Here is a 72,089-nt window from a genome sequence, read left to right as displayed (position 1 = left end):
CTGTGCGCCATAGACCGTCATGTTATCATTTTCGATTTCCTTCATTTCCAGGCAGCTTTTGTGGATTTTGAGCTAAATGTTGCACCTGGGGCATAAATAATAAGGATACTCCTTGCCTGGAGAGGTTGAAAAGAGATACATGTTTCCTCCCCCTTCCAAAACCAAAATCAAAGCCTGTAAAGTGCAGGGCTAACTAGCTAGCTAACTACTGAAGATATAGCCTACTGAATGTATACACATGCTACTTTTGATTTTTAATGAGTATAACAGTGAAAAAAATGACCCTGCTGTACAGGAACCAGTGAAGGGAAACAGGAAAACTTTGCTGATATTCAACCAGCTGTGTGTCATCACATTGTGTGCTGATGAATGTTGTTTAGCTTCCCCTTAAGATTCCCACCCGTAAGGTGGCGGAGGTCTGAGCACTGGCAGTGGCCTGGGGAGGAGCCAAACACTGTTCATCTGCACACACTGTAACGACCCTTAGCTGGCTGAATATCGGCAAAGTTTCCCTTTAAATTCATTGTCTTCTGTCTCAGTCGCTAGTGACGTGGTGGTTCACTTTTACACAGTCATCCATAACCTATAGTTCGGCTTTAGCTTCAAACTATCTTAATCTTTTTAATCTGTTTTTCCTGCCAAGCGAGCTTGATATCCTGAATAGATCCTTCAAACATATTGTAGACCACTCTGTCTGCTTCTCTCTGAAAGTGCTTTTCAGCTTAACAAAGGGTAAGTTGCTTCTTTTGAAAACTTTGAAGGACAACTGCTGTCTTGAACCTTTGTTGGAAGTGTGTTTAGCTCACTGCAAACAGTCATGGCAACAACACACAAAACTGTGTACCTTCACACAGAGTGAACGCAAGGCAATTATATTTACCCATTTAACAGTGGTATTCTCCACATGAAATATTTAATATTAAGTTGCATGGAAAGGGTTAAAAATGAAGGGTAAAAAAGAGTGTAGAAATAATCTTACTAAATATTTCTATGGTTCTTAAAAATCTAGAGAAGAGAAGTTGAGTGCACTAATGGAGACTACTATGGTGGATATGTTTATCTTTTGACTTGAAATCTATTAAAATACATCTGGTTAATACATGAACAGAAAACAAATCCCTCATAATAAACAGTCAGGACCTGTGGAGTTTGGACATGGCTCTGGGCAGCAGGAGCAGGTTTCTGGACAACTGTGGGCGGTGTGCTGGTTTGAACTGGACGCACTGGGGCTGAGAAACAATCAAACAACATTAAAATCACAACCCGAGCCAAGAAATAAGTCTTTGATAAAAAATAAAGTCACAATAATGAACTTGTGCAAAGCATGTAAGTGAAGGGACAGAGGCAGGCTTACCCAATACAGGTGGTGGCTTAGTGACTGAAAGTGGAGGTGCAGTGAAACTACTGGAATTGGAGACAACTGTTTTGGGCAGCGAGGCACTAAAGGAGACAGACTGTGGGGATGGAGCAGGGGCCTCCACTGCTGAAAACCTTGGGGAAGGAACAGAATTTTTAGGCATTTGTATTAACAACCCTGATTCTAAAAACGTTGTGCGAACTTACATAAAAACACAATACAATTATTTGCAAATTCATTTCCACCAATATTCAACTGAATGCAGTTCGAAGATAAGATACTTAATGTCCAAACTGATAAACTTGATTGTTTTTTTCTTTTTTTGTGTGAAAATACACTCATCTGGAATTTCATGGCTGTAACACGTTCCAAAAAAGTTGGAACTGGGGCAAGAAAAGACTGGAGAAGTTGTGGAATGCTAAAAAACACCTGTTTGAAACATTTCACCAGTAAACAAGTGAATTGGTTACAGGTGACAGTAAAGGGGAATCCTCCAAAGGCTCAGTTGTTCACAAACAAGGACCATGCGATGTTCATCACTTGGTGATAAACTATGTGGGCAAATAGTCCAAGAGTGAAAGAATGTTTCTAATCACACAGTTGCAAAGAATTTAGGGATTCAGAGATTTCTTTGCACGTAAAGGGCAAGGCTGAAAACCAACGATGAATGTCCCTGACCTTCAATCCCCTTAGACTGCATTAAAAACCAACATGACTCTATAAAAGGATATTACTACACAGGCTCAGGAACACTTTGGAAAACCTGTGTTGGTAAACACAGTTCGTCGCTACATGTGCAAATGCAAATTAAGACTCTTCCATGCAAAGTGAAAACCATTTATCAACAACATCCAGAAACGTCGCCAACTTCTCTGGGCCTGAGCTCATCTGAGATGGAGTGACACAAAGTGGAAAAGTGTGCTGTGGTCTGACATGTCCACATTTCAAATTGCTTTTGGAAATCATGGACATTGTGTCCTCCAGGCTAAAGAGGAGAAGGACCATCCAGCACAAAGTTCAAAAGCCAGCATTTGTGACAGTGTGGGCGTGTATTAGTGCCCACGGCATGGCACCATGAATGCTGAAAGGTACATACAGGTTTTGGAGCAACATATGCTGCCATTCAGAAAATGTCTTTTTAGAAGGTGTATCTGCTTCTTCCAGCGAGGCAATACCAAGCTGCACTCTGCTTGTGTTACAACAGTGTGACCTTGTAGTAAAAGAGCGCAGGTAGTTAGCCTGCAGTCCAGACCTGTATCCCATTAAAAATGTGTGGCACATTATGAAGCGCACAATATGACAACAGAGACCCCAGACTGGTGATGATTTAAATAACTATATCAAGCAAAAATAGGGAAGAACTTTTATTTCAAAACTTCAAAAATTAGTGTCCACAGTTCGCAAACGCCTACTGAGCGTTGTTAAAAGAGAAGGTGATGTCACACAGTGGTAAACATGCTCCTGTCCCAACTTTTTTGGAACACGCTGCAGGCATCAAATTAAGTTTATCAGTTTGCAAAATATATATCTTGTGTTTGATATGTGTTTTATAGGCTAAATAAAGGATTTGCAAATCATTGCATTCTACTTTTATTTTACACAGCGTCACAGCTTTTTTGGAGTTGGGGTTACATGTTTATAACCCTTAACATCTCAGTTGAAATACAGAAATAAATGACAGATTAAGAAATAATGACTTACCTCTCATTTAGATTGAGTTTAACTGTTGGTGGGGAGGCAGTAGCGATGTTCTGAGGTGTCAGAGCTGGAGCTGCCATTGCTGATGGTTTAATGGAAGGCGTGAAAGAAAACGCTGAAGGTGCTGAGGGTGTGTCAGAGGGAGGTTTGGAGCCAAACGAGAAGCTTGAGGATGCTGAGCCAAAAGGTATGGGTGCACCCAGGGAGAAAGCTGAAGGGGCAGCGGTGGCGCATGTAGTTGGGACTGAGAAGCTGAAGCCTGATGATGACACCGCTGCCGACACAGGGGCTGCGGGGACAATGCTGAATGGGGCAGCGGCTGAAGAGGCAGCAGGGGCTGGAGGAGTGGAAGCAGCTGCTGAAGTGAGACTGAGGTTTGGGAATGCTGCTGGGGCAGATGGGATGGAGGCAGCGATTTTGGGTGGCTGGGTTGCCAAAGAACCTGTGAACAGAAAATAAATTTGCTTTCATTTGATCTAATCACATGTGTGTCTACAAACAAAGGTTGCTCATTGTAAAACAACTGGATTAGCCTCGGAGAGAACAAGCCCAGATTTTTCATGGCTGGGATGCTCGCAGCAGTATTTCTGTCAGACTTCAAAGGAGTTTGCACTAAAGCTGTCAAGCCTCGAAGAGTTCCGCTGTGTAAAAACAATGATGTCTAGCTTCACAGAAAAGTAACCACTTCACAGTCTAATCAAAGATCTCCACATCAGCAAAACAACTGGCCTCATTCAACAAATGTTAGTGAATATAAAGTGAAAAAAATATTGGATTAAAAAACACTTTACAACATTCCAGAAACAGAAAAAGAGCATAGAACAAATGTCAGCATTCTTGAATAACATTTTGCTTTCAAAAATGTGTGATTATACTTATAACGCCAGGGCCACACCGCCTGCGGAAGTGCTGCGAAGCGCAGCGCACCGAAATTCTTGCGCGAGCCGCAGCATTTCCATTCACATCAGACGCGCATTTCTCCGCGCCGGTCGACAAGCGCTTCTGCTCCCAGCTGTTGTCTCAGTCACATTTGGGGCTGTTTTTCCATCATGGGTAAGTAAATAATCGCCATCTGAAATATTTCAGAATGTCTACGGAACACATGGATCTACTGTCTTTGATTGGGCCAGATCTGACTACGCAGACAACAAACTTCCGCCAACCCATCCAAGCAAAACAACGGCTTGCAGTTACACTGAGGTAATAATTATTATGACTGATAATGACTCATGCTAAACCAGGAAAACAAAGAAATGTTCGTTTTTAGCACAGTGTACAGTGTCAAACATTTATTAACAATGAAGAAATGTACAAAACTTATAGAAACTACAATCTAAAACCTACACACAACATTTAGAAAAAATACCTTAAACAAAATAAGAACCTCTTATTTAAATCATCACAAATTTAAACACAACAAACTGTTTAATTAGAGTAAATATAAACAACAGCAAATATTTATTTACATAGGCTCAAGTGTTGTATTTTTCCTCCATTACTCAAAATGGTGGAATGATTTGACGACACTGGGGGTTGTGCAGCTGATAATTTGAAGTTGATGAGTACCCCTGAAAACCTGAGCTTTGTGGCTGTGTTGTCTGCTACCAATGTAGTGGGGTTGGTCTGGTGACCGATGGAGAAGCTTGGGTGAGCTTATCTTGTTCCTCTTTTTCCAAGTCTGTAAGATACTGTAGGATGTGGATTTGTGCACGTGCCTGAGTGCTACGGGGCAGTCGGTTCAACCTGGGGACAAGGCTGAGGGTGAAAAAGTACATTTCCTCCTCATCTTTTGGGACACGTGGTGGCACAGGGGTTTCTTCTGTTGTCAGAATATCTAGCAGGTCTGGCTCTAAAGGCCCTGCAGTTGTGGATCCCCGCCTTTTCTTTCTGCCAGGTTGTGTGGTATGAGTTTCAGCCCCCGATGACAAGGCCTGCACTCTAGGGTGTGTTGGGGGGTTGGCAGACCTTGGTAATTCTGAGAGCTGTTGGGTAGACCTCGGTCCTACATCTGTGGGATGTGGAGAAGAGGATGTGGACCTCAGTGTGGGAGTGGCTGGTGTGCCAGGCCTTGAAGGCAGTCCAGATGGTCCAGCTGTCAAGTCATCTTCCTCACACATGAGCTCTGCGGGTGTGTCTTCGCTCAGATCTACAGGCCGGAGAGTACTTTTAGAGCTTAAAAAGAAAAGAAAATAATTTGTTATAAAATATGGGATACACCAAAATTATGAATAACACAATTATGTAAAAAAAAATTACAATAGAATTGATATTGTGTCAAATATATGCGATATGTTGTATGGATAGTTTTGACTATATTTAAAAAGATTTCTATTAAACGGCACTATTACATTTAGAAACTACTAACCTTCTGGGCTGCAAGTGTGGCATTAAGAAAGACATATTATTGCTGTATTTCCAGTCCTTTTGACTGCCACCAGCGGACCCACTCGGTACAGTCTTGTTTTTGTTTTTCACAAAACTGTCCCGCAGTTGTTTCCATCTCCGCTTGCATTCTTCCACTGTGACAAAGTACCAAACATGAATTAATAAAACACAATACACCTTTTTTCATATTTATTTATATTATTTTAACATAATAATGACATTTCTATTAATAACATGGCTTGAAGTTTGTGGAGCTGTTTTAAATTCATGTAATACTTATTTCTGTACATTCCACAACTTTATCATGCACCAATATTTTCTTGTTTTTATCCCTGTATTAAATATTTATAAATTATTGATAATTAACTTATAACTTTTTTTCCTATTTCCACAGATTCCTTGGCACAGGTGAAACCTTTGCCAGCCTGGCATTTCAATATAGATTAGGGAGAAGCACTGTGGCCAATTCAGTACACATGACCTGCCAGGCAATAGAGAGGCGGATGATGGAATCCCAGTTCCCCAGGCCCACGGAGCAGATGTGGAGAGACATTGCCTCCACTTTCTGGAGGAAGTGGAATTTTCCTAACTGCCTTGGGGCCATTGATGGTAAACACGTTAACATCACGGCACCACCCAAATCCGGAAGCTTGTACTTTAATTACAAGAAGACGTTCTCCATCATTCTGTTGGCGCTGGTGGATGCTGATTACCGTTTCATCAACATCCAGGTGGGGGACTTTGGAAGAGCTAGTGATAGAGGTGTATATAGTGGCTCTGACTTGGGAATCGGCATGGAGGCAAAGACTCTGCAGGTTCCTGCAGACTGTCTGCTACCAGGATCGGGCCACCAAGGGCCAATGCCATACACCATGGTGGGAGATGCTGCTTTCCCACTGAAGACATACCTAATGAGGCCATTCCCTGGACAACGCCTTGGACGATCGAAGAAGGTTTTTAATTACAGACTGTCCAGGGCCAGAATGGTTGTGGAGTGCGCCTTTGGCATTCTGGCAGCGAGATGGAGAGTGCTGAACACGCGCATCTCTATGAAGCCAGAAAATGCGGACGCCGTTATGATGGCTGTGTGCATTCTCCACAACTACCTGCTGAACCCAGCTGAGAATCAGAGGTGGTTGGACGAGGCAGAAGAGCGAGGGGAACGCCTACGGGATGCCAGAAACATGGGTGGCAACAGAGGATGCAGGGATGCATATGACGTGAGAAAGCTAGTGCATTCTTTATCTCCCCTGAGGGCAGTGTGCCCTGGCAGGACCAGATGCTGTAGAGGGATAGCTACAGCTATATGCCCAGCTACATGTATATAAAGTTGGAGTAAGTGGACATAATATATGTTGGACTCATTGTGTATATTTCATTTTGGTCGTTCTGTTCTGTTTATTGTGTGTTTTAAAATAAATTTGAATGAAAATCCATTTACTAGTCATTATTTAAAGGACACTGTCATCATTAAACCTCTTCTACAAATAGTAATTGCATGTATAAAAGTTACAGGAAAGTCTTTATTGAACTATTTATGCATTGCTTCAATATGATTTTTTTTACGTACTTATCCTCACTATCAATATAGAGTAGGGCATTAACAGAAATGTCGATTTGTCGACATCAGTGGCACAAGTCGACAAGTCATGTGTTTTTTCCCTCTCTCTGTGTGTGCTTGTGTACGGAATGCAATCGTTGCCTCTGATTGGCTTACACTGATACTTTATCCTTGAACATACTCAGGCGTACTATAAGCGGCGCAGACTCCAGTCATTCGGGCTTTCATAGTCAAGCGCACTTCCGCGTTGTAGTTTCCTGTAAAAATGCAGGGAAAAATCCCTGCGATGTGAAAAATAAATGCCGAGCAGTCACTGGTGCGCGGAGCAGAGTCCGCGCGGTCGTAAAATCGGAGCTTTGCGCGCACAGGGCTTGCAGACGTCCGCTTTGAGTCCGCGCGGACCTCCGCAGAGTCCGTTCCGCGTACGTCCCGCCCGAGTATGCTCGGGCCTTGACAGACACACATGACATGTGTGGAGATACTTCACTTTCCTCCGCCGTGTCAATGTGATGATGTCATCAAATGACTTGTCGACTCGACTTCGACTTTATTGACAGATAAGTCGACCTGAAAAAAATCAAAGTCGTTAATAGTATAGAGGACATTTTGTAGGATATTATGACCCAAAGGTGTAAATAGGTGCACATGAGCTGTTTACATTATGGGAGGAATACTGGCCAAAGTTGTAATTACACTACTAAGTAAGTAGTTGTAATTACACCACAATCTGCCATACATGAAAACACTTATATAATGCCTTTTCCAAATGAGCTTGATGTCAGTACTGTTGTGGATTTCGAGGCCTACTCAAAAGCAATAACTGCCTTCACACCAGTAGCTATATTGACAACATTACTGAAGTACTTAATGTTAACAATAAGCATAACTAACAAAGTCTTTAAAAAAAATAGCCTACTGCATGCAAATATGATTTCACAATGTGATAATAAAAATGGCTGAAGGACCCTGGGGGCCTCTGTACTGTAAGTGGTTTAAATTTTATCACAGTGTTGATTATATTTCTTAATCTATGCTACAGAGGCCATATATTTCAGACTATAGCCTACTACAAAAAATCTTCTGTGGGACATTGGGACACTAGAAAATGCACTGAAGTTGTGGTAGAACGATTGATTCAAACAATATACTTACTTGTTGATCCAATAGCTGTGGCAACAGCATCACAACATTTATCTTACTTACTGTTGTCCTTGTAGAATGGGTGCTGGAGGTCATACAACTCCCTGTACTTCTCCACTTCCACAATCAACTTCACGTCGTCCATGTTCTCGTTCTCGTTCTCGTTCTCTCTCTCTCTCTCTCTCTCTCTCTCTCTCTCTCTCTCTCTCTCTCTCTCTCTCTCTCTCTCTCTCTCTCTCTCTCTCTCGACTTCACACATTCAGTCGCGGCTCGCACAGAAAATAGACCACACGCCGAACCGATCGCTGCAAATCGCGACCCTGCCGCGGAGCTTCCCGGCGCGGCCAGTGTGGATGACACAGTCGGTTAACATAGGCGCCGAAAGGAAACTGGCTTCACTCCTTGGCGCTTCGAGGCTATTCGCGGCGCTACCGCAGGCGGTGTGGCCCTGGCGTAATTGTCTTATAATACTGCAATTAACAAAACGTTCTCCACTGCTCTTATCACCACTACACTTAAACACAACCTAAAACTTTGAAGGCCCTCTTTGATGAAGTAAAGTTTGATAAGACCACAAAACGTCATTGGTGTTTTGGTAATTAAGTTTAAGAACTAAATTTTACTCAGACTAAAAGCCTTATTCCTTAAAGACACCGAGATAAGTTTAATGAGGGGTTTATTTATTTAGATGTGCATTTGTTTGATTGACGGGCTCTCAGGCTGTTAAACTGAGCTGTGATACCAAACTCCACTCTTAAAAATGCCTCTTTAGGGCTGATAAACATGGTGTGTCTTAATGCCTAGAAGATGCAAGGTCAGCCCTGGGTGCTACTCTTGTGCCAACCTCAAAGGGCATGGAGGCAGGTTGTGCCTGATGTTGCTGAGCGACCATAACCTACTTACCAGAAATGCCGATTTGGAGCTGATCTTCTTCCATGCATTTTTTTTAAAAGTGTGTGGGTGTTAAAATATTGTCCGTGGCAAAGATCGTAAAGCTCTGGATAGCCATACACTACAATAATCACCTAATACCAGCACAGTTGAACTTTGTTTATATCACGGCCGTTACCCTTAAAAAATAGGTGCTTGGAAATGCTTGCACACCACAACAGTGTCACTCTCGCTTCTGAGCACGCCTTCTGCATGTCTACATTGACAACAATAGAAGGCACGAGTAATGCGGGATGTGACTGGCGCCTTAGAAAGCAATGGGTGACCCGTCGGATGATATGTCCATGTCTGTCAACAGCCTATGCTGGCATCACACCAGGAAAAGGAAAATCTCACCAACACTTTGGTATCACTGCATTAGATGATTATCACTTGAGGAAATGTGCCACTGCAATGTGTGATGATGAATAACTGTGCAGCCCAACAACATTTTAAAACATCTGTTAAGTTTGCTGGCTCTCTTACCTGGTTTGGGCGGTCTCTCCCCCTCCAAGGCGAGGACAGCGGGGGCTGAGACCAGCTGCTTCACCCCAGGGTTGAGGTTGAGCAAAGCAAACGGACAGAGTAATCCCTCCGTGGACAGCATCAGCATAACTGGCGCTGGGGGCAAGGTCTTCTCATCAGCTTTGAGAGGAGGGGGACAGATGGGATTCAGACATTCAGACAGAGAAATACTGTCATCATGATGTGCAGTAAAAGACTCAAAAATATGTTTACTATAATTTCACAGAAAAATACCAAACACATAACTCTCCAGTCAAACTTTCTCACTCTCCCACACACACGGAGTCCATTTCCCCTTACACATTTTGCAACCTTCCACAGATCAGAGAGCCAAGAAGATTCTCTTGGAGTTTTGTATAAACGCTATTAACTGAGAGCCACATTCATGTGCAATCTACATCGCACAGTAGCAGACATTTGTAAAACAATTATTTAGCGTTCTTCACAGCTTTGTGCTTCCAACTCACACCACTGCACACGACAAATGATTAACAGCAAGTGTTGTGTTCTCAGCATGCTTGCTATGTTCATGATGAGAAAATGTTGTTTCCCACTTTATACTGTGACGTGTAAAAGTATTGATGGCATTTGAGCACAGAGACTGTATGTTAGTGCTGTACTTATCTCACTGACCATTTCTCATTCTGCCCCCCAGTGGTTTAAATAAGTACCCAGTGTTCAGTTCAAAAAGGCACACTGTGGTCGTGCACAGACACAACTGTCCTAAGACGCCTCATTTGGTAAAACGCAGTCCACTGCATTCCTCTTCTTGCCAAAACCCCAAACTCTTCCCTGCTCTTCACACCCACTTTCCTGCACTCTCCAAAATCATGCAGTGCGCTGTGGGCTGCAGACAAAAACGGCAAAAACCAGTCTTAACCAACATTTAAATGATGAAACTGAGCATTCACCGCCTAAATTAAAGATGCATTAGTCAGAGTTGATACGAGTCATTTCGGATACGTCAAAAAAGTACACTGTGTCCTCTTTGTTCTCTTCACAGCTGTCTCATATCTAAAACTATTCCTCAAGCATAACTTCTACTGTCATCAGCGGATGACAGCAGAAGCTGTGTTTGATTAATTACCACTGACTCACCTCTCCTATATTTTGCATCTACTGTATATTCATTTCACGTACTGCACGGATGCTTTTGACATTGTAAATGTATATTAGTGTTTTATTGTCTGCATAGATACACAGCTGTATCTACAGACACATACACCCACACACACAAATACATTTACATATAAAATATACAGATATTCAAGCAAGCAGAAAATGGCAAGTATTATGTTTTAAGAAATAAAGTTCTCCACGAAATAAGCACAAAACGCAGAGAACAGAAACTAAAATACAACATGTAATGTTTAGTTTAATCTCAGTTATGAAACTATAGTTGAAAGGTAGCGAGAAGCAAAACGGGTGGAAGAGAGTGAACAGAAGGGAGAAGCACACGGTAAAACCTCATCAGCATTCTGCAACAGGATTGTCTGGGCTTTGTTGTTTGTTGTGGTCCTCTAGCTTGTCTGAGCCATTTTAATGAGTGCATTTTTTCTCCACAGATAACTCTTGTTACTCTCCCTTCGCTTTCCCTATCTAATGTCTCACTTCGGATAAAGGTTTTGATCAGACTACAATCATGTCAAAAAATGTTGCTCAAATTGCAGGGTTTTTTTTCGCCCTTGCTGGGGAGGGAGTTCTTGGAGTGAGCGGGGAGAGATGTGACTAGACAGCAACAGCAGCTCTACGTGAATGTCTGGCAGACTGGGCCATTTAAGATAAAACAGTGCACTGAGACGGTAGCTTATCACTATTCTTTACACATGCTGCGATAGAGCACTGCAGTGGATGCTGTATGCACAAAGAAACCTGACAGATTTCAGCTTCATCTGATCATTAGGGGGGTGTTAGACATAACATGTTTAGGAGCTTAAACAAAGACAACAGAATGCAGTTTGAGAGATAACACCACCAACTATTACGAAATTTAAGTTAACTTTAACATGACACAAACCTCCTCGATTCTTAAATATGCCTATGAATAACCTAATACCACAGAAGTCATTAGTTTGTAGGAATCAGAGAACACAAATGGGGAAAGCCTCAGTGCTTTGAAGTTTTTTAAACCCAGTAAAACATATCTTACCCGCCGCTACAGTGTGAAATACTTCATTAAAACAGGCTTATCAGGGTGGGCGGTAACGCTTGTGGCAGATGGTGTACAAACCTGCCTAAACTGGTTTAATTCTCTCCACACCGTCTATACTATCTTTAAGTACTTTCTGAAAAACTCAGTGCATAACATGAGCTTCACTGCAGATGTGCAATATCATTTATAACTATAATAACACTGTGAAAATGTAAGTGATGTACAAAAAACAAACAGAAATTGCAAGTTAGAAAGCTCAAATTTAACATATGTTGACTATTGATATAGTGATTTCAGCTTCATTATAGCAGAGAATATGATTGAAAACATATTCTGTATGTGATTTTATACTGTAATGGAGAACAGTAAAAAATTGGGATATAATACATAAAAATAAAAAAAAAACTTCAATTCAGAAACCGGTCACAAATAAATAACCTGATGGTAGTGCCTGTGTTGGCTTAGAACATAAATACAAACATAAATCCTGCTAAGCCAACACTGGTATCAGCGCTGGGCCAACCTTTTTCTTTTTTTTTTAACTGGTTTCCTGGCAGCGCTTCCATCGATATAAGAATTCTCCCACCACAACAAGGTTGATTAAAACAAAATAATTGTGATAACAGCATCTGACCTTTGACAAAATTCTTTGAAAATCTTATAACTCCCATAAAAATCCCCAAATTAACCTTTAAGAAAGTATAGCCTAACTTTTTTTGCTTTGAAGTGCTATAACAGACATAACTGGGCTCCAAAATTGACATTAATTAGCCAACTGACAGTCATCTTTACGCCCTTTCCCACTCTGTTGACATCTGGCTTTTGTATGTAACGGGAAAAATTACAACTGGCATTCACACCCTGGTCAAATATTTATCGGCTCTGGCTCCAACAGGCAGTAACGGAAATACAACACCCCATTGAACGTGCTAATTTTAACCCCTTTACGAGATGCGATGATGCACCATCACAAAATACCATCTGTCTCCACCCAAGCAGCGCTCAAACATTGTTAGTCTGCACCGAGTTTGAAAGAGAGACTGAATAAGTACAAGATATAAAAAGAAGTAACCATGGTAACGTTTTCACTGACCTCCATGCTGCTTTCTACTGTTTACTAACCTGTTTTCTAACCTGTCCATGATGTCAAACGTGACACACCCATAAGAAAAAAAATAGAAAGGCATGCGTGTTTGCTGCAGAGCCATCTAAATGGCTCTAGTCCACTGGTAATAGGAAAGGACTCTTGAGCATGTTTTTAACAGTTTTCCCTGTGTTTAAAAAACCTGTGTACATGCGCTTATTTTGTTGGAAAAGGGGTATTTAAGTGCTGGCTTTGATGAAAAGAAACTAACGACAGGATAAGTGCATTGATATTGTGTAGATGTGCAAACCTGGTCAGACAGGTGAGGAAAGAAAGTACACAGAAAGCAAAATTCACTTACTGATATGGATCTCCTGCCGACTGGTGAAGTCTATGGCTAAGCCAAGAGGCAGAGTGTCTTCATTTGTGTCGGTGACTGGAAGCTCAGCCCTACTCGCATCCTCCAGGACCCAAAGTTCCCAGATCTAAAAAGAACAACAATCAGTTGTGGTCATCAGAGTCTCCAGACTTTTGGTGTATTTTCCACACACCACACAGTAAGCATTCAAAGTGTAAATTAAAGCTAAATAAAATGATCAGACAAAAATCATGTTTTATGTAAAATAACACTGAGCTTTGGAAGCTTAGTGTGACCAGTTGTCGCTCTCATTAAATCAAGTATAATTCAACACTAATGATCCGAGATGACATTATTTGTTTTGCATAGAGACCTAATACAGTAGATGAAAAACTTCAGCACATCCAAACATACATGACATAATGTTACGTTATATTTTTCTTTTAAAACTATATTAGTCTCATAGTTCATTTCTTTCCTGGAAGTTAAATGGAAATCCATCTTAGTGAGAGACACCTTTCATTCTACCTACATTCCAAACTGTGTGTCATTTGAACTCATGATTTCTGCAACATCTTCTGCTTTACACTTAATTACGTACCTTGTCCTCTTGTCTGGCAGCTATGACGCTGACTTCAATGGCAGCTGCTGATGCCGCAAACATAAGGTCCCTGAATGATATAAACAACGAAGCAAAGCAGAACATTACACCAGTTTAACATGTCATTAAAGTAAAACAAACTTATGAGGTTTTAAATAACACACAACACACTTAACATGCTTAAGGGTGCGTCGTAAACCATCCGTGCCTGTGTATCATGATCATTCTTACCAGTCCTCTATATGGCTGAGGAAGTAGTGGTGTTGTCGCTCAGTGCAGCTGCCAAACACTACTTCACTGAAGTTCAGATACTTTGTCTCCACCTTCTCGTCCTTCTTCTACGAAAAAACAAACAAAAACATTACATTAACAAGATGGAACGTCTGTGCGGTGGAGGCATATTTTAGCTGCTTAATAATTTATCATTTTACCAGAGAAAAGGATGGCACTACATATACTGTAAAGTACACTGACATCCAACTGTGATTTAAATTTTCATATTATGTGACACTGTGTGGCTTAGTGCTCAGGTACATAAAGCATCCTAATCAAATAACAATACATAAGGAGGTGTATGGGAGCAGCAGTAGGAGCCTCTATGTAACTACAGAGCTACGACACAAAAATATGGTGACACCGCAAAGAACATGGCCTTCAAAGCTGCAATATATAATCTGGCAGAGCAGCTAATGCTACATTTGTTTCATCACCTTGCTGCTGTGGTCATGAGAAAAATATCTTCAACCAAACATTTATGTGAATTTCACAAAAATATATATGTCCAAATTTATCTCCTGAGGCCATGAGTACGACAGCATTGAGGACTGGAGGGGTGGAACCTGACAATAACACAAATATGATTAGGTGAATTCAGTGGAATATGGATGTACTCACAGGGATGGTGATCAACACTAGTTCAGGAGGGGTCTCAAGGGACCCATCTGCAGCAGCATATACCACTGCAAACACAAAGGTTCTCAGCCACAGCACATCCAGAACTATAAGAGACAATGGGAGAGAAAGGCATTAGAAAAAAAACAGTTAAACTAAATTAGAACATGTAATATATTGGTGACAACTAAATCTGACTCAGGACATGGGCGTACAACACAGATCTCATATTTTTTTATATGTATGGGATTCACCTTACCTTTGACAGGTTCGTCAGCGGTGTAGAAGTTTGGACATAGGATAACTTTCTTTTCTTCCAGTCCCTTTTTAACAGAGTACAAAATCAGTTATTCATCTTGTCAGACATTGGACACTGCAGCTCTTAGACAGCAGTAAGTGTTTTATTTTTCATTATTGTGAATTAGGTCTACTTACTGGTGTATACTGAGAGACTGTGGAATTCATTTTTCCTGCAGCGACTTGTTTTCCTTTTGGACTCCAGCAAACTGTGTGAAACAAAGAAACAAAATTTGAGCCACTATAGAAAAACTGAAGACAAGTAAACTAAATTTTCTACGCAGAGTGTCACTTACTGCATGTGACGCCAGTTGAAGCAGGTAGACCGGCCTGCACTTTGACACTGTCATTAACTTCCAAAATCATCATCTGGCCGTCAGACAGACAGACGGCCAATATGGATGCCTGTACAGGATTCCACTTCAGGTCCTGCACCAAAGTGCCGGCGGGTACTGCTGGTAGCAGTGATCCAAAAGGTAACTTCTGAGGTCTTGCCTGGAAAAACAATTTATTTTGTTTTTTATTTTTTTAAATCAACAAGTCAAATGTAAAAATCGACTAAATCTGGCAGATATAATAACTGAATATCCGAGCAAGAGAAGTAATCACATTTAAACTGAAATTTGTGGATCTGGAAATTGATTTCATCTCCATGAAATTATTTCGTAATCCACTACCTTCTAATAATTCAACTGTTCATTGCATGGAGACCCTGCCCATCTGCAGTAGAGGTTTACAAGCTGTGTATTCATAAAGGCCGAAATAGGAAAGGTAGAATTATTTGGAGACTTCGGGGTGATGTTTTTTTTTGTTTGTTTTTTTTTGCAAATGATAATTTAATTCAAAATGACTGCTGTGGTTTTCTTCATATTAGGGGCTTCTGTGAGTCTGCTGCTGCTCATTTTGGAGAGCTCTGACTAACCATGTAAGATTAAAATAAGCTATAAAGTCATTTGCACTGGACAATTATTTCCTTGAAGATTGTGGTGACTGACATACTTGCAACATCACAGTAACTCACAGCACAGCACAACTAGCAAATCTTCAAGTGTCTCTATGTTTGTTATACACACATACAAACCCCGGAGCACCCTGAAATAAGCTTGATGCATGTCTAATACACACACACACATTAATTACACTGACAAAAGTAGTCACCTTGTTCATGAAGGTGCGGACATCGTAGAATGTGATGGACAAGCTCGCCTCCTCAGACATGCCACATACTGACAAAGTAAGTTCATCACAGCTGAGAGCCAAGTGGTGCAGGGCCAGTTCCACAGTGACCTCCGCCAATGCTGCCATCCCTTCGACTAGAAGAAAGATGAACAGTAACAATTAACAAAGTGTAGTGCAAAACTGACTGGATAAATATTGGAATCTGAGCCTGTACAGTCACGTTCATACCTATATCATTGGCGTTCCCGTCAATTTTATCAGCAGCCAGAATATCTTGGGTTTGGTAAACTTTGAATGTTCTGTCGAGCCCGACAAAAGTTAAACCAAATTTGTTTGAGATGGTCAGCAGACTGGTTCTTTCTTTTGGAAAATCATCAGGAGTGTCAAAGACTCGCGCTTTCTTCATCTGACGAAACTGAAAATCCTGAAAAAGAAATACAGCAGTGCTTGTCAGGATGAGACGTACAGGGGATAACATGTGGTTTCAGTTTAACAACTGCAAACTCAAACTAAACTGTATTATATTCCAAGAAGAAAGAGCAATATTAAGGTGTAAACATGCTGGACAACATGGACTGTGCCCTTACAAAATAATCTAACAGCCACATTTTCTTAAAGTGCTGGAAACACTACTATTAGTTGCCTTTTAAACAACTACTTGGTTACTTTCAACTTCACTGGTCAACAACAGAGCTATGCCAAGCGTCAAAGTGAAAGTCAGAATGTTGGGTAAACATGCAAAGCAGTCACGTCATGTTAGCTAAAGATGCTAAGCTACGTTAGTAACTGTGCAGCAAAATGTCCTGGACGTGACACGTATTGATGTCTTTATTTCACATACAGGATATTTTTAGTTCAAATAACTTCCAAATAAAATTAGCATTCACTCAATAAGCAAATACAATATAACGTGGTGCTAATAGCTAACGTGCTAGCATAAGTAGCTAGTCATAAACTGAGGATAAAAACTGCAGCAACAGCTTTTTCATGCTAGACTTTTAAACTGTTACCGTGGTCACCAACTGTTATTTGTATCTACGTTATTAATATGTGTTTGTAAGTGTTCTGTGGTTAGGGTTAATCACACAGTACATCTAAACCCGACCGGCTAGCCAAACAGCTAAGCTAGCCCAAGCCATTGGTAATGTACTGACTCAGTGCTAGCAAACACTAGCTTACACATGCTAACCTGTCAACACAACTTGTGGATAACAGCTTACCTTCATTTCCCTCTCAGGAGGGGTGTCTGTGTCGTCACTCATTTTGAAGAACAGAGGCTGCTGCTTTTACAGCCGACCTGTTGTGTGAGTTTATTCCTCTCTTGTTTGTATTTGAGAAGAATTTCTGGTGAGGCACATAAGTCTGCTAGGACAGCTGAACACACGCCGCGCGATTTTGCCGTAGAGAAACGTCGTAGCTACGCAGGATGACGAGTCGATACCAGAGCATCATGAGATCACCATCTATGCATACAACACTGAACTCTTGAAGCTGGCATACAAAATGGGGAACATGTTTTTGGAATGACTTTGGGTTATATTTAAGACAAAAAAAAAGACCAAAAAAAAAAAAAAAAAAGCACATAGCCTCATAACATATAACACAAAAGTATGGCTGATTTCCTGATTGCTGATATTAATAAAATACATTTTAAAGGGGAACTTCACCCATTTTCAGAATTCATACACTTTATTCCTATAGTCTAAGACAGTCCAAAAATATTAGTAAACATGGACAACTCTCTCCCAAATCTAAAGACTAGAGTGTTAAGGGACTGTTCTTTACTTATAAGAGAAGGGGTGGCTCAGGCCCCCAGGAAAGCCACTCAGCCTTCCAGCAAATTTTTCCCAGTGGCCACTTGTGGTATTGCACCGAACAAATAATTTTCCCCATAGACCACCACTGTAAAAAAAGATGTCCGTAAAACTGTTGATAGGACACCTCAAACTGCACACAAGGTCAGTTATGAATCTTTCCATCCTACATTTTTGAACAATGGTGTTTTTATATTTATAAAACTTTCCTTTAGCCAAGAAAAGTGATTTAAAAATCTGTTGTCACGATGTTGATTCTATTAGCCGAGCAGGAGCTTGTGGGTGGGGCCAGAGGGAGAAACACTAGGCTACTGCACATATCCAATGGGCCACATACCACGGAAGTAAGCCCTGAAGCTAGCGTATGTGCCAGGTGAGCAACTCCATTGGAATGAATAGTGCGGCATCTTGATGTCTGGTATAGCACTTGTTTAAATCTGTGGAGTGGCTGGGGTGTGAATTTGTTTGTTTTTTTACCCTTGGAAACTACACAGATTTTTCCTTGAGCCTCCCTGAGTGACTGGCAAAAAATGCACGACCCTCCCTCCACCATAAATTAGATATTTGATTTTTAAAACGTACAATTTGATGTTTGAAAGTTAAAAGTTAAAGACGAAATCCTGGAGTTGAAAAAAGCCTTGGTTTTTCACTCTTGTCATGCAGGTTAGCTTTTGCAAGTGGTTTATTTTTTGCCAAATTTTAAATAAGGTGAGATTTTGATGAAATATCACTATCGTAAGCTCGTAAGCTTGATTGTGAGTTTTTTTGTGAACAAAAATTTCTGTTTTTATAGTTACTGGCTACGATAAATGGTGTAATTTTGGCAATTTCTAAAGAAAATATGCAGCAATCAGCACTGAAATAAATAAAATATACAATCATTTCAATTTATATGAAAAGCATAAGCCCCTGACAGCATGGTGGTGCAGTGGTTAGCATTGTCGCCTCACAGCAAGAGGGTTCCGCCTTCAAACCTGAGGTGGGCAGTTCGAAACCGGGCTGGGGGAGCCCCTCTGCACATTTCCCACGTCAGTGTGGGGTTTCTCTGGGTTCTACGGCTTCCTCCCACAGTCCAAAGACATGCAGGGTAGGTTAAGTGGAGACTCTAAATTGCCTGTGTGAATGGTTGTCTGTCTCTATGTGTCTGCCCTGTGACAGTCTGGTGACCTTTCCAGGGTGTACCCCGACTCTCGCCCAATATCAGCTGGGATAGGCTCCAGCTCCCCCGCAACCCTCAACAGGATAAGCGGTTATGAAAAATTTATGTAAGTCCCTCCCTAGTGATAAAAAAATATATTTGACATGCTTCCTCCCTTTTGCACCACCTCCTCCCTCCCTCATAAATAACAAACAGTCCCCAAAACTCAAATTTGTGATGTCATAGGGTATATAGTCTGGAGCTGCTCCATAGAATGAATTGGGAACAAATAGAGTGAGAGCACCCAGGGGAATGTCACGTGTATATGGGTACATTTTCTGTTTCAGAACACTACCATAGAATAAAGCTCATTTGGGTATTAAACTGAAAAGAAATATTCTGTGGATCCACAAAATCAGTCTCCCATTCATTGTCTATAGAGCAGCAGTAGTGTAATTACAATTTTTTTTTATCTTTCAACATTTATATTAAGCTTCTTTGAGGAGTTTATTAATGAAGGAAAAAGACAGTTGCCTATACTATTTTGTGTTTTGCAATGTGAAGGTGTTATTATATTGTTTTTTATATTTTGGCAAAAAGACCTTTTAATTAAAATACATTTCTCACACTAAAATAATTTGGATTGATTTGAAATAAAGTAGCAATCTCAATTTTCCAGGCATCTTGCCAAAGGTTTGAGAGATTTCTTTTTGCAAATAATGGGATTAAGTCAACAGTTTCTACTTGGAATAAAACATCAACACAGTATATGGTGAAGTAAGGACTTTTATTAGAAAGCAGATTTTTTTTTCTGTATTGCATTTAAAGAAATCAGGTACTCTTGGACTACACAACTGAAACTGGTGATGGCAAATACCATGATGGGAATGAAAGGTAGATTCTTATGCAACATCAAAAGTGGCAACTTGCATTTCTGTTGTATATATTATTGATGCTTGAGTCAGAAGGCGCATAAACATTTTAACATTTTTTTTTTCATTTGAAACATAAAGCAGTATCAACACTGAAATCCCATCCCAGTTTGCCTGGTCCAAGCCCTGTTGATAGTGAAGAACGTTACCATGATCAAAGTGTAGGGTTGCATGATAAGATCCTCTTTTGTTGTACGGACTCTTGTCCATTGAGAGAGGTTACCAGTAAGCCCAGACTTAGGACCAAGTCACGCTTACCAGAGCATTACAGATATGGTCCATGTCAACATGGGACAGCTCTGTTCACGAAGCACCAAGGTATCAGTCAAATATCAGTCAGTCCTTGTTGCAGAGACACACACTTATAACCAAGAAGGCTGGATTTCACATCACTATGTCCCTCCACTCTGGAAAGTAAGCTAGCACAGACCAAAGCAAGCTGGAGAAAGACAAAGCAAACAGCAAGAGCACAGCAAGTCATGTCAGATCTCCCATAATGCACTTTGGGTCTCATCCCTATTCTGATTGTCAGCGCTCTGAACGCATGGCTTTAAAAGTTTTCTCCTCGTTCGCCGAACCCTTCTGAAACTCTTGTTCATTCATTTTTCTAAGTAGTTCTAAAGTGCTGGCATTATGTTCAAGGACACATACATACACATACAAACTTTAGTGCATTTGTCTGAGTCTGCCAAAGGTTTAAATGCACACTCAGCTGGGTAGTTACACTGTGTATCCCACTCTTTATCACTACTACTTTGCTGTCATTATTATAATAGATTAAACTCGACACAAACATTCAATAAAAGGCCAGGGTGTGTGATAAAAATACAACCCTACTCATTGCAAGACTCCACAGTCTTTGTTTGCTAATAGTGACAACAGTTATTCAGCATAAAATACATGGTGCATAAAGATCAGAGGTTTCATTGGGTTAGAGTGAGTGTCTGAATGGCATGCATTTTATGATACAAGTGTCTCTTTGCATATAAATGTATTGTTTTCAGGATAAACCACTCGATAGAACAAAAATGACTGCGCCCATCGGTTTTACAGTAACGGGGGGATGAACAGAGCACTGTGTGGGGTTTGTAGAAAGTAAGAAGCAATTTATTTGCAAAGAAATATTTGCAAAAACAGGTTCTTTTCAACCAACAATCCCGTCCTAGCTCTTTTCTTGTCCAGGTGAATGGAAGATATTCCAAAAGACAAATTTCTGTTATTTTTATGAAAGTAAAAAAAAATCCTAACTACAGAGTTTGCTGTGAAGGAGACACTGGTTTCAATCAAAGATATATATAAAAAAACACAACAGTACATACATTTTACAGGACTTTTTCTTTTCCTTTCAGCCACCTCAAACAGCTCATCGTCCCAAGGGTTAGCCGTGACATTCTCTGAGAATTTCTCAGCTTATAGTGCAACATCGTTCGTGTTCAAATTCACCCTGCACAAGAAAAATAACAGACCCGAAGCAGGAGATAAATTTTTTCCTAAAAAAAAAAAAAGGGTTTTTTTTGTTGGCCGGGACAGATTCAGACATCTTTTGCGGTAAGGCAGACAAACAGTGAACACGCTGAAATGTGAATGCACCGAGGGAAATAAATGTCAAATGTTTATGTATGTGGGATTGTTTCACGAGGAAGACTATTCCAAAGAGGAGTCTCTGAAAAGCCCCAGCTTTAATGTGAACAGGGGAATACGATAGATATGTTTTCTATACTTTTTTGGGAGGTCTGTCAATTGTACAAATAGTGCGAGCATCTATGTGCGATAAATTTGGGCTGGTGCACACAATCTCTTTAAGAATGAGATGATGGCAAACAGATGATGAGTGAATAAATACTTATACATTATTAAAGGCCAATTTTAGCAAAGGAGAAAATCTGTTGGTTACTTTGTCTTGTCTCTGAACATAAAGGTTCACACGACAACATCCACACCCATACAGTCACAGTCTAAGGCACTGCTCCACACCCCTTTATCACTACAGTGTGATATATCAACGCTTCCCACCCTATATTATTTACTGCTATAGGAATTCATTCCAAATTCCTGCGAGTTAAAGTAGTGGCCTGTTTGGAAACGTAACCAAAGAAGAGAAGAACACACTTAATGCACTTTAACAGTGGATTACACAGGTTTCACACTTTTAGGTGACAGGCTGATTAAGTTACGAGCTATTTTGCTATCTAGGGTAATAACTGTGAATTTGGCTTAATTCCAAAATGATATATATTTTGGGAAGACTGTTACCTTGACAACATCAGAAGCACAGGTGATCCTCTCAAAAGTCAAGCAATTACGGTAGTGGCTCCAACAAACAAGTCTTTATTCATACAAGAGCAACTTTAGGAACTGAGGCTTTATAATTTAAAAATGAAGAATAGAAATAATTTGCCAAGTCTTGACATTTATACAAAAAGTTTCAGGATCTCTCAGCTTTGTGAACACGTCAACATAAACACACATAACTGTGAAAATATAGGAAAAATTAGGAGTTTGTTAAGATAAAACTTGAATAAACAAAGTTATAAAAGCCTGCACTTCTCTATACGTCCGGGAGATGCTCCCTGGTGTTTGCCACATTGGAAGACCTGTTCACACTCAGTTACAAAAATCACTAAAGCTTTAGGTTTGAATATCACCCAACCTCACAGTCAAATTAGTTATATTATGGCCCATGTTTCAGAGTGTACAACTGAGGAAAAATTGAGTCATACATATATATATATAAAAAAAGATTATTTGACCTATTCAATCAAGGCTTGGACCCCTCGCCAAAGCAGTGCTACGGTTTACATTCATTCATCATCTCAGCCATGCTATCAATGTGCCCTGTTTTATCTATGGCGGATCACATTTCTTCCAAAAGGAAACAAAAGACACTGTAAACGTCATTATTATTATTATAATTATCATCACCTAGTGCAATTAAAACCCTGTGTTTCTTGTGCAGGGCCATCTTAAAGCTTCTCCTAAAGGATCCGAAACAAGATACGTAAACACAACCTTTGAGGTGGCACAGTACTGGAGCTTAAAACATTTCAAATATATCAGGGGCATTTACTGTGTATTTTTTTGCGTGGTTGTTATGCTGTAAATTTTTGCAGTGGGAAAACGTCCAGGTTCATAAATTCCTTAAATCTGATGGTCTGACTTTGTGATTAGTTTTGCTTTGACACAGAAAAGAGAAAAAAAATTGAACATACGACAGTGTATCTCTTAAAATCAATGCACAAAACAACAAAGGAAGGCTGTTAGGACTGCGTGGCAGAAAGCATGAAAACAGATATCAAATAAGAAAAGAAAACGAGCATGACAAATACAGGTTTATGTCCCTGCTTGACATTGCCTCACTCCGCCCCCCCCTTTTCAAAACATAGAAACAGAACAGTAATCTTCAGAAAGACCAGTTTTTCTCTTTCCAAACCCACAATCCCCCCTCATCAAACAATCAGGGTGATGCAGAGGACATTTAGAGTCTCTAGTACAGTCACATTTTGCTCCTTAGATTTCCACCCTTTAACCCTTCCTTGAGTGCAAATGCAGTAAGCCAGCAGAAATTGCTCTTAAAAGTTTAATTCAATAATTTACCCCCCCGACCCCCCCACCCCAGGGAAAAAGAAAAACAGGATGGAAGCAGGACTGTGTAGTCTCGGTGCCAATCACACCACCACATCAAGGTGAAACAGTGCTTCTCTCTTCTACCACTCAGTGTAGTGCACTTCCTCTTACTACTCCATATATTCAGTCTCCTCTACCCGTGGTGACAGCACGCTCCGTAGTTAAAAAAGAAAAAAAAAAAGAAAAATCCAATCTGTGCTCTGTCAAACACAGTCGATCCTGGGTCACGCCCAGGTCAGTTCTAACATGTGTCAGACTGAGGTCAGATCCCGGTGAGAGATTAAAAAAAGAAAAAAGTCCTTTAATGGCATATCTCGAGGCAACAGTAGCTGTTTTCTTATTTAGATGCAAGTTTGTGGCTTTGTTGTTGTTTTCAATAATTCTCTGCTTCCATTGTTTGTATTCATGCATGCAAGCTTGGGTTTTAGTGCATGTTCTTGTTCATGTCTCTCTCTGTATCTCCAAGACACAATGATGGAATCAAAAAAGGATTTCTCAAAGTTAAAAAGCGTTGTTACATTTTTTTTTTTTTTTGAGACAGTGTGTTTTTAATGCAATCGGTGCAGATATTAACTATCATAAGGTGAGAGATATGCGCACGTTTGTGTGTGTGGATCTGTGTGTGTGGTTGGGGAGGGGTGGGCGGTCTGGAGCAGACACAGGCATCACATTGACAGTCTAATCCAATACGTCACGGGCGAATGTGCATGAAAACACAACTCCATGTGATAGATTATTCGTTCGACTGCGGGGAAGTTTTTCAGCTTTCACAGAAAAACTTTCCCTCGTCTTTATCCTAAAATGACATGATGTTTTGACAAAAAGGAAAACTGTTGGGTTTAATGGCGGCAATGCACTGCTTGACCTTTAATTATAATACAGTCTTTGTTATATATTTGTACATATTGATCATATAAAAAAATAAGCTGCTTTTTAAGAGAGCCTTGTTTCTCTTATCTGTTTTTCCCAAGGTTACGCGGGTTATTTTCAGATGTGGCATTCCAAGAAAACGGAATCATTTTACAAACCATTAAACCGCACTCCATAAACTGCCAGCGAAGCAGCTGTTTCTTTTGTGTTGCACCGAAATGATGAATCATTCCAGCCTTTTGCTCTGCTACCAGGCCTTTGTAATATTACTGCGGGTGCCGAAATACTGAGTAAATACGGAATATACTAAGGAAAGGGTGGAGCAGAAAAGGTTGATTCTTAATGTGCTAATGCCATGCCTGTGTCTACTTCTTCTATGAGTGATCTACTTCCACTATCAGTAAGTATTACGTGTACACGAGCACACGCGTGCGCATGCATGTGTGACAAATTCCTGTATAGCAGGATCTACGAGCGCAGCTTTTTGTGCCGAATAATTCCCGTTGAGGAAGCACAGAGGAGAAGAAAGAGTGGTGGTTGAGATGTTAGAGTAAGAGAGCAAGCAAAAGAAAATGCGGTGTTAAACAGATTTCACAATGTGAGAGGCAGCCCAGAGGGACATTCACTGTCCGTTCACCCTCAGACCTTGTCCAAAACTTTCCACCTCCTGCTCAGGCGGCGTGTCGCCACAATTGCCCGCCTCGGCTCCTGGGATCAAGGTTGGCGCCCCCAATGATCCGTCTACACCCTCTAACGCAGCTTCATCCTCATCTTCCTCCTGTTCCTCCTGGACAACTCCTTCACCTTCACCTTCAGCCTCTGCTCCGGCTGCCCCAGACCCGGGGCTGCCCTCTGTCAGCGGTGGGTGAGTCCTGAGAGGGTCTTTGCGGTCTGGGTACAACCTTTGCTCTAGGGCTTTGAAGTCGGGCTCAAACGGGAGAGGCACCCCCGGTTGAGGGGCGCCCAGGGCTAGGCCAAGACCCACAGCAGCACCCATGCCCATTCCTGCACGGTACACCTCCATGCCATCAGGCAGCATGGACTTGATCTTGGGCAACCATCGCTTGCGGACACGCCTCGCATTTGTGCACATGTCAGCAGCAATCACATTCATTTCACTCTCCTTGAAATTAGGGTTGAAATTTTGACAGTAGACTGCAAAAGAGAGAAAACAACAAACTCCATGAAGACAAATTGCACTCTTTTAAAATTCCATCACATACATTTGACGATTTAAATGATAAACCTACGTTTGACAGCGTTGAGGACCCTGCTGTCCAGGGGTTTCCTACTGGGGTCACTAGTAGACGAACGGATGCCTGTCCCACAGCTATTGGCTAAAGTGTTTCTGCAGGGACACAGAGTCGACACCAGAGGGCAGAGTCACCAACAGGCACATACAGTAGATAAACATGGGAACACACACAACTAACCGCATTGCACAACATGGCCACAGATGGAGTGTGAAAGTTGCTTTGAGACAACAGAGGTAGTGTTGGAGTCATACACACAACTCCAATCTTGCAGTGGGCCCATAAAGACTCACACAAACTGTTCTGCTCAGTTGTGCGTGCCTTTACACTCACCTATCAAAGAACGTGGCTAGCAGACGGCGAAGCAAGACTTTGTGTTTGATACCGGCACATAGATGACAGTTCATCAGCTGTCCTCGAGTCATGAACACCTGTGTACCTGGTGTAGAGAAAAAAGAAAGCCACTCAGTTACACAAAGCTTCAGCTGCCAAGAATAGCTTCAGATTGGGAGAGGAATCAAAGGTGAAGGACATAGAAACAGCACACAGTTAAATTACTTGGCTTTGCTTTTCTTTTCAAAACCATCTCTCTCTCATTTGTGCATTGTGCTCCGCATCTTACATGCAGACTACAAAACCCAATAACCTGTTTCCACTGTGTTCCATTGTGGTTTTTCAATTACATCACGATCTGATTAAATTTGAGCATGCGGTAACTTTTTGAACTCTTTTTGTTCTGAACTCTTTTGTACCAGAAAGTTTTGTGATTGATTACACGCAACTGCACGCGTCCTCGTGTTCTGTCCGTAAAATACACAGGGAAGTACTCAGACTCTTTTGTCTGAGAAGATTCAATACTAAATTGATTAAACTTTTTGCCCTCTTCCTTTGTAGGAATTATATTAGCTACATGTTGAATGGTACCTGGTCTCTTTGAAAGTCTCTGGTCTTACTGCCAAGAGCAACGTCTGGCAGTTAGACCAAAGAGTTCAGTTTTTGTTTCATCATGCCAAAAAAAAAAAAAAAATCTTTTTCCTCATGCTCTCAGAGCCCTGTAAGGGCCATTTGGCAAACTCCCGGCAGGCTGTCATATGCTTTTTACTCCAGAGTGACTTCTGTCTAGTCACTCTACCATAAAGGCCTGATTGATGAGTACTGCAGAGATGGTTGTCCTTCTGTCACGGTCCTCAATCTCTGCAGAGAAACTCTGCAGCTTTGTTCTGTCTTTTTCAGATCACCACAGCGTTGTAGCTCAAAACCACTCAGAATCTGGTTAAACAACAGTCGGGCGCTATTAAAAGATGCTTTCATCAGGGATGAGAAACAAATGGAACATCACTGCTGTTGAAACACAATTTGACCAGAATGTCTTGATCATATTGTTGAGCGCTAATGTAAATTAAACCTAGAGTGGCACACTCAAGTCACTGTAAATGCTAATGACCAGAGATTAACCTCTGACAGCAGTCTCATATGGGTCAAACGCAGGTTGAATACATGCATCTCTTGCATAAAATAAGATATTAGTAAGGGTTAGTAATGGGTTGTGGATAACCTGCCCAATCAACTTTCCACAGTTTCTAAATTTGTGCAAATGACCAGCTCTAGAAAAAGTCTTGATGGGCTTTTAAGGTTTTCTGTTTCACAATAGAATAAGTTCTCTGATGTCCTGAATTTGTTTGTTGAAATTAGTCAGTTTAATTTACCAACTATTGAATTTTTAAATGACATAAAGCATGGAGGCATTAATACTTTCTACAATCCAAGTTATTCTCCGCATGTGTGAAGTCAACGCATGTCAGTAGATACATGTATTTGTGCGTGCGTGCCTACCAGCTACTAATTCCAGCTTCTCCCCAGGGTCCCCCTCAGTGTAGAGCTTAGGGTGGCAGCGGTAGCCTATCTGGCTGATGAGGCTTGCAGGCAGCGCCACCAGGTCCCTGCGGATCAGCACACAGTTGCGGCTCTCCAAGGCCAAGGGCATCGCTGCCATCTCTGGCTTGTCCTGGACTGATGAAAGCAAGCGGGAACAGAAAGGGGGTTCAGAGAGCTTTCGTTACACAGCAAAAACAGAGACGGATAAATCTGTATGCATTCATATAATCATCAGACTATAAACCACAAAAGACAAGCATCGTCCATAACCTCTCTGTGCCCTCTGTTTAAATAGAGGCTATAAAATTTAATTAGTGAAGCAGGTTGGTGTAATCTCATACAAGCTTGTTGTGTTTCATAAATGTTTTAGAGCATTGCAGATGTATCCCAGATAAGTCATGATGCTGCATCAGCAACTTGAGTTTTTGGAGGGGGACAGATCCGAAGCTGGGTGTTAGGTTCTTACTCGCAAATTTGTTTCCCCTCACCTCTGAGATGACTTGTGAGTGATACGCACATGCACACACCTCTTGTGCACACACACACACACACACACACACACACACGCACACACACACACACACACACACATAGAGCAATAGAAATAAATCTATTAATTGTCAGGCACGTGCATCTAGCGCATACAAAAAAGTGTGAATTAAAGCACTAGCATGTGCATTCACACTTGTACCACATACACACACACGCATGCGCGCACGCACGCATGCACACACACACACACACACACACACACACACACAGGAAAGGCGTGCATGGTTCTCAAATATCCCACAATGTCACCCTGGGGTGCTCTGACTGATTGCAGATAGAGTGGATTTCATAAATATCTGAAACTCTAGAATTTGACAAACCTGTGTGATGCCTTTGAGCTGCAGGATGCCAAGAAAGATGGAAGGTGTGTGTGTGCATGTGAGCCTAAGTGTCTCCACTGGTGTCCAGCCTGTGCATTTATATATTAATGCAAACACATATAAACTCAACATCCTTGCCTGCGTGTTTTAGGCCAACCTGCACCAGTATGAAAACTCTAACAAAAAGCAGAACAGACCAGCTGTTGTAGCTGCGATAAGGAGTGTGTTGTTGGTCACGATGCACTCCAATCATAACTCCATAAAGCTATCTTTATGCTGAGAGAACCCACACACACACTGGAGGCACAACATCCTGCTTTTTTTTTTTTTTTTTTTTTTTTTAAAGATGCTCAGGATACATGATTTATGAAAGATTAAATAATGTAACTGGGATGGAATGAATGTGCATCGGTAATTTTTTTTTTTGCACTGTAGATAACAAGTTCAGACAAGCAGGAACTATGTTCCATAAACCCTGCATTCATGGGTATATTTCTGCAAGTCATGCAGAGTTTTACTTTTAGGTCAATTTTTTTTTTTTTTTTTTTTTTTTTAAAGATGCTCAGGATACATGATTTATGAAAGATTAAATAATGTAACTGGGATGGAATGAATGTGCATCGGTAATTTTTTTTTTTGCACTGTAGATAACAAGTTCAGACAAGCAGGAACTATGTTCCATAAACCCTGCATTCATGGGTATATTTCTGCAAGTCATGCAGAGTTTTACTTTTAGGTCAATCTGATATCAAATGTATTTCCTCCATCTGAGCCAAGGGCAACGGAGAAAGTAATTCACTTAGTCAGATCTTACATGACGAGAGAGATTTTGGAGATACTGACGAGAGGATATTGACGCAGGGTTGACATTGAGATTATCTTGTTTGCTCATCTGACTCGTTTTTCCTTTAAACAGCATTAATTAAGTGAAATTAAGAAGTAAATACTACAAAAGTTGCTGTCGTGGAATAAAATATTCTTGAGTTTGTCGTGTGATAAAAATGTAATATTAATTTTCTCCTATAACTGAGCTCATGCTGTGTTTTTAATGATGAAAAATATTCCAGAGTAAAGCTTCAGCGATGAGTGCTCTCCACCAAACACACCAAAGCCCTGCAACACTCCACAAAAAATTTGTAAAAGCATCAGTGCAATATCATACTCACTCCCGTAGGGGTTAGCTGAACGTCCATAGAGATGACTGTAGGCATCCTCTGTGATCCCATCGTAGGGCTCTTCCTCAAACTCCTCATCCTCATTCTGGTAGGATGTAGGGCTGTCAGTGGTTGGCAGGCTGGACGCGCCAGGACTGGACCTTTCAGCTCCTCCTCCTCCTGTTCCACCCCCACCGGCCCCTTGGAGGTGGAAAGGAGGCATACCAGGGATGGGAGTCCCACCAGCTGTCGTGTAGAACAGTGAACTAGCCCTCAGCCGGTTCCCCAGCTCCGAGGACGAAATCTTGCTTTGCGTTGAGGGTACTGTCAGGGGCGTTGGCTCCCCCCCTTCTAGTTTAATCTTACGTTGCGGCATGAGTATGGATGAAGACCAGCCCTGGGTTCCCAAAAGGGCAGCCACCGCTAGGCCGTTACCGTTATTACAAGGACTCTGTGGTTCGGATCCTGTTTCCTCTAAAGACCCCGCGGTCTGCGAGTCACAGTGAGGTGAGTTCGCCTTGAACATTAGGTCCATGCCTCTTTCGACTATATGCTGAATTTGGAGGTAGCCAGCTGTGTACATGACCACCAGCTGTTCGCTAGCTGCCATGGTTAGCTTCCCTGTGTAGCAGAAAGTGAGGATCTGCTCGAAGCAAGCAGGTGTGACTGAGGAGGGCAACTCGAACTGGCTCTTGGTGGAGCTGCTGAAGAGGTCACGAAAGTAGAGGCTGCTGGCAGCCAAAACGGCCCGGTGGGCTTTGAAAGCCTGACCTGGTTGATAGAAATAACAGAGACCAGGGGAAAAAAGGTGAGAACATTGATACATCATTCTCGTCTAAGTACAAAGTTCTGTAACTGAAATAAAATCTCCAACGAACCAACCTTTGACCAGGATGGAGACATCGCAGTAATGTCCCAGCAGGCGCTGCTCATTAAGGGAGCCCAGAACTGTGGCTCCAAAGTTCGGGATCTCCACATGGAGCAGCTGGGACATGTTGGCCGCGGAAGAAGAGGATGATGGGGTTTCAGATATTCACTGCAGACTCTGCCGCTGAGAGAGGCATCTGTAAAATAAAAAAATACGTAGAATGTATTGGGGAAAGAAAAGCAGCGATAAAGAAAGAGTGAACAGACAATGCATGAAAGATGAAAAGACATGCCAGAGGGAGGTGGAGAGGCGAGGAGGGAAAATTGAGAGAGTCTTAAAAGGGAAGAGAGAGCAAGAATGAAAATAGAGTTGAGATGAAGTGAGAAAATGAATACAGTTGAGGGAGAAGTGAGAGGTGTGTGAAAGAGAGATGGATATGCGGAGATAGTGGGTGAGAGAGTAGAGGCAGGAGAGAGAAAGGAGGAGTCAAGTCAGTCCACAAAGAGGAAAAAAAAAACAATGCAATGCCGTGCCTACTGTACATGAGGACACTGAGAAATACCTTCAGGCTATGTTGTTTTTGCATGACTTAAATTCCAAGAACTCACTGCACTTAACACATCAAGCATGGACTTTGATGACCTGCAAATCAGCCTTGACAACAACTTTCCCGAGGGTGGAAACCCTACTTAATACAACCAGTTTTTCACGTCCGACTTCAGACATACACCTTCATTTTGCCGGCTCTATACTATCATCTGCATTTGCCCTCTCTCTAAACTCTGGCTACGACACAAAACAACTCACATTAACTTTGAAAGCTCCCTTTTCTCCTTCTCAGTTACGTACTCCAGGCATATTTGCGCCTTCTTTCCTTCCCTGAACCTTGTGTCATTGTTTTTTCTCTCCCCACCAACCCACACACACACACACACACACACACACATACATATATACGCACTGGTTTCATTATTAAGCAATGCTGCAGAACAGTTTCCAGGAATACAAACTGAAAAAAAAAAAAAAAAAATGTCACCGCCTCTCTCTTACACACACATACACACACTCTCGCTCTCTCTCCCACTTCATGCACTCCATACAGACAGGCATGCACTCTGGCTTACTTACATAAAAGTGTGCACGCCTAAACACAAACACACACACACATACAGTACAGGCTGCATAGGGAAATGACTGTGTACTCTGGCACGCAAGCACTCACCTGGAGAAACCAGCACACGACTTTCCCCCCTTGCTAACAGTCTCTCGCACATGCACAAATGCAGAGAAAAGCGCTCAGTGTTATCCCAGACAGTTCTGACCTGTGTAAGCCAGTCCTCTGGTTAAAACACACCATGGAGCCTTGGCACACACTAACACACCAGCAGCAGCAGCAGCAGCAGCAGTCGGGACAGGAGAGGAGTAGTTAGAGATGGAAGGAGAGCACTCTGATGTACTCCGTCTGGTCGACTCTCTCTTTCACTTAAAGTGCCATTCCCACTGTCTCAAAGATGATTCTCTGTGCTGTCTGACTGACTTTTCCTCTGACTGTCTTCCCCTCAGCCTATCTTCTATCTCTAGATCCACCAAAGCCCCATTCTCTCTGCTCACTGTCTGTTCGAGCGCTGTCTCAAAGCCTCCCTCTGCCTCCCTGTCATTATCTCTCTCTGTTTCTCTCCCCTCTCTCTATTCTCCAAGGGTTGTATTCAACAAGTGCCGCTGTAGAGAGAGAGAGACGGCGAGAGAGGGAGAAAGAGAATGGGGAGAGAGAGAAAAGAGAGCGGAGAAGAGCAGAGCAGAGCGAATCAATGATGAAAGGAGTGGGAGGCTCAGTGTGTGCGTGTGTGTGCATGTGTCTGCGCGCGTGTGTCTGATCAATGCAGTATCTATACGTCGCAGGGAGTGGGAGGGAGAGAAAAACACAGGCTACAGTTACAGACGGAGACAGAGACTGGGCAGAGCTAGAGAGAAGCAAAGGAGGGAGGGAGGGAGGGGAGAGTTGAGACAGAGAGAAAGTCATTTGAGGACAGTACGAGTAGAGAAAGACAATTAGGTTGAAGCAACTTCTGCCACTTGCCCCTGGACACAGATGCCTATATGGTCTCACAGAAAAGAGGGAGGGGATGACTAAGACAAAAGAGAAATGAGAAAAGCGCAAAGAGGTCATAGCCGCCATTAATTAATTAAACATAGTGAAACTTCTGAAATCCCTGTTTGACGCAAGTCTGGAGAGAATGCGTCACATCTTGGTAAAGCAAAGCTTTACTAAACTGGAAGCTTTAATATACGCGATGCAGTAATCCTCTAATCCCTCCAATTGTAGAATTAAAAAAAAAAAAGGTTCATCAAAAACACAGTCTGTCATTTCAAGGTATTTCCCATTGTCTTACATTCTTCGGAGGACAGTAGTTAAAAAAAGAGGTTTTACTTTTGAGCAAGTGTTGTGTATTTTCTCTGAATCATGCGAGGACCTCTCTGCCAAACACCTACACACAAGCGGAGAGAAGTTCTGTCTTCACGCTAAGACTATTTCGTATTTCTACATGAATTGGTAAATTAAATGATTAATTCACGCCTCCACTTTGCTGGCTCAGCTTATTCAGGTGACATTTCGGTGTTTTCTGTTGTTACATTATTTTTTATTTTCTGACCAGTGCATGGAAGGCCTCCCTAAATGTTGCTTGATGTGGATAAGGGAGGACAGGAGCCAGATGTCACAGCCTGTGACAGGGAAGGAAAGATAAAAGGCAACAGCTAACAGAGAGGATAAGTTCCAGAAAGATGTGTGTGGGAGGATAAGAATGCACAATTGCTGTGACAGATGAGTAAGTGCGTTTGTACAGTACACACATGAACATGTAAATGTTGTGTAATTCTCGCGTCTGAGCAGAAACACAACGGAGGAAGCTCTCTGACCTCTGACGTGTAGACGGTTAACATTTCAGCGAGCGGTTTCCAAATCTCATTTCATCTTTTCACCTCACACACAATCTGTTAAAAACAAAAAAAAGCTGATGCAAAGCATTTTTTTAATATCTGTGCGTGTCCCTAGAAAATATCCAGACACACTGCGCTTCATTTTATTTTGCCAAAGAAACCTCAAGTGGAGAAAGTTGTGCTAAACTGAGCAAACTTTTACTCTTCAGTCACAGCGGAAATACGAAAGGGAGGATATCACAAAGCGTTGAATACAGTGAGTCAGACTTTGGTTTAGAGAGCTTTGCCCCAGCAGTGTGATATCTGCACGGCACATATAGGCACACATGAGTGAGCACACACAAAAAGCACAGTCAAACGCAGGAGACACAAATCCGCAAACACACTAATGCAAACAGACACATACACACTCCCCTCCCCTGTTCTCTTACACACACACGGCAACACACAGTCAGGTAATCTCCCTGTGCACACTCAGCAATACACATTCTGTGTGTCTGTCTGTCCCTCTGTGAACCTGCCAGACTGCTTGTCCATCGGTCCATCCATCAGTCATTGTCACCATTGTGTCCTTACATTGCCTCTTAGCTTCTCCCCGCTCCCTTTTCTCTCTATCCTTCCCGCCCTGCATACCACATACCCACTGTCTCTCTGCCAATTAATGCACACAGGGCTGCATTGCAGTGAGGTTGGCGCGTGCCACGGCAGCAAGCACAGTACAGAGTCTACAGACATGCATGTACGTGCCAGCCGGGCAGAGCGAGAGGGAGAGGGAGAGGAGGAGGAGGAGGAGGAGGGGAGGGGGGGGAGTGAAGTGAGGGAAAAGAGGAAGAGGGAGGGGGGAGAAAAAGAGCAAAGGAGAGTGAACAGAGAATATGTTGAGTCAGGCAGACAGGACGGCGGTGTGCCACACTGCACATATACACAGACTCACAGCCGCATGTTCATGTAAATGTATGCACGGATGAATCTGAAGCAAATATGTATGTATGTTACAGGGATGGGCACACGCGTTCACACATGCATAAAGGGCACGCACACGGATATTCACGCGGAAATTGCAACCTCCTCCTTGCCTGCATTAAATATAGACATTGCACATCCGTGATGAAAAAATATAAGGCATGAACTCCCTCAACTTGTTTGCCTAACGAGTGATTATAAATGTGGGTGTGTGTGCCTCTCCGCCGCTTGTGTCCTCATTTCCTTCTGTGTGTTTGCATTTCCATGTCAAAGTTTTTCACATACCAAGGCGTGTTTTTATAATCATCGTTATATACCAGGCTGTGACTTTTGGCACTGTATGTCAGGCATGAGTGCGTGTGTGTGTGTGTGTGTGTGTGCGTGTGTGTGTGTGTAGAGTTTGTGAGTTGAGATATGAGATCCGAATGCTGTTCTGATTGCTGTTGTCTGCTTTGTTGGAATGTGTTACATCCATTTTAATCAAGGATTCATACCTACGCACAGTGTTATTAACTGTAGCAGCAGGTCCAGGCATATTTGAATAATATGAAGAAATGAAACGATTCGCCAGATGGCACACATGCATACACACACACATGCACACACACACTCACACAGATTTAATTACTAGTTATACTGTAGCTATCTACCAAATGACAATAGGGTAACATTCAAATATAAGCCTGTAAAAGTCATGCACAATTATGATTCATGTATCTGTCCTTCAGCACTTTATGGAACAGTTCACATAAGTTGAATGCTGAAGTTCAGCTGGTGTCGCACTAACTTTTATTCAAGGTGCAGAAAACAAAAACCTCACTGAGCTACATATACATTAAGAAGACAAATACAGGAAAGTGATACCATGATTACTATCTCATTTAAAGTACGGCAATCCACGAACAAACGCAAATTAAAATAATTTTTTGGTGTGAGCAGAATCGGAACAGCTCCTTCCTCTCTTGCTTATGTTGCCTCTATACAATCTCAATATGAACAGTCCCCTCGTTATAAATATTCAGATCCTGCAGTTGTTCTCATGTCTAAAGTGTACCAGACAACAGATTCTATCCACGTTGAGACGGCAACGCTCCCTGGCAACAGTTCTACCAATCGGGACCGAGCGGGTGTCTGCCTGAGTCTGTCTGAGTATCATTATGGGATGTCGAGAGAGAGCGAGAAAGAGTGAGAGAGGCTGCTTATCACTGCTTATAATGCAACATCATTCTCTGTGTATAGACCCCGCTGGGTGAAGTTGTCTGCACATAGTCAGGATCAAAATCATCTTTTCTTTAAAAAAAAAAAAAAAAAAAATCTCCCTATGATTCATGCAGTTATGTAACAAACAGACAACTATGAAATGATTTGTTGTGGGCTGAATATTGTCTGGTATCTTTCCACTTGTATTCACTCAATATGCACCAATAATGTAACTCGTGGTCTGAGTAGGAGAAAAAAAAATGAGGCTGAATTTAACTAATGCCACAATGCTGTCTGTGACCATATGACAATGTGAATATTAAGTCATGTAGAAAATCACGTACTAGGGCTGGATGACGTGACCTATAACCTGTGACATAATATTCTGTCACAATTAATTAGATATTAATACACAGTATGTCATCTCTGCCATTTTGGGTCTTTCAAGCGAAACAATAGCAAAAAAACTGATGACTTAGTGAAAAAGTGTGCAATCATGGGAGTTGTTGTCTTCATTGTCAAATAACCACCATTACTGCAGAAAATCTATATAACGTAACTTAGGCAGAAATTATGTTCACAGAGGAGATAATGTTTTAAAGTTTCATTCACGGTTCTTTTAAGTCACGTTTCTTCACATTATGTCATTTCTTTCTAATGAATAGCCGCAAGTAATGTTAGCTAACGTACAGTGAACTTGCTAATTAACCATTAGCATTAGATGAGTTGACGAGGCTGCTCATACAAATAGCAACTATAGCTGACATGATGTGGCAGAAAGTAACATTAGCTGATGTAAAATTAACTTGCCAATTTACAATTAGCATTTGATGAGCTGACAAGGCTACCCATACAACTAGCAACTGTAGCTAACCTTATAAGGTAAAACGTAATGTTAGATAACGTATATTTAACTTGCCAATTTAACATTAGCATTAGGTGAGTTGGCGAGGCTACCCATACAACTAGCGACTATAGCTAACATTAAAAAACGTAATGTTAGCTAACGTATATTTAACTTGCCAATTTACCAATAGCATTAGATGAGTTAACAAGGCTAACCATACAACTAGCGACTGTAGCTAACATTATGTGGCAAAAAGAAATGTTAGCTAACGTGAAGCTACTTGCTAACTTACCATAAGCATTTGAAGAGTTGAAGAGACTACCAGTCACTTGCTAATTTAACATTAGCATTAGATGAGTTGATGGGGCTACCCATACAACTAGCAACTGTAGCTAGCATTATGTGGCAATTCAACTGTGGGGTTGCCCATCACTGTTATTCGTGGTCAAAACATTCACAATAAAAAAAAAAAAAACCTTTATGACATGTTGAGCCTTGTTGTACAGGTATAACATCACAGTAAGCGTTAGCTTGGTGGCTGGCATGAGCAACTTGTCATAGTAGCACATTGTTGTAAACTGGATCTATATAGAAATATCACATCAATAAATTAGGTCTCTACAGAATTCCTGCATTGCAAAATAGCATGCAATAAATAAAAGGGGGGTAAAGGGAAAATAACGTCATTGACAGGCGACCAAATTAAACACCCCTTTGACTTTAATAATAAAACAAAATGGAATATTTCTCTGGGCTTGAAAATAGTTGGAAGCAACTATAGTCAATATTTTTTATAACAACAGAATACATTTTTTAATTAACTCACTGTAACTTACCTACCCAGCACCAAAATGCAGACAAAGTTAGCAGCTATATGGTATTAGATATTTTTGGGGGGGCCACACCAACAGTGGAGACCAAAAACAGCTAAAAAGAGAGTGAATATTGGACTTACATTTGCCATGTAGCCAGAAACACGACTCCAAATGAATGCTAATGTTAACTTACTCTGAATCTGCTGGACGTATGCTGATTGATTTGTTGAACTTCTGATTATATGTAACATGACCCTTGCAACTGATTTAAAGTCGCCTGTTACAGCTTGTCACTTCAAGCTACTATAATCAATATTTTATAATTACAGTGGAATACATTTATTTTTTATTAACTCAATCGTAACCTACCTGCCCAGCACCAAAAAGCAGACAAAGCTAGCAGCTAGCTGGTTAACATAATGTTGCATTTAGCTCAGGAATCAGATATTTTTCTCGGTACCACACCAACAGAGGAGACCAAAAACAGTGCTAAAATCAAGTGAATATTGGACTTACATTTGCCATGTAGCCAGAAACATGACTCCAAATGAATGCTAACGTTACTACTAATCTGCTGGATGTGGAAAAAGGCAATTGTGTGCAAACATGTTAGGAGTTTCAACTACTATGTCAAGGTTGTGTTCACAGCCTTTTTCCACAGCTCCAAGTGGCCAAAAGTGGGGCAGCTGACGGACTGTGAATAAACTGAGCAACATCAATTCTGCAAGGTAGTTTAGAATAGGCTTTTTGGGCTGTGTTCAAATTCATTGAAAGAAATATTGTGTTAGTTCTCAGTCATTAAAACCTGATTTTTTTTCTTAAAGTGACAGCCCTCTGAGTTTTTGTAGCTACTCTCAAATGATTATATGCAATTCAGACGATAAAATCAGTCGTTTGAGACTTGGATTGGTGAGACATAATAATTTTCATAATTTTAGTGATCTGATAAATTTGGTTTATTGCCCAGCCTTATTACACGCTATATTATTGTTTGCTTCTGTTTATTTCTCCTATAATCAAACAGTCAGAGGCTCAGTTATCATTAGTACAAAATGTGAAAAACATCCATCCATCCATTTTCTAGTGCGGGGACAAGGCGTAACATGCACACACGTATTCACAAATACATATACAATAATGCAGCAGCTTTGTGGAGGGAGGCAGCACTGCAGCAAGTTAATGACTATCACCTCTTATTATAACACTCTCACAGTGGTTGGAGACATTATCAAACATAAAATTGAGACAGAAAACTCCTGCAACGGTGGGCTACCTGTCCGTTTAGCTTGTAGTCGGGGTGATTTGTGTATGAGAGAAAACCAGACAGTGGGAAAGACAGCGGAAGAGCACGTCAGTGTGTGTGCATGTGTGTTTGTGAGTGTGTGTGTGGATGATCCTCCTGAGGCAAAGGCATTGCTAATGAACTCCAAGTGGCTGTGGGAGGTAAACAAACAAACAGTAGCGGCGGCTACTACATCACACCAAACTCCGGCGACGAGGACATTGGGATTGCTGCACACACCCATACACACAAACACATCAACCCACATACCCTTGAATATACATGATGGCTTTTGGGCATACAGTTGAAAAGTTGAAGAGATAGAGATAGAGGAGAGAGAAAAATTGAAAGGTCCACAAGGGGAGATTAAACTGAAAGAGGCAAAAAGGAGGGGTGGAATGGAGGAGATAGGCGAACAAAAGGAGAGAGGACAGAGAGAGGGAGTGTGTGTGAAAGATGCAAATAGAAAAGAACAAGAGAGAACTTGACAAAGCACAGTCACAGGGAGAAGAGAGTTAGAGAGGAATAGGGAAATCAGGCGACAAGATAGAGAGGTAATGTTTAAAAAGAGTTCTGGATGAAGAAATGCTGGTGAAGAAAATCAGAAATATTCAGAAGTTAAATAGACCTGACTGGCTGTGCCAACTATATTACCATTCAGAACTTGATCAGAATGTCCATTAACTTGATATATGGTGTTATTTCATTTCAAACTGTTGCATTTTGTGTCTGCTTGTCATTGCAAGGCAACAGACGAAGCCAAGTGATATCAACAATCTGACACTTTGTTCTAATCAAAAGAGATTCCACCTCCACATTACTGACTCCAAAATGTCAGCTCCACCAAAGAGGCTTCCCAAACTGCCATTTTTTTGGAGAATGAAATCCTGCCATGACAGGGGGAAAGGGAAGAGAATACAGTATAACATGAGACTGACAAGGAAAAGTGTTTAAGGACAAAGACAGACAGTTGGCAATACTAAGCTCATATTGCAGAACCGCGGGGGCCAGCAGGTCGTTCCAGTTTATGGCAACACATAAGTGTGACGTTAGAGCGGCAGGGAAACTGAGACCCAGGACTCACGCAAGACTGAGATATTTTGAACAAACACTGACACAAGACCGAAAATCCCCCCCGAAATTTCCAACTTAAAGAGAAGCTACGTAAGTAGCACAGGAAGAAAAGGAGGGAAGAGAGACTCCACCAACACAAGGCATGATTCAGAGAGCATCAGTAGAATCACTGTGTGTATGTCAGGCTGCGGCATTTGTTTGTGTACACAGTGATACAGTACACTGCACCATGACTGCCATGTGATATCTCTTTTTTGGGACAGTTTCTTACTTATAAATCCTTTACATTGGCATCAGCGCCGAGCTGCCATGTGACTGGTGGGTGTCCAAAGCGTAACATAGAACTGTACAATCTCTATGAGCCTAAGGGCCCTAATTTCATGCTGGCGCGCACTTATCTTCTGCCAGCAAAGTTTCAGTCTTGATGGGCTCAGGCAGATTTCTTTTCCCCCACCTTTTCTTGTTTAGTGATACCATTATTTGGAAACAAACAGTCAGTGGAGAGCAAACTGATATTGGTGGCAATTTAATTACAGTTTAATAACAAAGTTAGGGACTGTGTGAAAATTATTGTCCAGTAAAAAGAGGCAGGGATGTACCGCTTTTCATATCCTACCATCATGAAGTTAGGGTTTATTGCAAGGCCCCTCCAGACTCAATTAAGTTTAGCTAGGTGTACCTAAAAAGCAGGCCGACCCATAGAAATAGCTGGGCCACTGAGAATGTTCAGTTAATGGGCCCACCCAAAATCTGCTTTCCTCATATAAACACTTTGGCATGCTCTCTGCCCACAGCCCCCTTGCCTTTATGGGCGCCCTGCAACTGATAACAGTGTGAATGCAGAGAAAATTAAAACGCTTTTTCATGGTACAAACATAGCTGTATGCGAACTCTTTATCTCCAGAAAAGTGAACTCAACTTGAAACAAACATCATTTGCCCTTGGCATCACAGTAGGGGTGTTGAACTCTTGCCTTGTGACTCTGCTTTGACAAGGACATCAATTTATTTGCGAGAGAAGCTTTTGTGGCATCTTGAATGTGCTCCCTCATCTCAAAACTGTGATTGTGCCAGGTTCAAGAAGGAGCTAATTGGCTGTAGTTGATGCGTGCCTTTGGAGCACCTTGATAATTTATTCTTGCAAGTACAATTACAAAGCAGGTGTGCCACTGCTGCCCCAGTGCTCCCGGCCACAAGACATCTGATACTCAAGTATGCTAAAATGCAGCAGATTTGTGCAGTTGCTTGCACTTTGTTTGAAAAGCACAGGGCCCTAAAACCCCATTGATATCCTCCTTAACATGACCTTCATCTGGGGACAACGATTGCCATGAGACGGCCTGCTGAGTGTCACTGACTGTCACACAAGGATTACAATTAGGTTAGATCTCACAGGAGGTCTGTATTGCGAGTGTATGTGTATCAGTGGTGACACTCTGTACGCATTTGTTCCAAACATGATTTGATTTCCATGGTGCACAAGACAGTGAAAAATGGAGGAAATAGGATGAATCAGCATGAAATGAAAGCGCATCAGTGGTGATACTGCACACGCATATACTGTACAGAAAAGAGACACCAAGTGAATTGAGTGGGTGAGAAAAGATTGCATTTTACAAACCGTATGTATTTCACTATTAATCTGTTAAATAAATTGATTTATAATTAAAAAAATTATTATTATAAATGTTGCTGTTTACAGTAGGGATGCACCGAAATGAAAATTTGTGGCCGAAGCCGAAGCCGAATAATATTAAACGCTTGGCCGAATACCGAGTACCGAATAACGTTGTTTAGTTTTTCATTAGTTTTTGCAGATGAACCACTTCCAGATTAGTGTTGTCACGGTACCAAAATTAGGACCCACTGTACGATACCAACGAAAATATCATGGTTCTGAGTAGTATCACGATACCACAGCGAAAATGAGACAGATGTGCCTTTTGTCATTTATAAAAAGATAAATCACTTTTCTATAATACATCAATGATATTTCAATGGAATAAATTACTTATTGACTTATTCATACTTCAAAAACAGATTAACATAGGGGGGATCAAAATAAAATAAATAAATAAAATAAAAATCAACCAGCCACCCTCCTCCCCTTCATAAGTAAAGAACAGTCCCTAAAGTGCGGTGAGGTTTGTGGGCCGTGAATGGCTCGTTTCACTCGGCTCGGTACTTCTGGGCAGTCCACACACCAAGAAGAGGATATTATTGGAGCCGACTTCCCCGTCGCCGGTAAGCCGATGGCCGCCGTATTTGACAGGAATACATTACTGTCTGTGTCTGTGACCCCCGTTCAACCCACAATCGGTGGGATTCGCCTTTCGTTTCTGCTGCTGGCTGAAATCTGTAGGCTGCTCGCACAGCGTGCTGAATGATTTAAGCCTGTTTTGCTCGCTCAAAACTATTTTTAGTCGCAAATGTGAGTGCGGTGTCGCCACACTGCCGACATTTTACTCCACCCGTCACGGCACGCTGTTTGATTGCGTTATCAAAACACGCCGCTATTATTCGGCCTTGCTTTTAACTTATTCCACCGAATACCGAATGTGTGTTTTTTTGCAATATTCGGCTGAATATATTCGGTTACCGAATATTCGGTGCATCCCTAGTTTACAGTTACACACTATTGCCTAGGCCGTACATATAAGGTGCCATGTGGAGATTTTTTAAATTATGTTCAGCCTTACACACCACAGCACATTATTTGTATTATTGACACTTGAGTGCGTTTCCTTAAAACAATTCTTGTAGGTCAATTGAACAGCACTAAACTGGCAGCAGAAGCGGATGTTTAATCACCCGTGTCTGTGCATGTTCATACTCATACGTGTGAATGATACCATCAAAACGGGGACCAACTTGTAAAAACATTGCTCCATATTACTACTCGTGGTCAATAATTCTACAGGGTACCTTTGAAGGGGTAGTTCAGGGCGATAGTTTGGGGCGGGTTGTGTGAGGTACTTATCCATAGTTAGTGTATTACCCACAGTAGACGGAGGTTGACGCATCCAGTTTGGAGAAGCAGGCAGGAGTACTGCCACAGAAGCTAAGCAATGTACTTCTATGGAAGGGGGCAGGAGCAAACCGTATTTTAGCCACCTAAAAAAATCCATAACAGTTTAAGTGTTTGCTACATTCAGAATATTTTTAGGGATGAATGCCAATATCGGCACGTCATCGGCATCGGCCGATATTGGCTTAAAAATGAACTATCAGAATTGACAAACATGCTGTTAATATTGTTATGTCATCAGAATCGGCCAACATTCTTTTCCTAATTTGCACAATGAATGAATATCACATACATTGAAAAGCATTGTGTGTCATGTCTGCTGGCGGGCCATCACGATTATACCCTGGAAATCCAGAGTTCTCGCAAGAGCACAATTTGAATTTGCTCAGTGAGTCACCCTGGCAATCAATAATGATGCTCATTACCCATGCCATTGGAGCCGAGCTGCACCAATCACATCGGTGCATCTGATATAGGCGGGCCAGAGGCGAGCTAAACAGATGACGACAGCGCTGCGACGACGAAGTCCGGAATCAGTCTGTAAACATTGCAAGATGGCTACAGATGAACACCAGTTGTTTGAAACGGCTTTGGCCGCTACAGTGAATGAGTTAGACTTGGCTTTTTCTAAAAGAGGAACAGAAGACGGCGCTCGAGTCTTTCCTTTGCAAGAAGGACGTTTTTGCCGTTTTGCCGACCGGATACGGCAAGAGTCTAATCTACCAGTTAGCTCCGCTGGTAGCTAAGCGCTAAGTATTGTTCTGATTGGTCGTAGTGTTATCCAATTGCGTGCAGTGATATTTTCAAATGCATGCTTGGTGCCGCCCCTCGAGTTGGGCTATTTTCATTACCCATAGCCAGACCCTAAATCTTTCTACATTTGCATAATATGATGTTAATGCCACTACAGAAGAGACTTGCTGATCACTAAAATTAGGGAACTGTGCATCTGTGCATCTACTGTGCATCCCTAAATATTTTGACTGTCAATGGAGTCTGGCGTTGAAGTGAGTATAGACAAGTCTTAAGTTCAGTATAAGAGAATTACTGTTTTGTGTCAAAGAGGTCTGGTGGCTTCGAAGAGAGCTATTTAACAGCTTCAGTTCCTCACTAGATAAGGCTGTCTGACAGTGAGGTAAAGCAGTTAAAATTTTCAAAATACAGCGTACATCCAAATTGATGTAGATTTATGTTTTCGTTGGGCCTTTTTATAGGTGGCAAAAAAACATTTTGTTGGCAGCCCCCACCACAGCGGTATATTACTCCCATGGCAATACTCCTGTCTGCTTCTCCAAACGACGGTCATGGCAACTGAATTGAAAATTGAGAATCATTTTTAATTCTCATGTGTTTACCATACCTAACATTCTTCTTCCACTACTTACTTTCACTTCACATCTTTTGTCAGCACATGTGGTCGGTGGATGTTTGTCTTTATATCAACATTGGGATTTTTGTCTTTCAAGATTCTTAGTCATCCGGGTCAAATGCTATCTAGAAGCCAAAGCAAGCTAGACGTGCTGTTTTAGCACCAAGGAACTTCACTGATTCTACTGACTGCTGGGGTTTTCCTGACACTTAGACCTCAAAGGGTTTAATTTTTACCAGTGATAGTGGTGGTGGTGGGTTCAAGCTAACAACAGGAACAAATGAAATCATTCGAAATGTGGTTTCAAACAGTCAGTGAGTGTTCGGTGGAAGTGATTAAAAAACTGAGCAAAAAATTTTTAAGTTATTTATCAGTTTCACAGAAACTGAAAATGACTGTTACACTACTGTTACATGGAGGTTTTTGGGAATTTGCCTTTAAAAGAATAACTAGGTCTTACTTACTATACAGCAAAATGTTGGAAAATACAGCTAACATTGTTAGAATAGCTGCCACCAATTTCCTATCCTTGTAGTTACAAAGGCACAGCTCCATCTATGAGACTAAAGGGCTTTGTAAGGTCTCGCCTTTTCTAATTTCAGTTAAAAGAAAATGCTCCTTCGGATAACATTAGTACAGCCAATAGGTTGTTACCTGCTGCAACACAATGTCAATGAATAGGTCTATAGGTATTCACGTGTTTGAAGAATGTGACATGTTCATCCAAGAACAATTAAAAATGGCGGATAGCAGCTGCAGCGAGACTGTCAGTCAAACAGGGGCAGGTGAGGTGAGAGGAATTTAAAAAACATAAAATGAGGTTGTGCCCTGATAGGATTGTGACACCTTTAAGTGTGAAAGCAGCGTTTAATTCCTCCCCAGCAAAGCTGCTGCTTCAACCCCCTCCACCATGAGGCATCTCTGTGCATGAAAAACAAATTTGGAATTCTAACAAGGAGGGCATGATGACAAAACATGTTTAAACTTAAATTGAAAATTGTATGTTGAAGTTTCCTTATAGCACAGTGACTATTAGAGTGAGTGACAGGAACAGAGTGACACAGGAGTAAAGAGAGAGAGGAGAGATATAGAGAGGATGAACATGCCATTTTGATCACCCCGCGCTGTCGTTCCTGTGCTGAATGTTCTGCAGTGACACATGCGTGACATCAGAGCAGCCCAACATGACCGCCAGAGGAGCCCGGTGCAATGCAAAAATGAGGACACATCTTTCAGCATCAGTGCCCCACTGTCTACAGACTGGCATACACAAACACACACCCACACACCCACACAAAGACATACAGAGAGAGCAGCGCCCACATCGACTGAGTGCCCCATGTACATTTTTTCAATTAGAGCAGACAGAATGCTTTAATTCATCCTCTCGCATGCAAAAGGAAAAAAAAAAAGAAAAAGAAAACAGTGGGGGGAACGAAATGTTGTTTGATACCATCAGGGGAGGTGAATCAAAAGAACGTCTCATGATGACATGCGCCATTTCCTGTGACAAAAATCACAATGTTGTCTAGTGTTATTCTGTATCATGTTTGCTCCAGTGCACAGCGATACGTACACATTTATTTTGAGTGCATACACCCCCCCAACCGACCCCCCCACCCACACACACACACATTACTGTGTGAAGAGTCTACCAGTCAGCACCAGGCTAAGCAAGCACACATGTGCTCAAATGACATGCCACCTTGGTTAACCTCGTCACACTGGTGAAACACTGAAGAGGGCCTGAGCTGACCTATGCGCACAGAGCTGTTTATCTCTGTCTCGAGTTAGAACTGAGTAAACAACATGGACATAGGAAGCACCCACACACTGCTGAAAAACTCACAGTTATATGTACATTTAGATGTGAGTCAGTTGAGGATGAGTAAATTATTATTGCTAAAACATGTGATAGTTCAACAAAATGAGTTAAAGGAGTGCTTACGACACAGATATGTTTACGAGAAATCATCCGTTACAATCTTCACTGGCATGACTTCAAGTGTTTGCTGTTGCATGACACTGTACAAAGGTATGTAATACTTTTCACTGAGGAGATAACATCAAGACAACAAAGATCGAGATTGGGATTTTTTTTTTTTTTTTTTTTGGACTTTTGAGGTCAGGTCATTTTGATTTGCTAATGGGCTGACAATATAAAGCAACACAGCCTATACTGATTTTCATGAAGCTACAAATTATACATGAAAATACAATACTTTTTTTCTGTTAAAGCTATGGTTCTGCAATTTGGAAAATACTATAAAACTCCAATTAAAAAAGCCTAGCCCCATTGAACGCCCAGTCTCTTTTATTAGCCCAGTGTGGCTACATGTTTTGACAAATAAAGGCCTGTCTCAGTTAGAGGCCTGGTCTGGTTGCCAAGCACTTCATTTTTTTTTTTTTTTGGATATACAAAAGCAGGTTCATGGCTACATTGCCCATTCTTCGATTACCCTGCAAGTTCTTCATATTCCTTAAGTCCGAATCAAAAGGGTTTTTACATTACAATTAATCCAAGGTGTGAATAATGTTTTAACAGGATAAAGTGGGGTTGTGTCAGTATGAGCAACAGTTTTGTGTGACAGCAATTAAAGTTCCAAATATAGGCCTGTTGATTTCAGTGATTTAAGCAAATAATAGCCCGGGCTATTAATGAAAATTTTATGGTACACTTATTTGGTTTATTTCCGTAAAGTTTGATTAAAGAATCAATACAAATATAAATATGAAGCCGCTGCCAGCATGTCTTAGCTTAGCACAAGGAATGGCAACTAACCCCCAAGGAACAGCGTCGATCGTTGAAGCCAATCTGACATAGTGGCCAAACGTGGTATTACAACTTCCTGGTCTATCACGTGATGCCATGTGGCCCAAAAAGACTTTTTTTCCCATAGACGTACATTCTAAAAAGAAACATCTCTAAATCAGTGGATATATTTTTTTGAGTGTCACAACCAGGGGTCGCGTTAACCGGATATTCTCGGTCATTGACCGTTTTTTTTTACAGCAATGACCGGAAAATCTGAAGGCCGTCCGTCATTTTGACCGGTTGCAATTACCACCCCTGCCCACTTGGCGGCGGAGTGCACAGTCAGTGGTTTAAGTAGCTGCCGTTTTCACACTGCAGAGAAAAAGTCATTCATCTGCTTCATGTAGCGTTGTTGACATAATGGCCTGGACACACCGGACACGTTAGTGCCGCGGAAATCCTGCGAAGTATACTCGCAGGCGCTTGACTGTCCACACCACAGGCAGCACATTTCTCCTGCACTCTCCACGCCGGTTAAACATTGACTCCACTCGTCTGTTCCTGTCAGTACTCGTTTTTTCACTTCAACAGGTCATTTTAAACATGGGTAAGTCCATATTTCAATCGTTTTTTATAACGTAATAAGTTAATGACAATTTGTCATTGAATGTCCATGTATTGAGCGCGTTGGATAAACACTGAATGAATAGGGCATATTGTTCTGACCATTTTATTTATGTAGTTATGTCTGTAGGCTCGGTGACACAAAATTAAAATTGCAATGAAGTGATTAGGGTATTGAAAAATGTGTTCGGTTATGCACTGTTGTGTTATTTTAAATTATAAACACGGTATTTTCTCCTCATGTTCCTCAGTGCAAGCTGTTATTTTATTTTGAAAATTGGCCGGATTCTCTCATCTTTTCTGTGTCCGACTTCCTGTTTGGTACGATCCGCTCTATCCAGCTTGACAGAAGCGCTCGCGGCACAGGTGTGTGGATGTCTGTTCTTTTCGTTCATGTCCTTATTAATGCACACTTTATAACTTGCTTGTTGGATTTATTAAAAACGAACGAATGAAAACTAAATGTCTTTGAATATCTTTATTATCATTTAAAAATGAAAATTAAAATGACCGGTAAAAATAGATTATGACCGGATTTTTACGACCCTGTTGGTCAAAATGACCGGCGATGAAAAAGTCTAGCGCAACGTCTGGTCACAACCCATGTAAAATGACTCGATTCACATCGGTAATTGATCCATTTGGTCCAATAACATTTTAAAAGTTCAAAAGAACAACACGATTCAATCATTTTATCCCCATTCAAGTTAGCAGAGGGCTAAACCAGGAGTAAGCCCCTCAGCCGGCAGAAGTCTCTGCTGGGCTTGGTCTATGGGCCCCAAAATGCGGACACAACAATTTCATACCGCGCAGAAACTGAGGTTTCAGATTCATGTGCCACTGAGCAATTTCCATAGGACTGAATGGGGTGAACAGAGGGAACAGTTAGCCTGGCTCTGTCCAGAGGTTAAGAAAAAAAATCCACATACCACCACCTCTAAAGCACACTAATTAATAGGGGTGAGAATCATCAGAGGCTCCACGATACGATATTATCATGATACCTAAATCACGATACAACATTATTGTGATTTTAAATGTGTTGCAATATGCTAAGTATTGCAATAAAGTATATTGCGATATATTGTGATGTATTACCTTATTTCAACTGTAAATGATGTCCCCAAAAGAAAACTTTGTCAACATCTGTTTTATCTAATAAAATTAAGTTTTCAGTCTGTTCATCTCACTTTAGTCATTTTAGTTGCAGCAAAATGTATCTAATGGACTGAAAACCCAATTGATTTTATTATTCAAGTAGGCTACCTCAAGTTTAATTTGTATTTGTAATATTACCAATTCATACAATTAAGAAATTGATACTAGGCAATGTGTGACGATATTGGCGCACAAAAATATTGCGTTACTTTGCTGTATCAATCTTATCCCCCACCCTAACTAATTAACTACTAACCCAGATTTCTTTTTTAATTTATGTTCTAATCTTTACCAAGCTAGTCGTTTCACCTATGTTAAGTCTTTAAACACGTTGCCTGATATCAAACAGAACTGGCAACTCCATACTCTCCGTTTCCATCTTCAGTCTGACACTTTAACCGATTTCCGTGGGTGAGGGGGATTCCTGTCGTGCTAATTAGCTTATTGAGTCCCTCTGTAGCGCTCATTGGTTGTTTTATTTTAACCACTGTTCCATGTCACACTGCTAGAGAAATCAGTCAGCTTGAACCTGGTAGATTGGTCTATTCTGGCCAAAGCTACAGAATGAACGGACTGATATGAGCGCAGTATCAATCCTCTCATCTAACTCTTGGCAATAAAAACAAACCAACAAGCAAATAAGCGTACACAGTGCATCAAAGGATTGTAAAGTTAAGTGTTGCCATCGGAATAACCATAAAATAAATTACATTTCTAGCCTTTAAATATATTACAAACCAATAATGTCAGGGAAAAATTTAAAGTCAGAGTGGCTTTCACCTTCTGCAGGGAACACAATTGTAATGAAAGCATCAGGTGGGTAATGCTGTGATTTAGCAGTAATTGCTAACGCATGTTAGCTGTGGAAATGGGAAGGGTGAGGGAGGTGGGGGGGCTGCGTAGTGAAAACTACCCGCCTCAGATTCCTGTCTTTTTCCACTGGCTCCTACCAGCATTCTGCCGGGCTGCTAGGACATGAAGAGCACATACACGACAGGTCATCGCCACAGAGAAGGGGTCAGCCTGTTTGCTTCCCTCACTTATTACCTTATGCACTAATTAGCAAGCTTTGTTTACTGGCACGAGTCTTGAGAGAGGCTTGAAGTTTGCAGCAATTTAATTATGTACAGCAGACAGCAAAAGAGCACGGAAAATTGAGGTGGGCTGCGAGGATAAATGCCATCCACAGTGCTCTCTCTCTCTCTGTCTACTTCTGTGTGAGTGTGTGTATCTGCATGATTCCGTGGGGTTTATTTATGTGTTTGTGAATGCGTGTGTGTGTGTTAGTGCATGTCTGTGTGCGTCATCCCCAGAATTATAGGTTTGACTTTCACAGTAAGTCTAATGTCCCCTCGCTGAAACTCGAAGGATCAGAGAAAATGTATCAGGCTACTGTCTTCTGTTACAATGACGCCTTTGCAAAGATAGGGGGAGTTAAAAAGTTGATTTAAGCTCACACATTCTTCCCCGGAGATATTTAAGTGAATACCAGTGACTTTTTGGTCGTGAGCCCCGGTGTACTGTAAATTGAATACACAAAAGGAGTTCAAACAAGGTTCCCAGAAGTGGAAATCAAGTGCCAGGTAATACTGAGAGCGATTACAGTCTGTATGAACAAGTTGGAAATCTTTTAAACGTTTCAGAACTGCCCCGAATGCATATTACAATAACAAGTGAAATGAGCTCTCTATAAGGCGACATAACCTTCATGAATTTTTTATGTGCTGATGCCACAAATACCATAAAATGAGGCAAAATAGCTTCGACTATGAAGTCTTATTGTGCAAAATCTAATTTTCCATCCAGTTTGAGAATGCAATCTCATGACTGTATCAGAAACACATCCTCGTCATACTTCTCAGCACTCTGTAATTCTCTGCTACGGCTACGTGCTCCTATTCATGCTGAAAATACTTGGAACAATCAAATGTGCACATGCTCCCTTTCTTTTCTTTTTTCTACTCAGGCACAAATGCACACACATGCACACAGACACGCACTCACACAACACAGGCACGACATTCATGCCATGTGATCTTGCTAGGCATTATGCCAACGGCCAAACATGTCACTTACCAGAAATCTCTGAGACAGAGTGAGAGAGAGGGAGAGGGAGGGAGAGAGAGAAAGAGAAAGAGAGAGAGTTTCTGCACATTTGTCAGTTTGTGCGAGCTCCTTGTCAAGTGTAAGTACAGTACATACACAGGGAACATGAGATTTAGCTGCAACAGTTATCTGCAATGTAGTGCGGTGTGGGGGCAGTCGATTCTGAGAAAAGGAGAGCCACGTGATCTTTGAGATCTAATGTGGAATTGTTCTGAGGAACATGCCATGTTTACTGTTCATTGTCTAAATTCTTGGAAGGCTTCCTGAAAAGCACGTAGCGAGCCAAAGCAGCCCAAATCAGTTACATTTCAAGATTCCTAATGGCTTTTGCTGATCCTCTCTTTCTCTCGTTTGCTCCCTCATTATTGCTCTGTATTTCAGCATGAACAGAATTGGACTGTACCTGTGTGTTTGTGCACAGCAAATGAAAAATAAAAAAGAGCCTTTGTACTTTGTGGTAGCAGAAACTAAGATCCATAGCTACATTATTATCTCTGTGTGGACTACAAACCACCGGGGGAATAACAAATTACTTTTAAGAGGGCGTAAATCAACAGAAAAAGCCACTTTTTATTTCCCTATTTTATATCTTATCCTCAAATCTGTGTTTTCCTAAGATGAGGCTAATAGTAGGACTGACAAAAGGAAGTAGCGAATTCCAAGACACAAAGTTCCGCTACATTACATATTATATGAGTAGGGCATTTGAGGAACTGCCCAACCCTTTTTTGTGGCTTTAGTTGTCACCTTTTGTGCCATAAACACATAATTTGGCTGAAAGGAAAAATCTTTATCGATTATGTCTTACACATACGACATATGTAATCAAATGCTGACCTCTCTTTCATATTCCTCTTCCTCCTCTTGACCAAACATTTTTTACTACTGTTTCAAGTGGGAAACATTACCTGCTGAGGAGCTACCGCATATCAGACAAACCAGGGGAACATTGATCATTTTGACATAACTTAGTTTATCTAAGTTAATTTATTTTTCAGCAGTGCTGCCAGATTCACCTATTTAGCAGTCAATCTGATTTGATGTGACTCCCGACTTAATTTTGGCTTTGATAAGAAAATATGTGGACAAGGCAAGGTCACTGGGGCCTCTAACTTTGTTTGCTATTAGGTGCATTTCAGGAGATGATGATTTATACCCCTAACCTCTACAGGGAGCTGAGTGGATATTCTTCCTGTGTTTGTATAGTTTAAATCTTTTGGTTGGCGGACATTAAAGGAAGAATTCACCCCCCCAGGAGACCATGTGTATATCTGTTACTCACTCTGTGCTACATTGAATTTGTGATGGAAACTTTTCTTGCATGGGTCTGGTAAATGATGAATCTCACAATGGAGAAAATTCCTATGAATTGAACTCATAGGTGTCCACATTTAACAACAGCAAAATCATATCAAAACATTGACTGACAAACTCTTACTCATGCACAATTCGTGCAGTATAATCCAAGTCTTATTTATCCAGTTGTACACTCATACATCCCAAACAGACAGCAATGTTCAAGAGGGAATTGAATGGAAAGTGAAACTTACCTATCCTTTCTTCAAAGCCAGACTCCATTTACAAAAACAGTAATTTTACCTTGCTGAATACAGGAGCTGCTGGTTTACTGCTGCCTTGATTGGTAGTTTGTTTGTCTTATTGTGTGAGTTCTGTGAATCTGGACTATCCCTTCAAAACACCACAGTCACACAATAACACAAACTATCTAACTGATTGAGGCAGTGGTCGACCAGCAGCTCCTGTGTTCAGCAAGGTAAAATGATTGGTTTTGTCAATGGAGTCTGGCTTTGAAGAGGTATGTTTCACTTTTCGTTTAGTTCCCCATTGAAGAGGGCTGTCTGGGAAGAATGGAGAACTACTAAACGACTAAATGAGGCTTGGATTATACTGCAGGAGTTGTGTGAGAGTTTTAAACAGATGTTTTGGTCTAGTTTTGCGGTTGTTAAATGTGGACCCCTATGACTTCAATTCATCAAGAATTTTCCCTGGTTTTGGATTTTACGTTCACTGTGGAGGCATGTAAGAAAGACAAAGTTTTCTTTGCGGATTCAACACAACATGTGATGAGTAACTGATATACAAATGGTCATTTGTGGGGTGATGTGTTCCTTTAAAGGGTCAAATGTCTGGGATTTGGTGGCATCTAGCAGTGAGGTTGCAGAACTGAAACTTCAGCCGTGTGCCAAGCATGTAGGAGAAATATAGTGGCACATAGCCCTATCTGGAGCCAGTGTCTAACTTGTCCATTCAATTCTACTGTAGAACAAAATGGTGGACTCCGTGGTAGAGGACCCGCTCCCTATACGGATATTAACAGCACATTCTAAAGCAACGAAAACACAACAATTCTTATTTTCACGTGATTACACACTAATTTAAACATTGCTACGAATAGTTATTTCATACCAGTTCTGCCAATAGATGCCCCTAAATCCTACACACTGGACCTTTAAAGTCATCTCAGATTTATGGACTTAACAGGCCTTTAAACTGAACTACTCATACTGACAAACCTATCACCAAACTTTCCTCTCTCTCTGGTACATTAGTTCTCTGTGTAAAACGCCATAAGAGGAAAAACTACTGACAAAACATTTGCATGTTGGTCAAACAGTGCCAATACCATACAAGCCTTTAAATAGTTAAGTATAATTTGCGATCTGATTTTAATTGTTGCCACTTCAAGAAAAACCACCTTGACACCTACACAGTGAGTCAATAAGACTACAGTGTGCTGGAATGCAGACCAACTGATTGGTCCAAGAAATAAATATAAAATTAGAAACGGGTTCAAACAAAAGATATAGTTTACATTTCTAGCTGTGGTGACTTTACGATCAATTAAAAGACACTTCTTCACAGTTAACCTTAACTGTTTGAAATCCAGCTCCATTAACAGCAACCAACAAGCCTGAACACACCTGCTGCAGCAGCTCTGCGCTACATAGAAGACACAAGTATGTATCAGAACATGATGGATGACTGGTGCCCTGTATCGCATACCATCAGCAATGACTCATTACTGTGTCAGGAAAGGAAAATCAAACACACATAAACACACTCCCCACATGAGTATACATGTATATACAGTGCAGATAAAAGGGCACCAAGCATGAGGGCACACACACAGAGCAAATGAAGCAGCACCAGGGACGAAACTCCAGGTTTTAAATGTAGTTTAGATCAATAAATGTTTTTTTATAGAGGTTGCAGCCTGAATATGCTCTTTTTTTTAGTGTATCTTTCCATGTGTTGAGGCAACATCAACTCTTGTTCATTTATGGGTCTAAGAAGAGATGGGGCAAGACACAAAATGAGGCAAGACTCTCACCGTCTTTGTACTTTCTCCCTCTTTCACCCTCCTCCGTCAGTATCTGCATCAGTTATATTTGAAACTGTGTTGTCGTTCTCTCTCCTTGACACTCCCCACTTGCACACAGCCCCGGGCCCCCTTGTGGAATGCTGTATAATGTGAGGCCTATGGAGGAAGGGCATCCCGGGACACGGCGAGAGCACACTCACATACACACATACACACACACACACACACACACACACACCCTGAACACACTTACCGACACACGCAAACACACACACACACAGACAAATACAGCTGTTGAGAGCCATCACAACCCTCTGGCAGACGTCCAGGTCAAAGACGAGTGGTGTTGGAAGGCCTCCGTTTAGAAAGAAAGAGAAAAATAAAGTCCTACAGTTTCCATGTATGTTGTGTCGAACACTGAAGATAGAAACTTGGCAGCACACACCCCTTTCCCCCGAACTGATTTCCAAGTACAGAGGGGGGAGGGATGTCATAAACTACCTTGATAAAAAACTGTCTTTGTCTTGCCCTGGGGCCCGCAGGTATGGATTCACACTGTTTTAGTTATTCAAAACGAAAAGTATAATACATCTTGTTATCCCCCGTGATATTTCTACATGGGAGAAGCAGAAACAGATGGGCACTAAAACGCTCAAACACTCTGAAGTGGGATTCAAAACTGTAAAATGGTGAGGAACGCTGCACACTTCACACTAAATGATTCATATGACTCTATAAGGCAAGCTGTCGTCTTAGCGTCCAACCTGTGCGACACCTGTCGGGGACCAAGATGCCACATATACTGTAAGTTACACACTCAGTCTGGAGTTGGTTACCACATGACGAAGATAAAGATGCAGACCATCACTAACTTGCAAATATTTGGGAAATTTTTTTTTCCGAGTCATCTCGAGAACAAACAAAACGGCTACAGAAAAAGAATGAGACGAGGGTGATTGAGAGTAAGAACGCATGTGAGAGGGAAGGAAAGTGACAGGAAATGAAGAAAATTGCCACAAGCTACATGCCGGCTAGCCACACACACACACACACACACACACACAAACACGCACACACACTGCACCCATGTATACACACAGGAGAAAGGGGGGAGGTATTGCATATATAGTCAGATGACTCCTGCAGGGTTCAGCCAAGGTAAACAGAGCCACAACGGACAGACCTGACACTTCAGCAGGCAACAGTAAAGTGTATACATGAACCCTGTTTTAATATTTAAAATGTAGTGTTGCAACCGCTTTGACATTGCCAAACTTATTTAACACAATAAAATAACATTTTTTGTATATAGTTTATGGCCATATCAGTGTTATGTGTCTTGTACTAAGATAAAAAAGACACTATAATCCAAAGAAATATCCTGAGGTAACAGTCCTGACAATTTAATGCAAGGAAAATTATTATGATTGAAGATTTGTGAAGCCAGCTGCTATATAACACTCACTACTCCACTTGTGAAATAATGGACCCTGACGCCAGCAACTTCAATAGATTTATGTAAAGCACTCCATGGCGCAATCATGCAACATATAGCACTACAATGGATGCATTATGGGTGGAGATTTTTTTTTTTGTTTTGGCTTCATCGTGACGCAAGCCCGATAATATCGTGCCACTTTATTCACTCATTCAGTTGAAACTCATGACAACACCATTTCCTGTGTGTTTAAAAAAAGTGCTGCCCACCATTACAATTAGCCTGCAATAATATTTGGACTACAAATATTATCAGTGTGATTAAATTCTTCCAGTGGCGCGCGGTCCACCTATCATCCTCCTCCGCGTAAAAGCCTTCACATTTCGCGATCGTGAAAGTTTGAGAGACTAACTTGGTGGGTAGGGTTATCAAAATTAACTCAGCACATGTAAATGCAGATGCCTATTGTGAGCGTAAAGAAGGAGAATAGAGGGAGTAATGCATGGTAAAACCTATGCGTCACACAAATCAGGCAAACCTCAAGCCAAGACAGAAGGGGATATTTACCCGATGTATGTCGCTATTCCATAAACCGCGGCTGTCAGCTGGCGCAGATGTGGCAGGCGTTCTCTTCGGATAACCCTATAAAGTTTGCGGGGTGTTTGAAAAATAAAAAAAGAGAAAAGCAGGCCCCGGTTTCCCCTCGTCCGCTGGCTCACTCTATCACTCCAGTCCTATCTTGGCTGCTCGTCCCCCATCTCTCTATCCAACTCTGTCTTTCTCTCTCTGCCCGCTTCTATCCCTTTGCAGGAAGTGAACGGCGCTCACATGAACAGTGCGAGCAGCCTGACATCATGCACCGCTCGGCAAAGAGTTCTTTTTAAAGACGCAGACATTTTAGTGGGACCTGGCAGGTTTACTGTATGTACACTGTCCTACTGTAGTCTACGCGGCAAATGGACTGTCAGCAGTGTTCGCTCATATCGTGCGCCTTTACGGACACACGAACTCGGTGCACTCTGCGGGCTTAAAGGTGCAGACTTCTGTGCTGTGGCAGAGCCCGCAGGGCGAGTTAGCCCGGCACCAGCACTGTGTGCAATTTGTTCTGGAAAGACAACTTATTGGAGCACATTTGCAGCTGTGAGGGGGAGACAGAGGTGCCTTGTTGGGCTCCTAAAGAAAATTTACATGTGCGGTTACCTCACGTGTCCCTATGTGATGACAGCTCAGGCTACGTGATGCGCATGTGTGCTGTTCTGCTAAATTATAAGCGCCAACTGCTGGCGGTGTGACCTCAAGTCAACTTTTCTTTACTGCAGGCATGCGATATCACAGTGTCACAGCTCACTAAATCACTGCTGCACGGGCTACTGAACTTCATGGTGACAGTGGGGATTCTTACTTAACATCTTTCTGGTGGTTAATATGGATGCAGCATTTTTATATTACCCTGCATCAGCATTTTAATATATTCTACTACACTTTTCCCAGTATTTTACTTTTACCTCATGATTCATCACTCACCAGGCCATCATCCACAGTATATTAATATATTTCATACCTATAGGTGCAGGAAATTTTAATAAAATCCAGTAGTAATAAAACATATGTAAATACACGTCAAGAAAGCAAATCAAATTCTTATTTTTGGGTCATTTTTATAATCATTTTTGTTGCCACTTCACTACAATGGATGCATCATGGGTGGAGATTTGCAGGCTAATTAATCATTTTCTTTTTATAACTTTATAATTATAACTTCAAACACAAGAACACAAATCAGCTTCACTATAACTTGCAGCATCTTTTGCTGGACACATTTTCCCCACAAATACAACATGCTAATATTTTTAGCACAAGCCTAAGGCATTTTACATTGTATAAATTAGCCAAGCGGCTAGCAGACTTTTCCTCTACTCATACGAAGCCAGGGCCAACAGCAACATTTAACAAAGGTAACGTTACAGAATTCAGCTCCATTACAACTCACAAGGTTCACTGACAAAACAACTGTCTTATACTGAGCACATTTTCCAAACAGATAAAACATGCTAATGTTATTAGCACAAGCCTATGGTATTTCACATGGTGTAAATTAGCCTAGTGACTAGTGGAAATTACCCTACTCATATGAAGTCAGGATAAATCACACACTAGACTTAAAATGCTATTGCACTTCTGTGTTAACTTCATACCTATAGGTGCAGGGAATTTTATTAGAATCCAATAGTAATGAAAAATATTTAAATAAAAGCCAGGGAAGCAATTTATATAATCATTTTTGTTGCCACTTCACTACAATGGGTGCATTATGGATGGAGATTTGCAGGCTAATAAATCGTTTTTATAAATAAAATTTAATAATACAACATGCAAACAAGAAATGGAAAAATAAACTTGTAGTGACTTGTATTTAAATATAGTAAGTCAGTGGTGGTTTGTGTCTAATTGACTGTGTGGGTGTCAAGGTGTTTTTTTCCTTGCATTGCCAACAATTAAAATCTGATTGCAAATTATACTAAAAGGTCCAGTGTGTAGGATTCAGGGGCATCTATTGGCAGAAATGGTATATTATATTCATAGCTATTTTTCAGCACTTTATAATTACCTGAAAATAGGAATCATGGTGTTTTTGTTATCTTTAAATGAGCCATTTATATGTATGTATGTATGGAGTGGGTTCTCTCAATAGGCTGTAAAAATAGCTACCATGTCATCACTCATTGGTTTGTGGACTCCTGTTTTAAAGCCTCAAGTCTGGGATTCTAGTGTCGTTTTGAGCATTTATACTTGTGTGGTGAGGTGTCTTTGTCACTCTGCAGTTACCATTTCAAAAGACTAGTTGGCGGCAGGGTTTCTATGAGGTACTATAACGTTTAGTTGACTCAAAACACACCCAAAACATACATTAAACATGGCTTAATAGAGACAATTTCAAACACAAATACACAAATTATAACTCGCAGCTTTCACAGAGAAAACATTTGTCTTTTGCTAGACAGATTTTCCCCACAAATACAACATGCAAATGTTTTAGCACAATCCTATGGCATTTTACATTGTATAAATTAGCCTAGCAGCTAGCGGAGCCTACGCGGTAGGTACAGTGTCGATTAGACGCAAAAGTTTGACACAACATGTCACATTCACCCATTCACACACACAGTGGTGGCCGAGGCTACCATACATGGTGCCACCTGCTACTCAGTAACCATCCTCACACACTCACAAAACAATGTAACAGCCACTGGGAGCAACTTGGAGTTCAGTGTCTTGCCCAAAGATACTTCAACATGTGGACTGGAGGAATCAGGGATCAAACCACTGATCTTACAATTAATTGACAACACACTGTACCTATGAGTCGCCCCAGGTTGGATCTGACTGAGGACACTATTGGCAAACAGCCTGACACTCAAAGTGGCCCGCCTTTAACTATGCGTAACTTTAAGCCTAAATGACATGTAAACTAACCTGTACAGGAGGTGTAAAATTCACCTCCTGTACAGTTCTCATGAAAGGGGATAGTAGCTTTCGTGACCAAAACCATTTTTGGACCAGACTGTGAACATGTGCTGTAAAGTTGGGCATTTTAATTTGGGGGTCTATGGGAATTGACTCGCCTCACAGCAAGAGGGCTCCCCCACCCTGGGTTCGAACCCAGGGTTTGCATGTTCTTCACCTGTCAGCGTGGGTTTTCTCCAGGTGCTCCGGCTTCCTCCCACAGTCCAAAGACGTGCAGGTTAATTGGTGACTCTAAATTGGCCGTAGGTGTGAATGTGGGTGTGGATGGTTGTCTGTCTCTATGTGTCAGCCCTGTGACAATCTGGTGACCTGTCCAGGGTGTACGCTGCCTCTCACCCAGTGTCAAATGGGATAGACTCCAGCCCCCTCGCGACCCCTAACAGGATAAGCGGTTACAGAAAATGGATGAATGGAGCCAGCCTCAAGTGGCCATTTAATGAACTGCAGCTTTTGGCACTTTGGTGTTGGCTTCATTTTTCACCGCCGGAGGGTGCCACTGGGTCCTCTCCCACGGAGCCATAATGTTCTACAGTAGCCCAGAACAGGATCATTTTCAGTTCTGCAACCTCAACAGTCGATACCAATAAATCCATAACAATACATCTTTAACTATTTCCAGGTCTGTCTGGCATTGGTTCTGTTTGGCCATGCATGTGTTTTGTCATGTAGTTTTTCCTCTTGCAGCATTTTTCGCAGAACACTTAAACCTGGGGTGTCCAACTCGGACTTCATGGGCTACATACAGCCAAACTGATCTCAAGTAGGCTGCACCAGTAAAGCCATTGCATAATATCCTATGAATAACAACACCTCTTTTCTTTTAGTGTAAAGAAGAACATTCTGAAAATGCTTATTCATGTTCAAAACAGATGATGAAAAACCTGAGATGTCCAAATTTCAATTTTCCACATTCAGTCAGTCACTACTCACCATCATTACATGTGCATCTTTCCATATTTACACTCCTGTGTAGTAATGCTGGCATCGCCACACATCACCAAACTAAAGTGGAAGGTACTGAGGAAAGCAGGTTAAAGATATACAACCCAGGGTTTTCCTCAAGAACAATGTATAGACTCGTATAGAAATAATCCCTCTCATTCATCTCTTATGACCCACTAGAAGTGTGTGGTGGTGGTGTACTTTTCTGCAGAGACTCTGCCCTCTGCCTGTACTTTTTATTTTCTTCTTTTTTGGCACATTAATGGCTGTGTACCCCCATAGCACTCAGGTGAGGTTGTGGCTTTACAAAAAACAGAAGTGACCACAATCCAGACCATGAGCATCCAACAGACACAGCACTGAAAAAAAGAACTGAAAATACAGCGAGGTCAAATGGCAAATGACTGTGAATCTGGGGTTAACTTTTATTTTCACTTTCACTGGTAAGTGTGTGTTTACACGTGGTTACCAACAATCCTGCATGGTATGACTTTAAGATATCGCTTGCCTTATAAACCATTTACAGATGTAAAGTTTGGGCAGTGCCTTAACAGCCGGGCTCCACCAATATTGTTTTAAGATAGATGTCTTATACAGATGCTTTTGTACTCACGCTGCTAGCTGACAGCACAACATTCAATATCTTTAATTACGGCCACAATAGGTATTCATTGTTCTTGGCAGAGAACTGTATTCTGCTCAGGGTGGAATAATCCAATGGGCCAGATTGGAACCTCTAGCTGGCCTGTTTTTGCCCACAGGCCAAATGTTTCACACCCCTGACCTAAACTTTTTAATGTATCAGAGAGATGGAAAGTGGCTTAAGAATCTTTAAAACAAAATGAAAGCAAATTTCAACCTCTTGTCAAAGTTTACATATCAATATGAGCTGTGAGTGATTATTACCTCCTCGGACTGTTAATTTGATTACTTTTTAGAAGCCCGAAAATAAGAGAAATGCCATGGTTGCATGTTACAGGTTTACTGTTACATTTTGTAAACACTCTGGTTGGCAAAAATTAAATTAACCAAGATTCACTCTCACCTGGCGTTTCGTCTCCCTATGCATGTTTTTGGCGCTGTGTCTCTTGGATGTGTGCCGCATACATCTTGGCACCTGATCACTACGTTTTTATAAAGGCCCAACTTCACCTTAGTACTCCGGGGGTGCACGCCTATAAACATCCTGAATACAGAAAATAAGAAAATACAGGCAGAGGGCAGTCTCTGCAGTAAAATACACCACCACACACTTCTAGAGGGTCGTAAGTGACGATTGACAGGGATTATATCTGTATGAGTCTATACATTATTTTTAAAGAAAATCCTGCATATTGTATCTTTAATCATTTTGTGACCCCCCCTGGAGGGACCCAGACCCTCAGCTTGGGAATCACTGTTATAGGGGGTCCACTTGAAACTACAGTAATCCATCACATTTTATTATATCATTATCTGTTTTGCAAGTCAAATCTCTTCTAAAAAGCATGTTAACTAGAAACTGCAGCCATCAGCTAAATGTTGAGTGACAAAATGTAATTGACTAGCATTAAAAGGTCTGCCTAAAAACAGTACTCTTTATTTTTACTGTTAACCAATTTAGTAAATGTACTTACTTCCTACACTGCTTATACTTGACTTCTACTAACCCACATAGGTCGTATCCCAACATGCTCTAGTTTTCATTATCATTACATCTGATATTGGTGTTTATCTCTTCATCTCATAATGGCACTGAATGAACTTTATTCATTTCATTCATTCATTTTCTGCAACCACTTATCCTGTTAGAGATCACAGGGGGCTGGAGCCTAGAGACAGCTGACACATAGAGACAGACAACCATTCACGCTCACATTCACACCTATGGTTAATTTAGTTACCATTTAACCTAACCAGCATGTCTTTGGACTGTGGGAGGAAGCTGGAGTACCCAGAGAAAACCCAGCTGACACAGAGAGAACATGCAGACTTCACACTTCACTCCCCCACCCTGGGTTTGAACCATAAAACCTCTTGCTGTGAAGCGGCAATACTCACCACTGCCTGAATCATCAATACGTCTATATGATATCCAGTTTCCATGACATTTCAAATAAGTTACCACGTATTTATCTGTACCATGATGAGGACTCACTCGATCAGTCTTGTGATATTCCTGTATGACCTTACAGTGGTCTGGTATGTAATCAGGTTTACAGTGCCCCTATTGTACCCCTTGGTATTTAAGAAGTGTATGGCAGCACTATCATATTCCTATAGGGACTATCATGTGTCTGTGGCACTTAGTGGTGAGTTTATAATGATCTCATTATACTTAGGACGATGCCATTGGTACAATTACATTAATGTTTACAAGGATATTAAAGATTTTTCATGATAGCTTATTGTTCTGCTAAACTTGTAAAACTTTTAACTGTAGCCTAATAAAAAGGCAGCTCGCTCCAGTAGTTAAGCATGATCTAGTAGTAACAGAGAAAATCAAACTTGGGATAAATGATGGTGTGACATGCAGTGACCAGGGCAAAAATGAAACTGGCAAGTCACTCAGACATAAGCAATCAACTTCAGCTTTTCAAAGAAAAAGAAGAAATGAAAATGAGTAGGCTTAATCATCCGGCCTATCTAATGCATTATGTTGACATCACAAGACAACTCATGTTCTGTTGTTCGCCTCTGTTGTAACTGGGCTGTCAGATCGGCCTAGCTCAGAGCGTGAGGCATATGATGTGTTGATCCTCAGAACAAAAGCTTATTGTTCACCCCCCTTGATTATCCAATTACAGCTTGAAGCCCACACCAGTCTCAAGCATGTCTGAGTCAGGCCACCAGGCTGTGCGTCGAAAGTTCATATCTAAAGATGGTAGTTTCCAGACTCTTTTGCTCGGTTTAGCAGATAATAAACACTGAAATCTAAGCTGATGCTTGTGCATGACAGTTATCCTCCCAAGTATACCAGCTTGAGTGTAAAACGCTTATTTGGGTGCTTCAGCCCTCCTTAGATCCTGTAAGCATACTTCACGCCATGTGGAAATGAGGCTATATAAGGTGATTGGGACACAGCCATTGCCACTGTTATGCTTGGCAGAAACAGCGGAGTCTAGTTGTGGCTGGCGTTTGCGTGCTGGAGGAAGCTAAACAGAGAAGTCTGTCAGAGGAGCTCGGAGACAACGTGAAGAGCAACTGATGGAACATTTGACCCAAAGACGTTCTCAATTTGAACTGTCACACACTCTTGTGACACAGCTCGAGGCATGCCATCATGGGTGTTAGCCAACACAGTAAACACATTCATCAGCCACACATTTTAAACACCAAACGTTTCATCAACAGGAAATTGATTTAATAACTTTACAAAAAAAAGAAAAAAAAAAGAAGTTGTTTGTCACTTTGTGCCCTTTCTCCTATTCTGCCCTGCCCTCTCCACAAAACCACATCACACACACACACACACACACACACACACGCTATTGACAGCTTGTTTTTGGTCACTTTTATCCACCATAAGTTACTGTGTCTCTGTGCTACATGTACGTTTACATGATACAGTGTTTACACAAGACATAACTGTAATTATCTCAACCTGGGGATTATGGTACACTTTTGCATCTGGAGCCCAACCCGTGTTATTTTGGCACAAATGACTGTCTTGCATCACACAACCATGATGCACATCAGTCACATGTTCAGTCACTTTTCCATGCAACATTGACTTTGACATTCACATTTTCCATTATTGTAAACAAATGAGTTTCTAGTCGAGATGTCTTTCGGAAATGTGTTAAAACGGTTTACAAATGGCATGAAAATACAATTGAGATTGAAGAGCTTTTGACCCTATCGATCTCTGTAGAGTTCTACATGATGACTCAGGTCTGACTCATGTTCAGACCGACTTCATGCGTCAGTTTTGATATTCAGCAACCAGGTGGTTCTCTCTGAGTTATACGGGAGCGACATTTTAAAAGGACGGTACACACAGTTGTTACACAGACTCTTATTGGATTCTATCATATCTGAAACTAAACCAATACGATTTGGAGTTGGCGTCAAAGGAGTCTTTTTGATTTGAGATGCGGAGCAGTCCTACAGGACATGCTAAAGGTGCATGTTGTCCCATAACGCCACACAATGCTGAAGTTACAGTGCGTAGCATCCACATTGCACCCATTTCCCTCGTTGCTCACATGTCCACGAACACCATGAAGCACCACCCGAGCCCCCCCACCAGAAACATGGTGATCTGCATGCTGTAGATGATGAGGTCGTTAAGCACCCCAAAGTCCAGGCGCCGGTGCCCTAACAAAAGCAGAATGACAGACAGCTTGTACTGCAGCCTCAGGAGCACGCGCACGCTGACGTACTGCAGGAAGAAGAGAGCGGAGAGCGCCACCCAGAGCAGGGAGGTCAGCAGGCTGCAGCCGAAGTAGAGCAGAAAACGGAGGAAGCTGTACATGCAGCGCGAGCGCAGGTAGAGGTCAAAGTTATTGTACTTGGTGCGCACTAGCTTGGACGCATGCGTCGACCCACAGGCCGAGTGCATGCAGGTGGTGTGGGGGCCATGGAAGCTGCGCACCCGCCGTGGGATGGGAATCACAGGCATGGGTGGGCTACTGGAGCCCAGCACAGTGCACAGGAATCCCAGTTACAGGTGGAGTCCTCTGTGAGTGCTGCGCCTTGGGTGGCAGTTGGCTTCATTTGGTTGTGGAGCAAAGAGTGGCTCTTACAGGAGCCCGGGGGTGAGATGGAGCTGCTGGTGGTGCCTTTCTGCTGTAAACTCCAGTCAGCAACGTTTTCTCCTTTGGATGGAACAGAAATGACAGTTACTGCATGTTTGATGGTAGATTTTCAAAACGCACATGCACACATTACAGCTAATCTAATGTAAGACATACAGGCCTGTGCATGCTTCATTCTCTTAAGCTGCACACACAGGTTTCATGTCTGTGCATAAGGCTATCAATGATGCCTATATGGCTAAATCATAGCTAGCTCACACTATCTCCTGCCCAAACAGGTCTTTTCATCCATATTCTGGTCTAGAAATAAGTGTTCGTGCAGAGCCAATGGTAGTCTTACATGCAACACTACGACGTCTTCCTCCTCACCAAAGAAAGCTGCTGTCTGAGTCTCAAACGACAGGAGCATTGTATCACATTATAAACAATTGGTTGAAACATAAACACACAGGATATATTTTGTTTTTCTTCCACGATGCGCTGTTTAAAGGCAGCGGAGACGAAGCAGCGACAGTGAACCGGTGCTGCTACAGCCGACGTCCGGTCGCAAAATATACGAGTCATCCTGCTGTGACGTCACAGCCGAGTTAAAGGGGAAGTGCTCCTGGAGAGGGTGTTCACTCTGCAGGACAGTATAAACAGCCATGTATTCAGCAAACATCACGCGGGGATTAATATTGTATTTGTGTGTGTAACTTTGACAAAGTACATCAGGAAGATGATCTCAGTTTTTTGGCTCAAAACTGCACTGAAATAAATAGTGGTTTCGCCACTGTCCTAAAACTAAGGAAAGGTAAAAGTCAAGTTTCACAAACACTTGACCTGTAGACTGATATAAGTTATCTGCCAGGGGCGTAGGTGGCATTTCAACAGTGTGTGTGTGTGTGTGTGGGTTGGGGGGGGGGGGGCATATAAAGTGGGGTCAGGAAGATTTCCTGCATTCTGATAAATTTTTAGGCACCAATTTCTGCCTTTCCTGCCCAAACCAATCAAACAATTTTTTAAGAATATTTTTCGATGTAACAAATAAAAATTGATTAATGGATATATTCAATGGGGGTCCTCTGCAGGAAAATTCTGGTGAATTTTTGGGCACTAATTTGTGTCTTTTCTGCATCAATTTATGGTTTAGATCTCTTTAAATTTGTCAAAATAAAATTCCTTTGCAACCGTCATATTTCTATAGGGGGAGGGGGACTTGACACATTCTAAATACTGACAGGAAAGGCGTCCCCTGCTGCAATCCTCCCACGCATGAAAAAACAAATAAACAAACCCGAAAAATTGTTTATATTTTTTGGTGTGACAAAAAAAATGGACACATTAAATGGGGGCGTTGCAGGAAAATGTCCTACATTTTGGTGATTTTTTAGGCACCAATTTTTGACTTTTCTGCATCAATTTATGATATGGATGTCTTAAATCTTGTCAAAATAAAATTTCCTTGTTACTTTCATATAACTATGGGGGGCCTTGACATAAATTTTGATAAGCAAGATGTCATCTGCTGTGACCCCCTGCCCCCCCAAAAATCAAACAAACAACCAATAGTATTTTTTTATTATTATTATTATTTTTTTTTTATGGACACATTAAATGGGGGCTTTGAGGGTCCTCTGCAGGAAAACGTCCTACATTTTGGTGAATTTTTAGGCACCAATTTTTGCCCTTTCTGCATCAGTTTATGATTTAGATGTCTTTAATTCTGTCAAAATGAAATTCCCTTGCTTCTTTTGTAACCCCATTCATAAAAAGAAGAAAAAAGCTAAACAAAGAAAAAAAGAAAGTTTATATTTTTGGGTGAACCAAAAAATTATTAAAAATTATTTCCTATGTAAAAAATTACTAGGATCATATATAGAAAAAAACAAAAAACAAAAAAAAACCACGCTGTTGCATTACTTTCTTCTTGTGTCTTGAGTGCTGGGTGACATTTCCTCTTCCTTCCATGTTAGAAAGACTTGGACAGCAAAGGTCATGTGTGCAACTGTAGTCATGTGTCTATAAACCTCATACAAGGTTGCACAGCGTGTCCACCCACACAGAAGTGTGTGAAGCCTCTCACTTGGTATATCAAGTAACCTTCAGCAAGCAGATTTATGGGCTGACCGAATGATTACATCCCAGCTATCTGTCAGCAAGCTAGATGGCAGCAGGTGATGATAAATCTTAATAAATACATTGTGTTTTTTTAAAAAAAAAAAAGTTTATTACAGTTGTTAATAGCGTGCCGGATCACTTTACTGTAAATTTAAAGGTGTATTATGCAAACTTAGAAAAACAAACCTTATAATATTTAATCAAACATACATAAAGCTGTCACTGAGACTGAATATATTAATCCATGTACTTTGCTTTCACATTATGATTGAGTTTAGTAATAAAATCCATAGCATAATAATTTGAGTGGCAGCCAAAGTCTGAAGTCAGCTCTGGCCATACAAATTAAAAATATTTATTAGAATGGAGAGTTTTTTTTTTTGACCACAAGAGAGCGCTCAGTATTAACAACTTATCTAAACATCTTTTACAGAGTTAATAACCTCACACCTCAGGGCGCCACAGTGGTCTGGAGATTGAGTCCTGGTTCACCAATAACCAGCTCATTATATCTTATCTACTCTCATTAAAAGTAGTGCTTCAAGTGTCATCTGTTACCCCAGTCAACACTAAAGCAATGACATAAGTGTGTTGGCCGGAGAAAACTTTGCAGCCTTGAGCCATTGCACTCACCACCAGCCCTCTATATTGAGTGTATTGTCGGAAAAAACGTTGCATGATCATCTTAAGTGGCATATTTTTCTCCAGCATTCTCCATAAATGCTTTCTGATAGAGTCTTTAAAGCTCAGGGTCAGGCCAGTACATGTGCTGAATTCACTGCATTCACTGCTCCCTTTCATTTGCTCATGTAATCTTATTACCTTTGTATGCACTTTGGCTTATTAATGCCATTACTGTGACAAACAACCTTAAACCAAGTCTTGCTTTAGAGAACAAAGTGAGAAGACTCTTCATTTCCAACATTAATAGACAGATGTTACATAAGGACATTTATCAAAGGAGGCTTGAACATAAACTATGGCCTTAACTATATGGTATTCATTTTAAAGTACAAACTATAAAATCCATCTATGTGTTATTTCATCAGAGTTTATTCATGCTGACTGTTTGTTAACTTTATACTATCCAACCACACACCAACAACAGTTTACATCACAAATCAGTTCCTCAAGTGTTTGTGAACTGCAGTGTGGTTTTACTCTTAAAAAGCAAACATAACTCACTAAATTGGACGCCCCAAAAACTTTTGAAACTCAATTTCTCACAAAGTAGATACAGCTCAACCCTGTAATTTTAAACTCACAAAATACTCCCATATCCTGCAAATTATTATCACACCCATTTGGCAGTAACTTCGTCCAGACACTTCCATCCAGCAGGAATTTTTTTTCTTATCTTTGCTTTGAATTGGATTCTTTGGATCACTTTGGGACCAGAACCTGCCGTGCAGGTTGTTGCACTTCTTGTCCCAGCTGAGTTGATTCCATTTGGCAAGAAACTTTTCTGCCTATCTTCCTTCGTACCTCCCTAGAGAGGTGTTCTTATAATGGCTTGCACTATTTTCTGGTTGGAAGATTAATGGTGGTCATTTAAGAAAAAAAAAATACCTTGAGGGTTATCCTTGCTTGTCGGGAAGGGAAGAACTAGATTTCTCTCTCAGGGATAAATAATGTTGGCCCAGTAGGAAAGTACTCAGGTTGATAAAGGACAAGGCATCAGGATGATTTCCATGTAAGTTCACATTTATGTTGGCCAACTGATAAGCAAGCATGAGTATTACAAATATACAAATATGGATCTATTTCAGCAGTTGAAGGCAAATCTTAAAAACCTTCTAGGTCAGAGGAAACATTGAAGGATACTTGAATTAAACCCTTACTCTCCTAGTGGAGGACACAATTCTTCTTCACTGCTCTGGGCTGCTTTCTCCAGTGCCATCCAGCTGTACTTTATTTCCTATGCCTTTATGTCTTTTAACTTCCAGCAACAGGCGTAGATTTCAGGAGGATGCAGGGGACATGTCCCCTTAGTATTTACAACACATGAGTTTGTCCCCCATCCTCCATTAAAAACACAAAAGTAGCACTTCTATATTGACGAGATAGATGAAAGACAGTTCCACCTTAAAGTGATGCAGAAAGCAAGTATTACCAATTCGATGCTCAAAATTTCCTGGGGGAGCCCCCCAATGCCTGTTTCATATGTGTGTCCCCCCAGTATTGAAATGAAACCTATGCCCTTGCCATCAGCTGTTTCTGGGTCTCCCTCATTTTCTCCTCCCTTGTGAGTTCCATAAATTGGGTTCCAATAAACGTCAAAGGAAATGTTGCAGTTAATTTGGTTACACTTTGACTGTCACGGCGCGCAAGTCGAAGCGTACACTCTGTAAAATCCTGTCAAACCTGACGAGGACACGACCTACAGTTGTCCAACACAGATCAGCTGTTTCTTTTTAATGAGTCTAAATCACACGAGTTGGCCTATTTACAAGGCTCAGTGATCAAACAGAACAGAGGAACACTTGAATTTAGCTGTCATGCCAAGTTGGTGTTTTACAATGGGAGATCAGATTTAATCTGCTGTGCCCACAGGCTGAGACAAGTTTTTCAAATTCATATCTATCAACGTCAGCCATTTTTTTTAACCGTTTTTATATTGTTTTCTATTGTCTAAAACATTCCAGTGCATTATCATTTATTCTTGAGAAGCATTTGGATGTTGGCCTGGGAATTTAGCACACCAGAGAAAACATTTTGATTTTCCTACCACTGGAGGGCGCTGTTTGTTCAGGTTTCACGCAGACTGCTTTCAAATTCACTGCTCATGAGGAACAGCACATTCAAGGGCACAGCACCAGGATATCTTTCTTCCTCCTTATATAGGCGTATTTGAACAAAATCCAGCTCCTACATTACTGCCGTCTTTGATAAATGGACACATGCAGCACCATTACAGCTGCGAATGTCTCTAAAGTAGTGCCAAGTTTCGATGTTGCCTTTCCCCTACATCTGGTTAATAACTGCATCCAAGCTGAGGAGGCTCCTCTGTCTCGTACCATTATCAAGAAAAACGATGTCAATAAAGTGGATGCTTGTGATTTAGGCATCCAAGTGCCCTTGTAAAGGATGTATACTGGTTCTAATCATGCATTATGGCAATATTATTGACTCATATTTTTCTCTTCCAAAACATGAAGACCTTTGGAGTATTGCCTCATCTTCCCGAAAGTTGGAGGCTGGTCAGGGAGGGGGGAGCGGCTCCTGAGCAGGTTTAAGTTTCTTTTCGAGTTTGAAAGCAACTGAAGAATGGTGCTTTTAAAATGTCATTGCCAAGGCTACTTCTTCATTCACTGACAAACTGCAGAAGGCCGAATCCACTCTGAACTCGTAGCCTTGTGTAGTGGCAATTGCAATCCACCCTCCGCCCCCCTGAAACCTTTGCCAATACATTGCCATCATGACCCAAAGAGCGTCTAGAGTAAGCAAGATTAAAGGGGCAACATGTCAAAATCCTCTTTGACTCCTCCAAATACACTTGGGCTAAATCAATTAATTCATTAACTAAGTAGAGGTCACAGCCAATAGTTGAGCTAAGACAAATTAAATCAATTAGTCGGTGCTAATAAGATGAGGAAGACTTTAATTAGTGAAAGTTTAATCAAAGCCATGTTCGGGCTCTGCCGCGATATGAAGCAGCTCAATGGATCGCCTATAGAAAGATCCATTAGGCCTGTCAGACCAAACTTTGGCCACATATATGAGAAAATATGCTTGTGCCTGCTTTTATGTGCTTATATGTCAGTTATGTTGTAGTAAGAGGAATTTCTGCCTGCTTTTGTTTGTTTCTAAAGAATGAAATGTACATGTCTGAGCATGTTTTCTGTTGAGGAAGCAAATTATTCGTCAAAAACGTATTTAAGAAAAGCAAAATGGATAAAACTGAAAGATGAGAAAAGGCCCTAACTCTGATCCACTTCCAGGACATTTAGGTGTGCGGAGGATGCCAAGCCTCGGAGAGCAAATTAAGTACCCAATTAAACTAATTAAAATAAACCACGATGCAGGCAGTCGGGTCACACAGTTGCGTCCAAGTTTCTTTGCTATATAAAGTTGAATTATTAAGGAAGTAGCCTCAAGCTCATTCAGACACCCTCAATCTTCCTCAGTGTTTCTTCTTGTGGTCTCATCATCTCTTGTGCATGTGTGTCTGTTAAGTGCATGCATCTGTGTGTGTGTGTGTGTGTGTGTGTGTGTGTGTGTGTGTGTGTGTGTGTGTTTCATAATCCTGTCAAGCCATCTGTTGTCATTAAAACCTGCTCCTGTTGCTTCATAGATCCCAAGTATTCATCTGGCCAGATGTTACTTTGAACTATTGTGACTCAAAGTTTTCGCCGGTTGTTTTGCACAAACCTCAACAACTTTGAACCAGCCAAATGTGTTAAGCTGAAAAGTTCACGAAGGTCCGAAGGGGTTTCTGTAGTACTATTAGAGGAGTTACACCTTGGGGAAATGCATTTTCATTTCAATAATGCACTCTGTGCCTGCAGATGTAGCATAAAGTATTAAATAAAACAGACATTGATACAGATCTTTCCCTTTTGGTCCGTCTTGTCTCTCTTTCTTGTCCCCCGCATGCGGCTGGATTGGGCCCGGCTAGTGTTAATCCTTGGCATAAGGGGGCTAGGCTGGATTATCGTCTGATGTGGAAACATCTGCATGCGTGGATGAGAGGGCTGTGAAGCTGCATTTGAATTTTCAAGACGTCACATATCATGAAGATCGTCACCAGATCTTTTAATGGGTGTCCTCTGTCAACCTGCCATATTGGCACACAAAGGAATACGTAATTCTTACAACTTTTTTTTTTAAAAAAAAAAGAAAAGTTAAAAGCATTTGCAACAAATAATAAAACAATTTTTACGGCTACATTTAAAGTCAGCTATGTTTAAAGATTGTACACTTAACTCCGCTACTCTAAGAGAATTAAAAGACTCATTTGGTTACTAAATAGTTTGGGATATACATTTGTATCAGAATATTTTAACTCTCTTTTTTTAACTTCACTTTACTGCCAGTTTGCCAGCACACACAGCTGTTGGAAAATCTGTTCCTCTTCTTGCTCATCATGAGCCCCAATAAGACCGAGGCCTGGGTTTTATGTTTTGCATATTTTGCATACAGACCTATTTCTATCTGCACAGAGCCATTAATATGCAGGGATGATTAGAGGGCAGGGGAGACTGGGGGGATTAGGCCTGATTCAGTCCTCACTGGGGGGAGTTTGAGGAAGGAGGAGGTTTACATCAACAAGCCCTGATTTACGTCG

General features: G+C 41.3%; 3 protein-coding genes across 10 annotated transcripts in view; all 3 read right to left on the bottom strand.

The window, feature by feature from the left end:
* Window positions 1–17,556, bottom strand: part of LOC126395660 (inactive phospholipid phosphatase 7-like) — an 81,073-nt gene extending 63,517 nt beyond the window's left edge. For 3 of the 4 annotated variants that reach the window (XM_050053289.1, XM_050053287.1, XM_050053288.1), the window contains exons 1-14: window positions 17,379–17,556; window positions 16,387–16,582; window positions 16,138–16,292; window positions 15,276–15,474; window positions 15,118–15,188; window positions 14,942–15,005; window positions 14,686–14,789; window positions 14,023–14,129; window positions 13,792–13,861; window positions 13,194–13,317; window positions 9,558–9,716; window positions 3,059–3,497; window positions 1,355–1,491; window positions 1,141–1,229 (exon numbers count right to left, since the gene is read on the bottom strand). In XM_050053289.1, coding sequence (XP_049909246.1) covers window positions 1,141–1,229; window positions 1,355–1,491; window positions 3,059–3,497; window positions 9,558–9,716; window positions 13,194–13,317; window positions 13,792–13,861; window positions 14,023–14,129; window positions 14,686–14,789; window positions 14,942–15,005; window positions 15,118–15,188; window positions 15,276–15,474; window positions 16,138–16,292; window positions 16,387–16,582; window positions 17,379–17,420 — 1,956 coding nt within the window. In that variant the 5' untranslated portion in view covers window positions 17,421–17,556. Of the gene's footprint in view, window positions 1–1,140; window positions 1,230–1,354; window positions 1,492–3,058; window positions 3,498–4,331; window positions 5,228–5,420; window positions 5,575–9,557; window positions 9,717–13,193; window positions 13,318–13,791; window positions 13,862–14,022; window positions 14,130–14,685; window positions 14,790–14,941; window positions 15,006–15,117; window positions 15,189–15,275; window positions 15,475–16,137; window positions 16,293–16,386; window positions 16,583–17,378 lie in introns of those variants that run through there. The other variant, XM_050053290.1, reaches the window with a different exon arrangement.
* Window positions 17,557–22,354: 4,798 nt separating this feature from the next.
* Window positions 22,355–56,440, bottom strand: LOC126395662 (nucleus accumbens-associated protein 2). 4 transcript variants are annotated; one of them, XM_050053295.1, is made up of 7 exons: window positions 56,064–56,440; window positions 30,573–30,754; window positions 29,703–30,461; window positions 27,623–27,799; window positions 26,123–26,228; window positions 25,787–25,884; window positions 22,355–25,691 (listed from the first exon to the last, which is right to left on the bottom strand). In XM_050053295.1, the coding sequence occupies exons 2-7, from the start codon at window positions 30,682–30,684 to the stop codon at window positions 25,159–25,161; spliced, it is 1,785 nt and encodes a 594-aa protein (XP_049909252.1). In that variant the 5' UTR covers window positions 30,685–30,754; window positions 56,064–56,440; the 3' UTR covers window positions 22,355–25,158. The 4 variants fall into 4 exon arrangements, with proteins under 4 accessions (XP_049909252.1, XP_049909253.1, XP_049909255.1 ...); XM_050053296.1 differs by lacking the exon at window positions 56,064–56,440 and adding an exon at window positions 31,781–32,609; XM_050053298.1 differs by lacking the exon at window positions 56,064–56,440 and adding an exon at window positions 31,881–32,609.
* Window positions 56,441–63,270: 6,830 nt separating this feature from the next.
* Window positions 63,271–65,256, bottom strand: LOC126395666 (transmembrane protein 250). Of its 2 annotated transcripts, none has more exons than XM_050053307.1 (2): window positions 65,043–65,256; window positions 63,271–64,762 (listed from the first exon to the last, which is right to left on the bottom strand). In XM_050053307.1, the coding sequence occupies exon 2, from the start codon at window positions 64,564–64,566 to the stop codon at window positions 64,147–64,149; it is 420 nt and encodes a 139-aa protein (XP_049909264.1). In that variant the 5' UTR covers window positions 64,567–64,762; window positions 65,043–65,256; the 3' UTR covers window positions 63,271–64,146. The 2 variants fall into 2 exon arrangements, with proteins under 2 accessions (XP_049909264.1, XP_049909265.1); XM_050053308.1 differs by having other exon boundaries at window positions 65,072–65,256.
* Between the last annotated feature and the right edge of the window lie 6,833 nt (window positions 65,257–72,089).

The sequence above is a fragment of the Epinephelus moara genome, chromosome 9 (genome assembly GCF_006386435.1).
Source record: "Epinephelus moara isolate mb chromosome 9, YSFRI_EMoa_1.0, whole genome shotgun sequence".
In the NCBI taxonomy this organism is placed as follows: Eukaryota; Metazoa; Chordata; class Actinopteri; order Perciformes; family Serranidae; genus Epinephelus; species Epinephelus moara.
Note: the sequence above shows the minus strand (reverse complement) of the source record. Positions and strands in the feature narration are given on the sequence as shown.

What these genes read in the sequence shown, in the direction of transcription:
- LOC126395662 (XM_050053295.1), bottom strand. Translation starts at nt 30,684, where the DNA reads ATGTCCCAGCTGCTCCATGTGGAGATCCCGAACTTTGGAGCCACAGTT. An exon ending in GAAGCTGGAATTAGTAGCTG is followed by an intron (nt 26,229 to 27,622) that starts GTAGGCACGCAC and finishes TCTCTACACCAG; the next exon opens with GTACACAGGTGTTCATGACT. An exon ending in GGTCCTCAACGCTGTCAAAC is followed by an intron (nt 25,692 to 25,786) that starts GTAGGTTTATCA and finishes TCTCTTTTGCAG; the next exon opens with TCTACTGTCAAAATTTCAAC.
- LOC126395666 (XM_050053307.1), bottom strand. Translation starts at nt 64,566, where the DNA reads ATGCCTGTGATTCCCATCCCACGGCGGGTGCGCAGCTTCCATGGCCCC.